We start from the raw sequence: 72,089 nt of genomic DNA, 5'->3' as shown, positions 1-72,089 counted from the left end.
CCCAGCGGGGCCGGGAGGCTCGGAGCCCCCCCCACCTTCCAGCAGGCGAGCTCCGACCAAAAGGGGAAGTCCCGCCTTTCTGTGCGGTTTAAATATGTAAATTGTGAGAAGCGTAATTGGTCTTAAAGACTGTCCATCAACTCAGGGTCAACCCAACACAAAATGCAATGTGGATAAAACCTTCTATGTTGGTGTGGCAAGGTTTTGGGGGTGAGTAGCTGCAGGGGTGGCCTCTGTAGAAGGAGGTCAGTGATTGTCCCGCACAGGACACAGTCATTTCCAGATAGCTCTCCACCCATCACAGGCCAAAGATGAACCCATCACTGAATTTGGTGCTGCCTCTGCAAAAATGTCTTTATCAAAGAATGGAAACTCTAGAAAGAGGAGGAGGGAACATGGAGAAAATGAGGAAACAGAGATAGGTGGAGGGAACCTAAGGGAAACAGCAAGAGAATACCGAGGTCAGAGAGGCAGGAGGTGTTCCACGGCAGAGCACATACTCCCAAAGGCACAGAGCCTGTGGAAGGCCCATGCCAAAGCAGAGAAGAAAGCAAAGGAGCACCAGAAGGAACCAATACATCCTGACTTGCAAACACTCCCACCCCTCCACCTTTGGATCCCTTGCCTCATTGAAAGCACTGAGCACAACCTGCAGCCATATCAAGCTGGGAGGTGAGGTGCCTGATGTGAAGTCAAGCTTGGGAAAAGGAGTGGTGTGTTTTCCCAAAATGTTTTAATGATTTTTTCTTTTTTTGCTTTTGTTTCTCAATACCTGAAAGAGTAATTAAGTATTTATATTAATATGCAATAAATAATTTGCCCAGTTTGAGCCTACTCTGCCTGCCATAGCAATTGTGACCTCGTCTTTATCTCAAAACACGAGCTATCTTCTTCTGTTGTGTTTGCTCTTCTGGCATGCTGAGGGTGAGAAGAGTGAGAAGGAGCTGTGTGGGTGCTTGGCTACCAGCCAGGACCAATGCACCACAGACCTTTTTGGTAATTATCTTTTTCATAATGTTGCTGACCTCTTCAGTAGTCCCCATTCCTAAACGGAAATGAACCTTGTTTACAGTAATCCTCCTAAGTCAAAGAGAAGCTAAAACTGCTATCCTCACTGCTGTAGAAGCTTCAAAGACAGCTTCACATTTGAAATGACATATTCAGATGTGTAGTGTTTGATCAATTGCAATGTTCTGCAAACTGAATGGCACAAAATATTCACATGAAAATAGCAAAGAAATACTCATATACACCAAGGTCAAGATGAATGTGATCTACATGACTCTTCCTAGAGTCTTCCTGGAAAAGTGTCCAGTTTTCTTAAAAAACACTACCTTGGACATCCTCTCTACTGTTATAAATAATAATATTAATAAATATATGCAAATAAATTGACCACTTCATTTAAGAAAATACTATTTCTATTTGCGAAACCTACAAGCTCGAAATTTGGTGTGCTACTGTGCTGCTTCATGCTTGACTGCTTTCTTAAAGATGCAGAAGTCATTATCAGGAACCTTTGTCTGTATTTAATATCACAATGCAGCATCCAACTGCAATTTTTCAAAATAATTAGATGCTTGGTTGAGCACCTAGTCTTAATCAACTCAGTTGAACACAATTGTTATTATGATGTATCAGAAAATGCTGTTTACAATGTTTATTCCTTTTTTCTACTAATCAAATTATCAAAGAAATTCTAAAATCTATTTTTGAAACTTCTTAGCACTTCTTAGATTTTTATGTTAGCTAAAAAATGACAATTAAACTAATAATATTAAAACACACAAACCACAAAACTGGATGACATTGTCAATATTTAATAAAGAACAAAGAACTAATGCAGCATGAAAATGCAGCAATGAACAATCAAGCAAGATTATTTAAAATAAAACTAAATGTCAGCTCTTAAGCTCATATTCATCACATCCAATAAAATACAATGAATACATACTAAGTCACAAAAAAAAGTGAGAAAGTGTAAATATTTATTTCACAGCCCGCATATGAACAGACTTCCATCCTTGTCTAGTGATTACTTTGAGTTCACATAAACATCTGAGAATAATGCTGTCTGAGAATAATATAGCTTCAAGAAATGAATAAATTTAAAGTAAGCAAAGGTTTCAAGCAAAATCTTAAAGAACCATAGAAGAATGGAGTTAAAACGACCTTCAGAAGTTATCTTACCTATCTATCCATCTACTCTGAGACAAATCAGCTAGCTAAACTAAATATTTTATTAACCTGGCCCAAAAAAATCCATTCAGTAATGCAGATCTCAGAAAAATTATTCCATGGCTCAGAATTAATTTTTTTTGGTCAGAAAGTCCATCCTATTGTCAAATATAAATAATTCATTGCAGAATTTAAGCTTATTACTTCTCCTATCTACCAAGGACACACAAACAAACAAAAAAAATTCTTTCTTTAAAAAAACAGTTCTATTTTCATATACACATGACCCCACATTAGAAAACTTTTAGGCTAAATAACTCCAAATCTTTCTTCCACAGTCTTTTTGGTTGCCATGTGTCCTAAGCCTGTCCTTGTTCATACCGATGTCCTTCAGAATGCCTCCAACGGATCCATGTTTTTCTTCAGCCTTTATAACAGAAATGTGACACATTACTTCAGCTTATCAGAACTCCTGAATAGGAAGGTTCTTTTATGTACCTCACAGGTTATTTCTGTAATTTGTTCTGTTTTGTTTTTAGAACAGAATGATGTGTCTGACTCACATGTGATTCATTCCTTTCTTCTCTAAAGAACTGCCACCTAGCCCATTGTTTATCCTTGTGTATTTACACTGTGACTATTTTTGCATAAGTGTAATATCTTCTGCTTGTCCTTATTGACTGCATCTTATTTTTTAACCATTTTCTTCAGTTGAACAAAATACCTTTGTAGAACAATGAAAAATCAACATTATCAGTATCTGCTTGTTGCAGTGGTTGAGGCCACTGCAGCAGTGACCAAGAAGCCACAGAGGCCCAAGACAGCTGAGGTTCACTGGTGGGCCGGCACCAATGTCTAAGGACACCTCTGGTCACAGCGAGTTCCCAGAGCCCTTTGTTTTATTATGTAGATTATTCTCCTTTGGTTGGCCCGTTGGCCTGCCACCCCTTTTACTCCCTATAAGTTCATGTTCTGGAAAGTTCTCCCTTGATTCAGTACCCCATTGGTTCTTGGTTCCCTTGACCATCGCCTCGCCTTCCCCATTGGTTACTGTTACACTCCATGTGCTCTCCACCCCTTGGCCCTCAACTGATTGGTTCCGATGCTCTGCCCACCCCTTGTTCCGCCCCCATATAAAACCCTGGACCCCTCCATGTTCTGTGTCCTTTTTCCCTGGATCCATCCTTGGAATAAACCCCTTGGAGCTCCACACAAGGGATCCCTCCCACCTCTTTGTCTCTGGCTGTGTTAGAAGAGCTATCCTGCTTTTGTGTGAGTGTGTGTGGCTGCACGCTACCATCTGCGCTGTGAGTCTGGGTGTGTTCTTGTGTGCGTGTGTGGCACCCCTGAGCGGATCCTGCGCTGGGACGCTTTTGGGAGGGACCCAGCATCAGTTCCACCAACCGCATCTCACCACGTCATCTGTTATCATTTAAGAGTCTTCAATTTATCATACTTCCTAGGTGTGTTATATTTTACAGAGCATGGCAACAAGACCATTGCCAAGGTTGTAAAAACATACCAGCATATTCTCATAATTCTGCAGGGCTTGAACATCTGCCCTGAGATTTCTGTGGAAACTGAGCTCATGTAGTACCTCTCAAAAGCTCAGCGCTCTGTTACATAGGGTCTTGATACAGCTGAAAAATCCTTATTTCCACAAGATTCCATGTGGCTTTAAGTCCCATTGAAGTCCACAAGAATGTAAAACATCAAGTACAACACAGCTGCGCTCAAAAAAATGTGACCACTAGTGGATGAAATCACAAGCACTCTTGAGTTGTGCTGTCCTGGTTCTGGCCAGGACAGGGTTAATTTTTTGCAGTAGCTGGGAGGGGGCATGGGTGGGGCATATGGTGGTATATATTCTATACCATCTCATGTCATTGGTGGGGGCAAGGGAAAGGGACTCTCTTTCGAGGAGAAGAGGTTCCTGCTAGTCAAGAAAACATGGCAGACAGAGCTCTCTGGTGTTGTCTGTTATTGGGGGTTTTTTTCCATGTGAATAATTTATTTTCTTGTACCTTCTGTCATTAGTATTGTTGCTGTTACTGTTCATTTTCTTGTTTCATTGTTGTTTCCAGTAAATTGTTCTTATTTCAACTTGTGACCTTTGACTTTTGTATCTCCAATTCTCCTCTCCATCCCACTGCAGAGGAGAGAAAGGGGAAAACGGGGAAGCAAGATAGAGTGGAGCGTGGTTTGGAGAGTCTCGGTGGGGGCTGAATTGGGGAGCACCTTTCCTAAGCCATGACATAAACAAATTCTAGAAGTAAAGATGAGTGCAAAATCATCACTAAATTGTTAGTTGCTAGTACAGAGGTCAGAAGTTTTTCCTGTGCTTTCCTCTTATTCAGTTGCTAAGGCAGACTTTCATTTCTGTCATGATTAAAACAAATGGCATACTTTGCCTGACTTTGAATATTTTGGCTGTTTCCAAATGTAAAATAATGTTTATGTTTACCATGTTTTGGAAAACGCTGTTTCTGTTTTTCTGTAACAAAGAAGCTTTAAAAAGTAATCATCTAGCCTGAGAAAATAAAGAGACAAAAATGTTTGGAAGACTGAAGACAAACATCTTCCAAGTTATAAGTGTTTTTAAATAAGGTGGTCTGTTATTCCTTGTAGAGCAGCTCCTGTTCAGTTTTTCATAGAACACAGAAGCTAAAAAGGTTGAGAGCACTGGACACCCAATGCTTTAGCTTCAGGATACTGAAAAGCACTTAAGGCCCTTTGAGTTAAAACCTGAATTATGAACCTCTTAGAAAATATTCAGAATATCTCAGGATAGGAGGCGAACATGACTAGTGTGACTAGATAAAGTCATTCTGTTTAAGCCACAGGTTTTTTCCCCTTCTCTATTTACTTAGTTTTAATTTTAATTTCATTTTCTTTTTACTTTTGTCTTACTGAAAGCCAAAAGAAATGCATCATTAAAAAATACATTGATGCAAAGCTGAATTGAGAATTAAATGTGTAAAAACGGGGAAAAAAAATAATTTGAAAAATCCTGCTGTAGTCAATGAAGACAGAATTATCAGTCTGTCCTATTGTCAAATACAAATAATTCATTACAGAATTTAAGCATATTACTTCTCCTATGTACCATGGGCACACACATGAGCCCTAATAGCTAAAGGATTTTCAAGAAAGAGGAAAAAATGGGGTGCTTTTGGGGTATTTTATATATCCCAAAAGGTTCATATTTTAATAAAGTATAATTCATTTTATGTATAGAAGTTTCCTCCAGGCTGGAGAACTCAATGATGTCTGGAAAACTGGCGCCATCATCATACAAATGAAAGCTAAATAACTTAATAGGAATAGGCTTCTCAGTAACATCTCTTCCCAAGTCTCCTTCAGCTTCTTGACATTTTTTTGTTTCAAAGTAGCTCAATACATTTTAAGTTAACTCCAATTCTAATTTTACCAGTGTATTTTGACTACAAACCTAGTGGGGTGAAGACAGGCTCTTTTGTTCACCACTACATTGTTAAACACAATGATTTCAGTTCATGATGGCATCTGTAGATTTTCACAGTGAGGAAAGTGATGCCTGTGATAATAACCATAGTTAGGCTTTCATTCTTGAAATGGAAGAACTTGAATTTTCCAGGTAAACTGTTTCATAAAGAATTCTATTTAAAGAATACTTTCTAAAGAAAAAAAAATCTCAGGTTTTAGTACATGTCATAGAAAAGAAATTGCTTCCATTATTGAAAATTACAGAAGAAGAAACACTTTACTATTTTACAAGTAATACATAAATAGCTTTTATAGAAATAGTTCTGTCTATCTGCACTCACACAGTTGCACCCTTTAATAAGCTCTTTTAATGACTTCTTTGAAAATATATGCCTGGACTCCTGTCCACTGTTGTCTACAACCGAAGCACACATAACCAAAATTGATATGCAATGAATGGATGTACAAAAAAATGCTCCAACATTAAAAGATTGAACACTCCAGTGATGCCACTTTGTTTTTAATTACCTTGTAGTTATGAATGTTCTACTTTTCTCACAAAAATACCTTAACACATCCCTGGTTTTATTTCTGTGTTTCCAACAAAAGAAAAAATCCAATGCTTCTGAAGTGTAGGGGTTTCTTTTTGTTATCTTACTCCCAGGATATGTGTCACACTAACACATCAACTCTTTGGGAAATTATATAAATCAGATTTATTTTTTGCAGAAGCCTTCTTAGCCAGTGTAAGCTTACAAGCATCAATGAAAGAAGCACAAACTTCTATAGCTAGTCAGAACTCTGAGGCTTTAGAATAAAGAACAGTATTTCAACATTCTTAGAGCTAGTGACTATTTCAACTAAAATACAAAAAACTGCTATGCAAAGAGATAATAAATTTCCATCACTGATTTCTACAGAAGGCTTTTGGGTAGATGCCTTATTAGAAAATAAAATCGTATTGCTAGGAAAATTAGCTAAGAACACAACCACAGAGCAAACATATTTAATGAATGTATTAAATTTAGAAAAGAAAAATGTCTCATTTTAAACAAAGAAGGATACTTAATACCTGCAAACAGAAATCTAATCTGCAGTATCTGTGATGATTCAATAAATAGGAAACCTTTGGAACCAATGGAAAGACTAACATTAAATTCAAACAGCTTTGTGTCAGCTTCCAAAATTTACACTAACTGTAATAACTCAATATATTCTCTTAGCATTTATCTTAATAATGCTCAAAACCACAGTAAGTTTTGAAGCAGCCAGTTGGCACAAGAATCCTTTGCAAGAGACTCCCTGTACCACACCTCACCTTCTTTTATGAGCCAACTTGGAGATTTTCAGGTACACTTTAGAGTTGCTGAGCTATAGAATTGCCACAAGCAGATGTGTCTCCAGGATGACATTAGTAGAGACTTTCTTCATTCCCTTGCCTACATTCAATGTCTTCTTCTATCCTGGATCCTCTCCCATTTCTTTTTCCTTATCTCCTAGATATAGTAGAAAATTGTCTCCTGCTCAAAATGTGTCTTTCTTCACCCAATATTCCATTAGTGAGTTATTTAAAGCTGGCTTCTTCTGATCAGGGACTGAATCTACTCAGTGATTCAGCTACTGAAATATCAGCAATAGTCTGTGAAAGTGTTCCATGCTATCATGTAACTTATACAAACCATAACCTATATAATTTGGTCGAGTAAGATTTATCCTTCTCTGCAAATCTTGCTTCTTAAATTATCATAACATATCCATTAAATACTTATAAACATAAGCTCTATTTTTTTTTACATTCACATAAGCTATATCCATGTAAATGAGCTTCAATCACATAGAACACTGATACAAGACAAACATCAAAGAATTACTAATTTTAGTACTTCATATGTACTTATTTCAAAATACTCTAATTCTGGTCTTGGCATTTCAGGTTTCCCAGCAGTTACAACAAAAACTCATGGATCGGACTGCTCTTTACAGAAGGAAAATCCTTTAAGCACAGCACTTTGTAGTGAGAAACATGCTACAGTCATATATATGATTTCTTATTGAGTGACTGCACATTAACTATTTTTATAAAGATGCAATTAGCCAAAATTCATTCCAGGAAATCATCCAGAAATTCTTAAATATTTATACTGTAATAATTTCTGTAATTTTAATAAATCTGGATTTTTTTACTTCTCTTAGCCTATCAATTCCAGCAAGCAACGCATAATTTCAGATGTAGTGCAAAGGATCTCTGCCTGAGTTTGGCCTGTATCCATAAAAGTTCAAGTAAAAATCAAGTGCTATCATCAAAGCAAAGCAAAAAGAGTAGAAAGAGCTGCATTTAGGCTGTGAAATGTCTCATGCTGAACTTAGAAAATGTTGTGGTGCGAGTGGCCACAGCCACAATGACCTCAGAGGGAACAACAGCATCTGAGTCCTTGCGGTCAGGCACTGATATCTAAGATAACCTCTGTGGTGATGGCGAGTCCCCATAATCCTTTGTTTCCTTAATTCGTTGGTTGCAAGTTGATTGGTTAAGTTCTCCCCTCCTAGTTTTATGTATAAGGCCATAAATATTTATCCCCTTAGTTGACTATGTATCAGTTCTAGAAAGTTCTATGTTACTCGATGCCCATTGGTTGTTCCCTGTGATCCCTCTTACGAGTTCCCCCATTGGTTGCTTCCTTGTTAACCCCTCCCCTATTGCCTTACCTGATTGGCTGTTACCCTTATCCCTGCCTTTCCTTCTCTGAGTATAAAATCCCTGGACCCTCTTGTGAATTGGGCTTTTTGTCCCTGGAGCCTTCACCTTCAATAAACGCTGCTTGTGGAACCCATATGGAGAGTCCCTCCTGCTTCTTTGCCTCCACTGATGCATCTACCACCTTGGCCCGGGGCTTGCTCCTCAGAGTGAGGGGCTTGCCCCCAAGATCACTGCTACTCACCTGCCGAGGGGTGTGATCAGCGAGATGCTGTGCCACCCTCCGAGCTATCCTTGGGCTTGGTGTCTCAGGAAAACATTATACCAAGGTAGCTGCTAATGAAGATAGCCTATAGCACAATTATTTTTCTACTGTTTACTAAGATATCAGAGGAAAATAAAATTGAAGAGATAGAATTTTCAGTATTGCTTAAGGACTTGACTGACACTGCAATGTGTGTTTGGAAACCAGTTTTTTGAGGTTTTTCTGGTTTTTAGGGTTTTTGAGGTTGGTTTTGGTTTTTTGTTTGGTTTTTTTTTTTTGTTTTAGACCATGAGCTTGAGGCTAGTTTCCGAAACCCTTACCTAGTTTCCTGCCTCATTAAGAGAATAGTCTTCAGAAGCTCCTCTGACCAGGTATCGCTTAATGATAAGGCTTCTCATTTCTGAAAGCTTTGATTCAATGTCTTATGGTACGTAAAATTTTGATGACCTTTTTGTCTTGCTCAAGTGAATGGAAAGTTTTTATTATTTTCAGTGAGATCAGAATTGCAGTTGCATTTGGGGATTTCAGGTGTTCCTAAACTGGTTAAGAGCATGTGTAACTTACATGTGGACCCCACACCAAAACATGGGTTCAAGAAATAACACTAATATCTTATTTTTTTTCTGGATGTTCATTTTGTAGCGTAAGCTTTAAGCATGGTTTTTTAAAAGCCACAAAGCAAACCAACAGAAAGATCAGAATTCTGGTTTTGGTGAATTTTTTTTTCTCTGCAGAGGTACTACTTTCTATTATGATACATACAAATTGCAGCCGCACATTTCTAGATTACTGCAAGTAGTATGAGAATACACACTCTTACTGGAACATTAAAAAATAACCTTCGGATGTAATTCATCTAACTTTTCATAAAATTTCTTGAATTAAAATGAGTAACTGAAGAGGAAGATAACTACCACAAATAGCAAGGTTATAATTAAAGAAAAACAGACTTCAGGCTAAATTTCTGGCAGACCAAATTAATGTTTTGTTGATACATAAAACTGGTGTATTCTTTTATCAAAATCAAAATTCTGCTTATATACAGCTTCTCAGTCTTTCTCTTTTCATTATATTCAGGACAGAACAAAAAAACCTCCCATTCTTCTAGGTTTAAGATTACTTTATAGAAAGAATTTAATAATAAATTTAGAAAAAGTAACTGGAAACAGAAGCAGCAAAAGAGGAGAGAAGTAAGAGGAGAAGATCAAGTAACCATTTAAATTACTCTGGATATTTCCAAATTATTTTAATTTAATTCACCTATAATGTATAAGCTTTCCATGATTTCACTTCACCGTAATTTTAATTGCTAAACAGATCTTTTACAGATATGAAAAAAAGAAACTGAACAGAAAAGAGAAATGCATCAGTGTGTTAAAGCACAATTTTCTCACTGCATTCTTTCAAATTATCCAATTTTTTTTACCTAATGACAAGTAGCTCTAAAAATGTTTAATACCTCAAAATCTTTTGATGGAAACAAAGGATGTGGGCAAGTCACACCAATCTTCTCAGGCTATCTGCTGTAGCTGGCTTTTCAAACAGCAGATCATTAGTCCTCCATGTAAGCAACTGTGCTTAAATTCCCAGCTCTATCTCAGCTCTGACTGTGGGCTACTTTTATCATGTCTGTATAACAAGGTCTTAATATTTTTGCTTATAATCAAGCATGGTACATCAATACCCAATGGAAGGTACAGGATTAAAATTTATTGAGAACTGTGATGATCAAAGAAAAAAAGCCTGTTCCAGAAAAGGTTGTCAACAGTGAAAATGAGTACAAAGCATAGATGTCCCTCCAGAGGCTTCCTGAACATGGATGGATCCAAGTTCCATTTTTTTGAATTGGATTTGAATTCCAAGTGTAACTATAAAACACTCCAGAGACATAACTAAAACAGTTCCAAAATAGGAGGAGGGTTGTGAAGGAAATTATTTGAAGGTAGAGAAAGGAGGAAATTATTTCCAGTGGGACTTTTTAAAAATCACTAAGTGATGAGAAACAAGAAAAGGAAAGCTGTCCCAGATATCCAGGACTGCAGAGATGGGAAAGGGAAGAGAGAAAGAGCACAGACTGGCAGCAGACATATCTCTGAGGTACTGGAGACAGAAAGCTGAAGTCTCTAAAGGAAGAAGCGTCACTGTTGCAATGCTGTGATTTTGAATTGGCAAGCACTGTAATTGGGATCTTGGCATGTGTCAGTGGGATCCTGGCATGTGTCAACTTGCAGCATCCAAACATCAGGAAGCCTCAGGGACCCCGCGTCGCTGTCAATGATGAATACTGGTTTCCAAAGCCATTTAAACAACAACAGACGCCAGCAAGCAGCAGTGTGTTCTTTTCCCCCGTATTTTTTAACTTCTGCAGGTGACAGATTTTATGTTCGCCTGAGCACGGCCGTGGCATCCACGTTTTACCGTCTACCCCGCCTCGGTCCGGCCCCTGCCGGCGCTGAACGCGCCGTCCCAGAGAGGCTGGGAGCGGGCGCTGCCGCGGCGCTTCGCCGGCGCTGGAGCGGAGGCTGGGGAACAGCCTGCCCGGGAGCAGCCGGCCCACGGCCCGCACGGCTCCTGCAGGAGGGGCTGCACCGGCCCGGGGCACGGGGACAGCCGGGGTACGGGGACAGCCGGGGCACGGGGACAGCCGGGGCACGGGGACAGCCAGGGTACGGGGACAGCCGGGGTACGGGGACAGCCGGGGCACGGGGACAGCCGGGGCACGGGGACAGCCAGGGTACGGGGACAGCCGGGGCACGGGGACAGCCAGGGTACGGGGACAGCCGGGGCACGGGGACAGCCCGGCCACGGACAGGCCGCGCTTTGTTTTCGCCGCTTTTCCCTCGCCCGCCCTCGCCCCTGCCCCCGTCCCTGCCCCGTGCCATCCTGCTGAAGAGGAGTATGGCCACCATTCCAACACAGAATTAAAAATTGAAGAAAAACAGACTTCGGGCTAAACTTCTGGCACACCCAATTATTGTTCTGTTGACACATAAAACTGAGGTATTCTTTTATCAAAATTCTGCTTTTTTTCCTCTTTTGATTACATACAGGACAGGACACAAAAAACTCCCAATTCTTCTAGTTTAAGATTACTTTATAGAAAGAAGTTAATAGTAAATTTAGAAAAAGTAACTGGAAACAGAAGCAGCAAAAGAGGAGAGAAGTAAGAGGAGAAGACCAAGTAACCATTTAAATTACTCTGGAGTGCAATTGATGTTTCCAAATGATTTTAATTTAATTCACCTATAATGTGTAGGACTTCCAGATTTCACTTCACCGTAATTTTAATAGCTAAACAGATCTTTTACAGACATGAAAAAAAAAAGAACCAGAACAGAACAGAGAAAAGCATCAGTGCGTTCAGGTCAGGCCCCGACCCCGGCCCTGCAGGACGGGGTGCCCGACGCCGCCGGTGCGCGTGCGCGCGCCGCCCGAGCATGCGCAGTGCGCGGCCGGCGCGCGGGCGGGCGGAAGTGGCGCAGGCGGCCGGCGAGGCGGGCCAGGGATAGGGACCGGGACAAACAGGGACCGGCGAGACACGGGAACCGGCGGGTCTGCGGGCCTGGCTGTGTTTCCCGCTGTGAGACTTCCCCTCCTTCCCGCAGCTGCCCTGCACACGGGCTCTGCTCTGGGAACTGAGTCCCCGCACAGTGCCCCACGGGTTTGGAAGTTTTTTTCCGGGCACTGAGTAAACCGAAGGGGGAGTTTTGTTGTTAATACGCCTGCGCTGATTAACATCTGATGCATCTAAGGTCTTGTTTTAAAGATCTCGGTTTTTTGCAACTGGTGGACTGACTTTCTGAAGTGGTTAGTTCGTACCGTGTGAAGTGTGGGATCTGCAGTGTAGCTCTGTCCTCCTGAGGCCTTTGCTTTGCAGGGGATTGCTGCTTTCTAGCGCTGAAGTACTGTTGAGATAGTGATGGCTGTGTAAGAATCCCTTTTCCTCAGGTAATGTTGGATTGTGGTCTCTTTTGCACAATGTCAGATGAGTAAATTTTAATCTGAAATAAAGGAAATTTTGTTTGTTTGTTTGAAGAAACCTAGTTGTAGTCTAATGAAACTAAGTACCGCCTATGTGATCAAGAATAAGAATAGCCTAGGACATACTTCCCAAAAAAGATAAGTGCCTAAAGATCTGAAGCAAGAGCATGCTGAAGCCTTGCAGCTAAGGGAATGTGTCATGCTACTGGCTTGATTTCTCCTTTTGTTAACCGGGCATGATGTTTTCACCTTGTGAGAATTCTCAAGGAAATAATAGATTACAAAATCAGACTTTTGCAAAAATACTAGACAAACTACACGCTTTGCTCACTAGTGATCCTTGTGATTTCGTTAAGACTTCTGTATGACAAAAGCTTTCTCTTGTCACGGCAGATTGGGTTTGTGGTAGTTCTGTACTGCCTATTCTGCTCAAGCCAAAAATGTTCATTTTTATGATAAAATTTTGCATAAAATATTGTAGGAGTGTATGGCTGTGTCTACATATGTGTGTTCTTTTATAATGAAGCATTACCTATTTCATAATTGTTTTAATTTTTGAACAATTAGCCCGAGTATTGCACTGACTGGTATTTGTGTTTACAGGGGCTTCAGGTATGTACCGCAGTGACTGACCGCATCAATAAGATGCTGATGCTCTTGACTATTCCTTCATTCTTCATGAAACTTTGGTGAGGTTTCCTCCAGAAGTCTACACAAACGTGTTTTATTCTCTGATTTGGAGAATGAGTTTTCTCTCTCTGCAAGTAGCAGTTGCTTTGATAGATAAGGAATCTGATTCTTCATGGCTTTGACTGCTACAGCATCCTTTTCTCAAAACAACATTATTCTCTTCATGTAATTTTTGTGTATGACTGAAGTATTTATTGGTTGTAGAGAAAGGACTGAATTTTCCAGTTTGCCTCTCACTTCTTGTCAGTTTTTTTGCTTTTCTGCTCCAAAGCTAATACCTCAATAGTTCTTGAAGAAAAGTTGTGTTCTAGGGGAGACTACAGAGGAATAATGTTGAAGTAGATTGTTCCACTGTCAGAAATTTAAGGTCTATAAAATTAGTAGGCAGAATGTCAAGGATAGGGCAGAGCAGCACGTAAGAGTTAAGACCATAGCCATCCTCAGTGTTATATTTCACTTGAGTGATGCCTGTCACATTCTCTTTGGGGGTGTTAAATTGTGGGTTACATCCTATATACAGTTTATAATCTACTTTAAACAGTCTACATCCTTTCATGTAGTTCTTTGTTAAAGTTGTTAAGATCTTTGGTTGCTCACTGTCCATATTTTTGTCACTTTAATTACTGGAAGGTGAAAGGTATTTGTAGTTCACAGGCTTCTTCTGCTCTGTGTGTGTGTTGTGTCTCCCTCCTCTTCAAGGAGTGTCCCATGATTCTGTCTGCCTTTCTTGCGGTCTCTGTTGGTTTTGTTTTGGGTTTTTTTTCAGTATCCATACATATGAACAGCTCTGTTTACACCATTTACAGGCTTCTTAGGCTCAAGCTGGAATGATTCCTGTCAGTGTTGGTCAGGCTTTTGAGAGCAACAAAGATACTTGACAGACTTACTTTTTTTCACTCAGTTGTTCCTCAGGAGAGTTGGGACAAGGACCAAGGACAGCACTAACAGTATCTTCATGTAGATTTTGAAAGTCCATGCTCTATTAGTTTGTTTTTGAAAATTCATAATTCTTAGAGCTGGATATTCATATCTTTGGTTTTTCATTGCAGAGAACACGAATCTGGGAACTTCAGAGATAATTGCCAGTTAGAACACATGACCTTAGTTTTATATATGCAGAAGTTTAAGATTTGGGAAAAAAACCCACTTGTTTTGTACAAGAATGTTGTTTACATAAATTTGAATTATAAAAAAATGCTCTGTGTTGTTAAGATATCTTCATGGAGAAGAAAAAAAAAACTGGAAAAATCTGTGTAATGGCTCACATAGTGTAACAGAGAGAAACAGGATAAAAAAAAGGTGTTAATCTCTTATGTTGTATATCTCCCTGGCTCATTATACTGTTGCTGGGTGAAGATCAATATTGCTGATTAACTTTGAAGTTGACTCTTTCTAGGTGGAATAGATCAGCTTCTCAGTCTGCTAGAATAATGTGTGAAGTAGATACTTTGAACTGAAAAGCTGTGTAAATCTCCTAGTTGCACTTTCCGCTAGAGACTTGAAATCCTAGTAAGCTAATGACAATTCTGTCCTGGTTTGTGTTTGAAAACATACAGATAAAGGCATCGTTTTTAGCCTCATTTAGTAACATTTTATAGAAATTCTAATACCTCACTAGTCAAAGCAGTTGACAGAGATGGAACAGCATCTGCACCTTTGTAGCAGGCTTTTACTTGTCCTTCATCTCAAGCAGAAAGGGAAAGCTCTCTGGTACTGTACCTCCCAGCTCTGTGCTGCCATAAGTTGACCCTGGCTGGAAGCCAGGTGCCCACCAAAGCCGCTCTTACCATTCCCCTCAGGAGGACAGAGAAAATACAACTAAAACCTTGCTGGTTGTGACAGAGAGATCACTCACAGTTTACATGGACAAAAGAGACTCAAACAAAGGAATTCAACTTATTAATCATCAAATCAGGGTAGGATAATGACATATAAGAACAAATCTAAAGATCTTTCCCCCACCTCTCCCATTTTCTGGGCTCAGCTCCACTCCCAGTTTCTTTACCTCCTCCCCCTGAGCGATACAGGGACAGAGAATGGGGATTGCGGTCAGTTCATAGTGCTTCATTTTTGCCTCCTTCCTCATGTAAATAGGAAAAAACAAAACCAGTCATTCTGTGTGTAACCATAGCAGCTGAGATGGCCTCAGACCAAAGTATTGCATTGATACCTTATGAGTGGCTGTGACTTCTTGCTTATATCTGATAGACAAGAGTAACAGCACTGGGGAGTTTCTTGGAAAATGGGGAAGGAGAAAGAAGGGTCGCTTACAACGAGGAGTAGTCATGAGTTATTAGTGAAGTCTGATATCTATGGATACTGGAATAACCATAAGGTGAATCTGTGATTTTTCTGAAGAATAAGGTACTTTTTAAAAGAGCGTCTGTAGTGTTGCTGTCTGCACCTATATGTGTTGACCTGTGTGTATAACTTGGGATCCAGTGGTCTTTCCATTTTGCAATGGTTTCCCAATTCCATTTCATTGTAAGTGAATATTTTGTAGGAATTCAGTCTGCTTAGCACTGAAGAAGCTCTTTTGAACTGTAACTGAAATGTAGTTTTTACTGAGTATAATTCCAAGTTTTTGTGTCCATTGAAAACTACAGGAAATACTTTCTTTCCTGTTCTTTACTATCATGTAAAAATTGCTAAAGCAGTTTGAAATTAAGACTGTGGCTATAATACTGTTATCTGGGTTTTCAGAAAACAGAAAGCATTTTTTGTTTAGTTTATTGAAACTTACTGAAAACAGATTGATAATGTTGTGGCTTTTCTGTAGGTTCCTGCTTGAATTAAACTTACACACCAAAGACAAAGATACCCCCAGAAGAAATGAGATCAATGTAATGAGAAAATACAGCAATAACTACTTATTGCTAGATCACTTTTTTCTATTTCTCTTGCATGTAACTTTGCTACAATAGACTGCTCTTCCTCTCCCCTATTCTCAGCATTATAACACTATCACTAATAATTTATTTCATTGACTTTTAGCACAGTGAGGGCAGACCATAGGTGACACAGTCATACATTTCTTAGCTTGTTCCCAGTGCCTTCCATGCTTAGCTACCCATCTTATTTTAAGATACCCATCTTATTTTATTTATTATTATTTCATTACTTAATTCTTTGATGAAAATGTTTTGATCAGTATGTAAGCATCTTTTGTTCATTTTGAGTTAAAATGACAGATGTTTTAATTTATTGCAGTCAAATTTTCTTATAGGGAAAAAAACTGAATATGGGGACTATCTGTCCATGACCTTGTGCTGGGGAAGGAGTCATTCAAAGTCTTTGCGTGGTTTTTATCTGCATTTCTGTACATAAGATATTAACATTGTTTACATTACCCTTTGCATTTATATGTATTTCTATTTATTTGTATGTAAAGTAATATTTTATTGCCATTTATGGTGTTTTGGAATGTTTGAAAAATCAAGTAATTTGGATGGTTGTCTACTGCCAAGGAAGTGTTATTTTCTTCTTGCTACTTATGGTACTAAGAGATGAGGCCAATCCCTCTGAAAATTGTTAGTCTCGCACAATTAAGCTGTCTTGTTATGAAATAGGTCAATATTCCCATTCTGAGTTAAGATGCAACTTGTAGTAACTCTTAATTTGAACAAAATGAAGAGCTGCAGGACTCTTTTTATGATTTTTGTTTAGATAAAGCAGCTATGCCTGTTCAATTGATGAAGATCATTAAAGGGCAGTCTGAGACTCCACTACCAAGCCATTTGCAGAAGGAGAATTTGCAACATTTGAAAGAAGGCTGTGATCATACCAACAAATACGTTCAGGTAAACTGACCGGTAAACTGTCTTGCTTTGAAATAGCTCCTGTTACATTAGCAAGGCACTTCTGTATCCCAGCTCAGGTGGTGACTTTCTGCAACTGTGTATCTTTGGGTTGATCTGTTGCAAATCTTTAAGCAGTGGAAAATTATGACCTTATTGAACTTCATTGCATGTTGCTATTACCTTCATGGATTCACAGTCCTGCTCATTTCTCTTGTGTTATCAGACTAAAATTTATAGGAGTTTCTCTTTTCAGAGTTTATAAGCTGTGGACCAATTTAAAAACACATGAATATGCCAAATGCTGTGCTGAAAATGTAGGGATGGGGGGAGGTTGAGTGGTATTTTGTTTTAAGAAAATTGTAATAAGCACCTCAATCCTGTTAAAGATCAGATTTCAGAGTAATGACTTCTAAAGTGTTCTCCTTTTGTATGAAACAATGCAATATCCAATTTTATGAAAAGTGTTGCTTATAGCAACTACCAGCATCAAGACTCAATTAGGTTTTTTTATTATTACCAAATGTGCACTTATATTTGACAGTAATCCCAAATATATTTTGGATTGGAAGTACAATCCTGCTGTACTAGCGAAATGCAGGAATACTTTTTTCATGCCTAAAACAAGTGTTCTCTGTAAAATGCATTGCCAATTCTTCAGTGTGTTATTTTTTTATCCTGTTTAACTTTTTTGGTCTGGCACTTTGAGAATTGTTTTAGGCATCCCTGATGCTTATGTGTCAGGAAATCAGCATAAACCCAGGCTTTCTTTCAGTCTGTTAATGAAAAAAAACAAGGGGGAAAAAATAAAGGCAAGCTGGTTCTGTAGAAAACCTGAGTTGTCTCAAATCCTTCAAAAAATGGCACAAACATTTCAAAAATATGAGCTGAACTGATCTAATGTTTTTCTGTATCCAAAAAAATTCATTTTTGCTTCCACAGCTGTATATTCTCAGTTCCAACTCTAGTGCTCATGTGACCCTGTGATTGAGTCCCTTCATGAGAAGGAGACTGGCAGAAGGCCATCTATATTGCTGGAGAGAGGATAATTTTCTGCTGCTCTCACTCTGCACTGGTTCATTGTGGTGTCATACTGATGCCAGGAGTGGTGCACTTTTGTAGAGCGAAGGGACAAAACTGCCCTGTTTGGAAGCAGGCAGCAGTTGAGTCGTGCAGGAGGTGATTTGACTGAGAATGATCTAGCCTCCCTTAGGTCTTGTAAAGGAACAAATGGAAACATCAATAACCACTGCTGCTAGCAAATGGGGTTTATTCCTCGGGGTGTAGTTTCTTGTCCCTGTTCACCTGCAGGATATATGGACTTTCAAGCTTTGGAGGGCTATGTCTGCAAGCAGTCCTGACATGGAAGAACAGGGATTCTTGTTCAGAAGGAAGTGGTGAAGAAGACAAAAACGGATTATAAATTAGAAAATGTTTCTGCCAAAATAAATGTTACCATTAGGAAAGCAGAGCAATTATTACCAGACATAGATTTGAAGCATGCAGTATTATAGCTGATTCTGAAAGGGAAAGTGCATAGAATGTCTTCTCAGACTTCTGCCTTATGTTAAGAGAACTTCCTGCTGGTGCTGACATGGATTAGTAGGTGACTAAAACAGCTTGGCATAAAAACAGCACAACTGGGGAGCTGATAAAGCTGATGCTAATGCACTGTTAAATGTGTAGGAAAATCCAGTTCTGCAGGCTGAGCTTGAAGTGAACCTTAGAATGCACTGATGTTAGGTTATCGTAGTGGTGGCACACTGTCACTCTAGACCTGCCAAAATAGGGATCGGGTCCTGCTTTGACAAGGAGAGAAGGGCAGAGGAGTATTTTTATGAAACATGTTCTGGGAAAAGCAACAAAAAACATTTGGGATGCTTCTGTCTGACTTGTGTGCCTCAGTCCTTTCATTCTTCTGCATGTTTTCATCCTCCTGGCATCTCTGTGAAAACTGCAAGTTTCAAATTTGTGGAAAAACAGCACAACCAATGTTTGTACCTCCTCAGTCAGCATGTCTATTAACTAGACATGATGCTTCCTCCCATTGGTTCATCATCCTCTGGATTTTGCTGTGGCAAATCTGAACCAAACCTGAAAATCAGCTGCCAAATCAGCTACAGAACCAAACTGAAGGAGCGAGGCCTTATAAGGAAGGAGACATATGCACTGGAAGAATTGTACATGGTTTGAGAGTGAGTTTAGTGGCATATGGAATGTGGAGGGGTTTGGAAAAAGCTTGCTTCTGAACTCAATAAGCAGTGCAGGATTTGTGAGGGAAGAGTCAATTTGGGCAAGTTTTGCTAAGGTAGGTTCTTTAGAAGTTTGGAGCCCAAGAGTTCCAGGCATGTAGAGAAAGCAATGAGGAAGTGGGTAGCTGGGGAAGAGAACTATAGTGTAGGTGTTTGGGATACAAAGGAAAGTGGAAGGGCCAAACCATTACAGCGAAGAATGTGGTCCCAGAATTTGAAAACTCTTTGGAAGATACTGGGATGTAAAAGGAAAGAAAAAATAAAGATGGTCAAAAGGCAATCACTGTCGCATCAATGTATTCCACTTTTAAATAGTGTGCTGGTGCAGATTGAAATTTCTTGCTCAGAAAAAAATATATATGTAAATGTTGAGTGTTCCTGAGGTGACTGTTTCATTACAAAGACTTTATTACAAGAAAAATTCTGTAGTCTTTTATTTACCTGTGAGTACAGTTCAAGACAATCTCTGCAAGAACAGTTATATATATATATATATATATATGTATATGTGTCTGTATATACATATATATGTAAAGTGAAATTTTAAACAAAGTTGTAATTTTGAAAACAAGTGAGAAACCTTTCTGTTTTTAACAGGTAAGTTCCTACTTTTCACAGAGAAGACTAATGAGTTTTGTAAGGAGACCTAATTATCAAACTATTTTGGAAATCAGCATCTGCAAATAATGTTGAGGTTTTGTGGAGTCATATTATTTGTTTATAAAAGATAGTAAAATCTTGTTGAATTTGATTTGGATTACTTCTCAGTTAGTGTGTTGTAGCACAAATTTTACTCCGAAAGGCCTCTGGAGTAGCTGCATATTTTATCCTGATATGGTTTAAGAAGCATTTGCTAGCATTTAAGTCTTACCACTGAATATGTGTACTGTAAAATCACTGATTTACCTGACTGTCCTCTTAATGTTGCATATATAGACAGATTGCCCTGCTCTCTTTTTACAAGAGAAACTTTTTACAAGAAACCTCTTAGTCTATTTTTGTGCTTTGTGTAGGTTTTTTAAAGCATTATATAGAGTCTGTTTTCAATATTTTGTTTTTCTTTATTGAACCAATTTTTGTGGTTTTATCATTGAAAAGGATACAGTGCTTTCCCTGCCATACTGTGAAAGAATACACTTGACTGACATTTTTGGTACTGTTGATGATAACGTCTTTCTAACTAGATGTGTTTGTTCCAAAGAGATGTTACCATCACTGGTAATCACCAGCACTCATTTTTGCTTCATTGTAACTTCAGCATCACAATAAAAAGAGTATTTCTAATTAATTGTTAAATCATAGTGTCTTTCAGAGCATTTGTATTATTGCCAAATAATTGGGACACTACAGTTTCAAAGCTTTGTAATACTCTTCTCACAGCTGTATTTTTTTTCCCCAGAAGATTATTTATCTTAATATGCATCTGTTATATCTTGACTGTGATTCTGTTCTGATATTTATGTTGTAATCCTTTGCCAATATTTTTGGAGAAATTGTTTCACTACCTCTTTAGATGCCTTTCAGGTTTTGTGCTAAAACTCTAGTCTTTTATGCTATTTTTGTAACTAATGAAAGTTACATGTATAGTTCCATAGCTACTATTGTATTGTTTAATATAAGCTTATCATCTAGTCAGTAGCATCTAAGTAGTATTGACATTTAATACTTCCTTGGTTATATCTCAAGAGTGTTGCTTTTTAGTGCTGTCTATAGGACTTGTGGGGTTCTTTTGTTAAGAATTTAGATGGCAATTTGCACTTATTCCTTAAATTCTGCCTTTTTTAGCTTACAGATGTTTCTGCTGTTATCAGTATTTCAGTAACTTAGAGGCATAGAGTCTTAGTTCACAACATTTTATTTTATTTTTTGCTTTTTAGGGAGTAGTTACTCTTTCCTACCCATTAACAAAACTCAGAGATGGAACAGACTTTTTCAAGATTGTTCTTCAAGGTACTACATTTAAATATACATTTTAAATTTATGGTACTACATCAGTAGTACCTGCTTTTGTATGGTGTTCAGTAGAATGTGAGATTTAAAATACTCTGTAAAACTGTTCATTTTCTACAAAAAGTTTATCTTAAACTTACGCCAGGTAAGTTAATGGAAACAATACAGTCTTTGTATTTCAGTAGACTTCTTGTTGCATGATTTTCTAAAATACTGCCCTAGAAATGGATTAGTTATATGTATAGCTTTAGTAGTGTATTTTCAAACTGCTTATCATAAGAAGGACTAATGAAATTGCACACATAATTGTTACCACATAATATATATAGCATATACTATGTAAGGGGACATTTAATATGGGTCAGTATTTTGATTCACAGCAAAATATTTGTGTTTCATTCTGTTTTAATTTAAGCATTTAAAAAAAAGGAAATTTCACTTGACTACTCAAGTATTTGAATATCAATAGCTAGACTAGCACTTTGAAAGGCCTAAGTTGCTCATCATGTAATAAATAATGCAAAAAAATATGTTCTTTTTAAGTCTTAAGCTTATCACCCCCTCCAGTCAGGAAGGTGGAGGAGGTAATTTGTCAGGTGTCTGTTGGATTCAAGGAACTTTCCATTTCCTTCCATTTCATTCTCAGCTTATTCCTTACAGTGGCTAGAGAATCATCACGAGCTCCCTCTGATCCTCCTGACTCCAGTGCCTGAGCAGCAGGCCTGGAATGTGCAGGTCCTGCCTAGTGACGCTGCTTGTGGCTGGTGTTAGCAGAGGTGGATGGAGTTGATGGGGTCTTAGTCAGTCTCCCTGCTGGCTTCAGGGTTCTCAGAGGGGTGCTTAACCTCCCTGAGCCTTGCTGATGTCAGTGACTGCTCAGGAGAGGAGAGAGTTTATGCACATTCTCCACGGAAACATAAGTTTGCACACCTAAATCATTGATGATGTTTCTGAAACAGTAAAAGGTAGAAAACTCAAAAAATAACAACATGATTTCTGCTTCAGTCCTCCTGGAAGGCTATTAATTAATATGTCTGTATCCTGGAATATCTTCATTTTATAATAAATTCTACAATAGGATCTGTGCTAATGTGACTGGATAACATTGCCTCTCTAACACTGTACATTGGATTAGTGGAAATCTTTTAAAATTCTATTTAATTGTACATTGGTATACAACGTGCACATTTTAAATGGTCCTCTTAGGAAGAATATTCTGAGCAATATACCTGTAGTTAGCACACTTTGTTTATTAATTGAAAAGTGTTAAACTCTGTAGTTCAACTTGTTTTGTAAATCTTTTTCACTTCTGTTTTGTTTTGGAGAAGGTATAGTGATTGGAATCACTTTTGCTTTTTTCCCCTCTAGATTCGGATAACTTGTTTTCCCAGATCAACAGCATCAATGTCTTAATATATGGAAAAATGGCAGAGGATTGTGCAAAAATTATACGCCGTGGGGTAAAAAAACCACCAAAACATATATATGTATATATTCTTGTTTTAGGAATTGTTTTTCACAGATGAATGTTCACTTCTTGTCTTAGTCTACCTATCCCTAGAATTAGAAATAATCTCTTCAGTCCCTTCAAATCTATATATATGAACTAGAAAAAAAAAGTGTTTGCTTACGTAAATTCTTTCTCACACTAATACTGAAATAAAGCAATTCTTTTTATCAGTGCTGTTTACCTAGCCAGCAAAGAATCATGAATATGGATAATAGAGAAGTCATCCATTTATATTCATATTTTGAATGTTTTGTCATCTGATAAGATAATTTTAGAATTAAATTCATTTCAAAGACAGTTACACTAAAAGATTAAAAAAAAAATTCAAAACTATGTGTACAGGGGTTTTTTTGTTGGCTTGGTGCTGGTGTCTTGTTTTGTCAGAGATAGAAGCTTGGTTTGATTAGCTCCAGGTAAAAGACAAGTCAGCCTGTGAGTTTGTGAGACAGTGTGTTGCCACTAAAGGAGAACAAGATAAAAACAATTACCTCAGTCTTTTTATAAGATTGCCTGTCAGTTTACTGACATGTCAGTATTAGCCAAATATCAAATTAAAATTAGTATATGATACATTATGAGCTCATGTTAGTGCTTTTTCATTTGTGATACACATTCACACTAAATCATAGAATGGTTGGGGCTGGAAGGCAGCTTTAAAGATCAGCCAGTTACAACCGCCCTGCCATGGGTAGGGACATATTTCACTACATTAGATTGCTCCAAAGCCCTGTCAACCTGACTTTGAACACTTCCAATGGTGGGACAGCCACAACTTCTCTGGGCAAATTGCAGTCTTTATACAGATTTCTCAATTCCATGGAATTTTGACAGGGAAGTCAGGGTTGGAAGTTCTTTAACTATTTTGGTAAATATGCAAGCTGCAGAATCTTTTTAAATTCAGTGAACTAATCTATTCTCTCCTCATAAAAATACAAATATTGAACAAGGCATTGAGCAGCAATTCGAAGATAAAAAGATCAGTACTAAAGAGCTGAGTAGGAAACTACAAACCACAGGCAACAACCCTTAGCTGGAGTGTGCTAAAACCCCAGTTTGTTCTTCCCCAGTGAACTGAACCTTCATGGTCCTTACCTCATGTCTCAAATGAGATTTTAAGTTTGGAAGAATATGAATATGAGGAAACAATGATTTCTGAAGCTAGCAGCATTTGAAAAAAAAAAGCATTTTTTAGCCATTAAAGAATTACTTCATGAAGGTCCAATACTGTTTATTTGCTGCATGCCATTTAAGATTTTAGTATTTTTTAGTTTCCATGTCATTCTTGGCATAGTGTAAGAACTTTAGCTAAGTAGCCAGGGGGAGGAGTTGGCAATTTCCAAAAATGGGAGTAGTCATGTTGTCTCCTGAGAATCTTCTCATTCTGTAACAGAATAATCATCAGGAAAAATACTGTCTTTCCTGTATATCACACTTTTTGAATGAGGGAAATAGAATTTCTTTTTACCACTTAAAAATGTTGGTCGAATCTGAGTTTGTATATGCAGTGCACTTCTGTTGACATGGAAATCCACCAATTTATGTAAATAGCTTTGATTCCCAAGCCAATTACGAGATCTACTTAGCTAAAGGCGAAATGGAAACTAATCTATTTTGAAAACTAATATAACATTAAATTTCAAAGCACTGTGCAAATATTAGGTTTAGAAAGTTCAAGTCACAGCCTGTCAAAGTTGACTGGGAATTTGTAAAAAATCTGAGAGTATATCTGTTCTTTCTACCTAGATTTTGAGGTTAGTGCTGTCTTTTCCTGATGGGAATTGCACAGTCCTTCCACAGTTTGTTTTTATTTAATGTAGTGCTAGATATGGCAAATGTGTTACAGGAGAGTAATCACTAGTGACCTAATATTACTCAAAATTTTTTTCTTTTATTATCAGCCTGTTAAAAGGCTGAGTCTATGTAATTCTGAAGTTTCTTCTGACGGAGGAGAGCAAGATGAGAAGTCACCCGTACTGAGCTCCAATCCTGACTCAGCAACCACATCCCAGAATCTTGTGCAACCTAAATTTTAATAAAATACTGAAATGGGAATAATGTATAAGCAAGGCATAGCTCTTTAGATGAAGGTTGATTTTGCTGTTGAAGGAACATTCTGGATAGCATCAGCTAACAGTGAAAGACATGTACTAACTCCTGATTCCTGAAAAATTCATGGAGTTTCCTGAAGTTTATTTGTGCGTTCCTGGAAAGAATGAAACAACTTTCCTGTTAGCAGGACGGTGTGTTAGAGGTGCAAGGAATACTGAGTGTTCTAATTGTTTTGACACATTTTAACTTACCTTTGAGTATGGCTTACTTCTAGGTGACTTATATATTACTTTTTAATCAAAGTATACATTGTATTCCCATTTGTGACACTACCTGAAAGTCATCATGCCCTAAGTAGTTTCATTGTGAATTAAGCTGATTAAATTATATTTTCTGCAGAAATTTTTTTCCCAATATTTTAATAACTACATATATAACTGTCACTTAATCTAGCAGCCTTTCTTTTTCTTGCACAAAACATTAAGGTTTTGGATCTTAAATCATTTAGAGTAGCATTGTCAGATTGCTGAAGTAGCAAAAAACCACGCTGTCATAGTGCAATATTTGGCTAAAACTGTCAGCTTTAATAAGAACACTCTTTTATTTGTTGTAGTCAAATAAACACATGAGCAAAAGTTGCTCAGTAAAAGTTTATGGAAGTGCTTTTGGTAGAAGCTTGAATAGAAATAGGATTCCAAGTCTAATATGTTTATTGGAATGGAGCACACTGGCACAGCCCTGCTATACAGCTCTGATAGCAAGGGAGCTGACTATAAAGGAGATTTACATTGTATTAGATAGCTTTGTTCAATCACTTCTGATTACCTAAAGGTATTTAATGTATTTTTTATCTTCTCCTTTTTCGTTTATTCTTTCTTTTTTTTTCTCTTTTTTATTTGGTGAGCTTGCTGCTAAAAACATGGGCTGCTGCTGGGACTTGAGTCATGTACCCTTTAAATCCTCCTTTTCTTGTTCATTTTGTGGTGTCTGAGGAGCTTTGTACCGAAGTGAAAATACAGTTACGATCACTTTCTGTGCTAGAATCTCAGGAGTGATGCCAGAGAAGTTTGTAATGTCTCTTTTGCTACCAGAAACCTACCTGTTGATTGACCTACCTATTTAATCCTGAAGGAAGATGTTTATCCAGCAAAACAGAGTTTATAGGAGAGTTTCTTGAAAGTGCAGCTGTAAGTCAGTGAGAAAGAAGCTCCAAGAGAAGTGTTTTATCGCTGCTGATCTGATGTGTGATTTCTTTTCTACCTTAGTTAAGCTAACCAGAAAGGAGTCAGTCTTTAGTGTATTCAAAGAGGAATGATTCTTTTGCCTTATTCAGTGTGAATCTTCCTCCCTAGGCTTTGTCAAAAATAGCACTCTGTTACAGTAGCATCAAGAGTGTGAAAATGTTAGCAGAATTTAAAAGAAAAAAAGCTTTCTGGCATTTGTTGTAAATATAAATTCCATGGGTAAAAGAGCTAATTTGTGAAACTTAAAGGCAGTTTTTATAATTTGTTCAGGATTTTTGTTTCGTAAATGTCTTGAGACTTTGGGGTGACATTTCACATCATATAGTCTTAAAGTAGAACGTGTTAGCGTCTGTGTAATTTTCTGTTTATTGCTCTGTCCCCATAGGAAACCTTCATAGTTGCAGGATTTAAGGTGATAAAATTGCCTACAGTGAGAGAGGATGGTAGACATGGTTGTCACCTGGAAGTGTCTGAAGAAGCTGGATCAGCCATTTATGTATGTGGTTATCCAACTTTTTCTTTTTTTTTTTAATTTCCAAAATACTTACATTAACATTTTGTTTTGTAATAGAAAAAAAATAATAAAATCTACTAAAAATTGAAATGCTACAGATTATTTTACCTTGTTCATCAGGAAACAAGACACATCTGTGTTTGTGCACATGTAATTTTATAATAAGCCTAACCAAGTTATTTTCCAGGTAAATTTCTGTTTGCAGAGTGCAAGAATTTGACTTTAGTTGACTTTAGATAGATTCCTAGAGCTGTTTAAACTACTTTTGTGCATAACACATTTCAATAATGCAGACAAGGTAGAGGGTGCAAGAGTGATTTCAAATCTGTAATTTTTACTTTTCTCTAGTCTATGAGTTTGTTTGGCTTTAAGTCAAGTCATGAACTGCTGCCTTTCAAATACATGGATTGCTATAATCTAAACTTTATAAAGATAATTGTATCCTTTTGTCCTGAGTAAAATATTTGTTCTTTTTTGCTATTCTCACATCAGTGCTGTTTATTTTTGTCTGTATAGTTGTTTTCTAATTAAATCCTAAATTTAAGTGAAAATACTTTTTTTGTTTAATTCCAGAAAGGCTCTTTTGTTTTGGAATTGACCTCTATAGGTAACTAAAACTTGGCACATACCTCAGCGAGAAACAAAATTATTTAAAATGATAATGGAGACTGCTTCATGACATTCATTATCTGTTGATGGTGATGATGATGATGATATATATTGGTAGAAAGAGTATGTTTCATTGAAGATCATGGATAGCAAAACTGCCTTCGGTCTGAATAAGTGCATCTAAACTAAAAGTGCCTAAAAGGAGCTACATGAGGCTTTCAGCTGAGTATTGGCAGACCTCGTGACATACAGTCTAATCCCAAAGACACTGTGCAGCTCCCTGAATGCCTAGGTTGTGCTGAGGTGTTTATCTCATCATTGACCACAGAATGGAGCTTCTGGCACTTCATTTAGTGACACATGCATTGGATGTTTAACATTAATACAAGTGAGCAGACTTTGTGTGTGCTTCACTTTCTCAATCACAGCTTCTCACTCGGCTGTTTAAAAGTAAAATCAGCTTCAGGAATGCGGCTGAGGAGGAGAGCAAAAGCAGATCCCCAGCAGGAGTCGGCAGTGCTGAGGCAGTGCACCGCTGTGACACGGCGCCCTGTGACCGGCAGCCAGGCTGGGCTGTGGCCTCAGGATGGCAGCTGAGCCCTATGTTCCTCACAGAGAGAGTGGGGGGGTGTTGGCTTTTGGTCAAATCACCACAATTAGTTCTTTAAAAGACCTTACATTGAAGATAAGTTTGGCTTATAAGTAAGGCTCAAAAGGCTTAGGAACTATCTTTAAATAAAATTTATCCCATTCTGGTGAATTTTTTCCCCCAAAGAAAAGTAATAAGTTGCTGAGAATAGATCTCCTCTGAGCACTGACATGTATATACGTGTTTATGTACAAAACCTAAACCCGTTTAAGGTCTATGTTAAGCAAGTGCAGTTTTAAATTTGTAGCATCCAACTTCCAAATGCTACTCTATTAATGTGACCTAACATATTCAACTAAGTGACTTTAGAAAATGTATTTTTTTGAAGAAGCTTTTGTCTAATTGCAGTAAATATTACTTTCTTTTCTTCTGTAGCTAAAATTTTACTAGATTCAGAGGTGATTCATATAGCAAAAATGTCTGTAGGGCTGGTTTGTATTTCCTTATAGTGTTGTATTTGCTATAAAGTTATCAAATGTTATATTTGCAGTGCCTTCAATTTTGTAATCAGAAAGCTTGGGGGTCTTTTTCTCCATAGATTTACACTACACCAGGAACAACTGCTGCTTCAGAAACTGCATCTGTGGTGAGTTTGCATTTGGGATGTTTTTAAATCACGTGAGATTAACTGCATGTAAATAAGAATGTGTGGAATTCGTTTTTGTTCCTGTTTTATTTACTTCCACTCTCTTGCCCCAGCAGTCATTTAGCTTTTACTTTTGCAAAGAATATACCTGGAACACAAAATAAAATATGAAAAAAGTAGCATGTTTTCAATACTTGTGGTATAGTTCCCTTCTTGATCTCCAGACTTCATGTCGGTTTAGGAACTTGGAACTACAAAGGTAACTGTTAGTCTAAATAAAATTGTATGCTTGCGCTGTAGAAAAAAAAAGGAAATATGAAACTTCCTTTGATTTAAAATCAGACTTCATGTACTGATCTTAACATTTGTTTTGATTACTGCTGGGATCAAGCCTTTATGTGTCTAAATTAAAATTCTACAGGAAATAGTATTTTAAAGGCAGAGGAACTGGTTTGTGAAATTTTAATGTTCTTTATCATGATCTTAAAGATTCAGTACCAATGGTGATAGAGCTTGTTTTCATATCATTTTTATTTACAGTTTGATTTTTTCAGTATAGTACTTGAAAACCGCAGTTATCAGTCAGTTTGGCAGAACTCGTATCCTTTAAAAGAGTCAAATCAGGATATATTACAACCTTAAGAAGAGAGGAGAATAGTCCTGAAACTGTAGAAAGTAGTCCTTGCTTTCTTTAATCCTCCAGCAACTGTGGTCTTTCAATCAGAGGATGTGCACAGTGTCTGTGAGAGGTAACCCCCCCACCAGCCCAAGACAATGATTCTGTGCAGTGACACTGCCAAGCAGAAATACAAAGCTATTAATGTATGTGCTTTAAAAAGTCCTCTGGATGGACATGTTATAATGGATAAGTAAAAAATTATCTTTCATTACTCTTTATTGTAATGACTTTTACTCACCTGGTTCACGTATTGAAACTTATTTGAATTAACTGGTTGGCTTTTTGTAAGAAAGATGCAATCACAAAAAGAAATTAAAAGTCTTGTGTACTTTCTGAGTCTAAAGTGACTTAAGATACAAAGAAATAGGTAATCCTTATTTCTTTTTTTAAGATTAAATAAACATGTTGAGGATGAATGATGTTAAAAGACAAAGTTCTGTATGAATGTTTGAATAATTTTTTTTTCTATTCCCTCAATTGTATCATTCCTTTTCAGTCTGTTGCTCCAAAATATGTGTATACTCCTCTGAATCATCTCAAAGATGGAACTATAGTGAACTTGTATGGCATTGTGAAATTCTTCAAGCCTCCATATGTTAGCAAAGGAACTGGTATGTACTATATTCAAGAGATTTGAAATCTCCTCCAGGGAGAACTGTTCTTACTATGTTTTTTAAAAATCAACCAGAACAACAAATTCACCTGATCCTTTGACCATAGCTTTGACCAGCTAGTAGCAAAGGAAACAGAACAACAAATAGATAAGAGATACCAGTCAGTTTAGGCAGGCTGGTGGAGATAACAAATGAAAAAAGTTCTTAATGAAGATTTGTCATTTTTCCAGCTACTTTAACAAGGCTTTGGGGAACTGAGGACTTGGAACATCTTAATTAGACAAGCACTGATTGCTGGAAATCATTAGGGCTGCCATCCATTCCAGATATGTAAGAACAGTGAAGTTAAATGCACCGACTCTCAAAGTAGCATGTCTCCAAAGCAGCCAGGAGAGATTTTTTTCTACTGAGTTATTTGTCAAGTTAGTCATTTCGGTTTCTTAAGTAGTAGAAATTTAATAGGGAAAATGATTATTTATTTAACAACTAGTCCTTGCCTAAGTGTCATTAATAGCTTCCTGATATGTTTTCCCTGTATATTTTCAGTTGGCATTATTAAAATAACACAACAATATCAGTGGAGAACAGGGACACAATTTGATGTTAATATTTATGAAGATAGTTGTAATTCACTTGCTACTTTATAATGAAAATCTCTAAAACAGTTTTAATTAGTCTGGGGTTTTGAGTAAAAATATTCACTGATAAGTCAAATATTTCAATGTTGGTTTTTGATTTTTTTGCACAGTCCAGAATGATGTTTGCTTGAGAGGGTGCAAAATGGTTGATGATGGTTCTGCATTGTCAGGGCATGAAGTGGCTCTTGCAGAAGATTCTGTGGTTGCATTAGATCTGGTCCAATCTGGCACTAATACATTCTTTGTCTGATACTGTAATAGTAGAATCATGTAGCTTTAAGCTGATGCCCACTGGAAGCATGGAAAGTGGGGCCACTGTACTTAATCCACATGGGTCTTTATTCACTATATAGATACGCCCTGATGCTGCTCCTTCTTACACATGTTAAGGCTTAAGGCTGAGGCTTTGCACTGTGTTCCCACTGAAAGTGAGTACCCCTGGAGTGGTACCTAATTTAGTCTTGTCTGTTTATATAGTCTATAATTAAAAGTGCATAATTGCTATTACCATTACTGCATTTAGGTGAGTGTTAAAACACTAGTGAATGAAATGAGTTTTCAGTGTATTTATAAATTATTTTTTACAGAGAAAGTTGTTTTAGCTAAGCACACTTTCGCTGGGGGCATAAAGTTTGAAATGTCTATATATGAGAACTTCATGAGTTCTGAAAACTGTCCAAGAAAGTACTTTGGGTCTTGCTTGGTAAAAGAGACAGATGGGATTTTGTCTGCTAGAAGATCTGTTGGAAGTGTTTGAAACTCTATTCTAACTTTCCTTCCCCAATAATTTAAGAGCCTTAAGATACTTTAAATTTTTAACAAAGATGATATTCTCCTCTCTCTCCTCCCTTAAACCTAAGGATATCTCAAGTACTTAACCTCGAGATTTAAAAGAAAAAAATGGAAATAGAAAAAAAAGAGCCTCTGTCTTTGTAGTGTCCAATTACAGAGATTATGTGCTTGACCATGAAAGTTTTAGGACATTACAACGTGACAGTACTGCTACCCCAACCCTTTTTTTGCATGGACCTCTAGAGATTAGAATAATGTTCTTTTCCCTTCTGTTCAGTGTGGTTATATGCATTTCTTTTTTAAATAACCACTGTTTCTTATCTTAAAGTATAGAAAATAAATAAAAGATAAAAAGATATTTAAAGGGAATGAAAAAAATAATAACTAGTTTAATAAATAGTTAATAGAAATCTCAAGACAGATACTTTGATCTGCAGTTTACAAATGATGGCATTGAAACATCTGTTTAGCCAGATGCTTCTGGTAGTTACTGGATTGTTTGTATCTCTGAAGTGTATCACCATGTTAGAAATAACAAGCTCTAGTAAAACAGTTTGATTCTTTAGAGGTTTTGTTTTGGGCTTCTGCAATATATGTTTGTATGTACATATATATATACACACATGCATAGGAGTGTGTGTACATTTGTACTAATTTTCTTCTGTCTTGTTGAAATATAAATGGTAAATCGACTGGGTCAGCTGCTTGGTGTTAATGCAGACACTTGTGTATTGAATGGCCTCAGTAATTCTTGAAAACAGTATTAATGTTTCATATTGTTTTCAAGAGAGAATAATTTGCTACAATAATCTCTCTCTTTTTTGTGTGTATTGAAATAAAAGAAACAGAAGGCAGTCTTTAATTAGAGTCCCTGACTGCTAACAACATTGCCCAAAACCTTTTTATCTCTTTGAAGGGTGAAGTTACTGGTTCAAGGTAGTGGGTTTTCCAGTAAATGTTATTGAGGAATAAATATGTGATTGCCCAAAGGGGGAAGTATAATTAGATCGATGCTTTCCACCTTAGCAATTTATACAAGCATATTTGTCAGGAACTGCTGAAGTCCCAGTAAAACTACAATAAATGTTTAATCAGTAAATCCTAAACAACTTGTAAGTCCTACAGTATCAATAACTACTAATCTGGAAAGCTTTTGTAGCAATTCTGGTTTTCTTAGGATGACTGAAAAGTGCATTTGTATGTGAAGCTGTGGGGTTTGGGGTTTTAGTGTTTGTTTTTTATCTATCTGTACATACTGTGGAGAAATGCTGATTTTCTGTTCATGCTAATGACTGTCATAACAGTCCATAAAAGAGTGGAAATGCTATGACATTATGAAAGGAAAGCTGTAACCTGAAGAATGAATCTAGACTGCCATGATAGTGGAGGCAATTCAAGATTTTCATGACTGTTACAGGGCTGCAAGAGATTCATGTTTCAAACTATTTAAAGTCAGGACCTAGAAGCTTGACAATCAGCATTCTCCATGCAGATAGTGTAACCTTGTACTGATTACCAAATAGTTGTGGATTTTTTATGAAATGAAATAACTCTTTAACAAGTTACAGAAATTGTATTCTTAAAGAACAATAAGGACTAATCTGAAGGAATATAAAAAGCATGTAAGATGCATGCAGACCATCACTCTATACTTTCATTTAAATTAAACATCAGTTATGTCTCCTTGTTTTCATAAACACCAATTCTGGGCAGTTACAGGCATCCTTCCAGGTAGCTATCCATGGCAGGTGGTGTCCCTCACATGATGTTAAGCCTATGTGAGAATACCTCTTCATAATAATTAAATATATTTTTAAAAAGGTAGGTACGTTTTGAAGTTCTGTGTAGTGTCAGCTGAAATTCAGTGCTTTTACTGAGACAATGTAGTATGAAAGTAAAAAGCCTTCTTCTGTAGCATATAAATTTGCTGAACTGTGCATCCGTTGTGTCATATTTTTAAGACAGATTATTGCAAGTAAAATCTACCAGTGATAAAAATTCTCTTTTAAAGAAAATCAGTGGATTTTTTAAATCAGTGGAATAAATTTCTCTAGTAAAGGAAAATTGACTCCAATAGGTAAACTTTCATTATTTATTTATTTATTTATTAGCTTGGTAATGAAGGGATTTTGCTTTGTTGGAAAGTATACTGAGAAAAATCAAGTGTGACCAATGACATTATATTGTTTTCTTTAACTCTGGGACATTATTTAAATTCAGCAATTCTGTTTAGAGTTTGACTCACTATTTTTTTAGAAAAATGAATTAATTCACTGATCTATAATGCTACTGTGGAAAACAGAAAACAATTCTCACATTTCGGCTGGAAAAGAAAAGACAGGTGGCTTTTTATTTTTAACTTTCAAAAAGGACTTTGCTGAATGATGATTTGATTTTAAAAAATCAGTCTTTATGCGTTGTTCTCAAAGACCTCTACTGTAATTAGGTTTATTGTAGAAGTGGTGTTTTGAGGTGATAGTGAGGAATGGAAGACTAAAGTCACAGAGACAGAGAACCTGTATTATGTAGAATGTGTTCCCTGGCTATATTAAGCAAGTGTAATACTTTATACTGCTTTGACTAAGATGATTATCAGTCTTACATGATTATGCTAATTACACAGAAAATTGAGGCAGTGTGTTAACTTCTACCATTAAATAGGCAGCTGCACATGTATGAAGCTGACTAGGCTGTATAATCACAGCACCAAAGAGTAACCACAATTCTAATGTGGAATTTTTTGCTATTTCCTGTTGATTCTGATGTTGGATTATATCAGTGCACTGTGGCATGTTATTCTATATCCCCAAAGGATTGTAAATCTATGAACCATATGGGTTTTTTCTTAATTGCTCATTTTGCTCATATTTGCAACAGCTCTTTTAAGTTAACCTCTAGAATTCATACATTCAAAAAATCATAAAATTCATAAATTCATTTATCCAAAGAAACACATCAGTCTTTGGATTACAGTAGTAAATACTTGCAGTTTTGTCAGCCAGTGACTGGAGTTTATTCATGACATTCCTGGCATAAAATGTCAAAATAGACTATGTGGACCTTGTGCCTTTGATGGGAGTGTGGAAAAGAGTGATCTCAGCAACTTTCGAATGCAAAAGAAGATAATTTATCATTATTGAGTCTATGTAAAAATCTTGGGAAAGAAGAAGAGTACTAGTTTTATAGAAATACAGAAGGTTTTTATGTATGTAGGAAAAGTTTTATTTCTCGGTAAGCCTTCGGTGGATTTCTTTCACCACTTCATTCACTCAAATCATGAGGGAATTTAAACTTTTTAGTTTAAATGATAGCAAAATTTAAGGGTGTATGTGCTGGAAACAGAAGAATATTTCTTTTGCACCACATGTTTTAATCCAGTCTTACACACCTGTCTTCATGTTTGGGGAATCTGTTCAGAGTTTACGTGACTATGACTATCATCTTTCTATGACTGCCTTCCTGTAGCTTTTTTATATAAGGCAAATCTGTTAGTTTTACTAGACTGAGAGCATTCTCTTTCACAGCTGTCAAGCAACAACTTACATGCCTGCATCTTTGTAATGTGCATGATGGAGATTCCATTGACTTTGTTTTAGAACTACGGCACCTTTGTTCAGTTCCCAGATACAGAAGCTCTGGTGTAGTGTCATTATCACTAATTGCCTCACAGAATTACAGCTAAGGGAAGTTGGGGGTTTTGATCCTTAGATTTTTTTTCTTTCCTGTTTGGGTTTTTCTCTTTAAGAGATGACTGTCAGGGCAAAACAGATTTGATTTGGGGAATTTAATTCATTGCCAGTTAACGTCTAATCGAATAACTTACTCAGATATTGAGAAACAAAAAAACATTTGAACACTTAGGGAGAAAACCTTTCCTCCACCTTTCCCAGGTTCAGCATCACTCCAGACAGCCCCCCTTCCTCCTTCCTACCCTCTGTTCCACTGGCTATGGCTACAGGTGTCTCTTGGAGGGGCAGTAGGTGGTACAGGAGGTTGGGGGCAGGATGTAGTGTTTCTTTCTGCTGCCACTTGGTTTCTCAGGTAGGTTACCAGCTACCGTGTTGAGAAAGAGCAAATGTGCTTTTACTGTGTTTTACTTTTATAAGGTATCAGAGCACACATGCTTCTGTAAGCTGAAATGGAAAATACAGGTTTTATTTATGTCATCTGCAAATACTGCTCTGTTCTGGGCTGGTCTGCATTGTCATCTTTGTATCTTGTTTTAATTTTACTTTTTAGATCATTATTAGAAGTGAAATTCTATGAAGTTTAACTTCAAAAGGGCATATTTCATATTTTTACTTTATAACTACCACTGTGTGACTTTATTCTTGTGATATATAGATATATATATAGATATATATATATATCTTGCATATTTTGTTGAAGTGAAGGATATGTAATTTATGCTTTATTTGCTTTTAGAACTTGTAGAACTCATTACCTTTTCGGAAGGCTGTGCAAAATAAATCTTAGAGAATGATTTTAAAATTGTACATATGCTCCTCATTTTGTAGAACAAGTAATTGAAAAGTGAAAGAATAGCATGCCTGTTGCAGACAGAAAAAAAAGGATTGTGTGTTCTTCCTCACAGAGCTGTGCTTAATCACACATTTCATTTTTGGGCTAATTATTGGCAAGATGGGCCAAACTTCAGTTGTTACGATAGTGTAAAAAAATTAACTTTGAAAGAGTTACACAGATGATAGCAGAAAAAATTGGCCATAGAGCTGTTCCTCCCAAATTTAATATCTGTGTATTAATAATTCCATAATGCCTGTTATTCATTCAGACACTTTTATGTTTTACAGATTACTGCTCAGTTGTAACACTTGTGGACCCATCAAATGTGAAGTTAACATGCACTCTTTTTAATGGAAATCTAGATTCTCTGCCAAAAATTTACAAAGTTGGTGATATTGTTCGATTTCACAGAATAAAGGTATGTACTAGGATGGGGGGGGTTTATGTGCTTGCTTTTCTGCAGTGAGAGGACCATAGGAATAATTTAGTTCTACATGTAAAGAGATTAACACTTGGAGACATTGGATAAAACACCTGATTGTTAAAACAGCTGTGGCTATGGTGTGGACCAAAGCTGAAAGGAAACTGACATTTTTTCAACACCAACAATATTTATTAAACTACTTGACAAAAAAATCATGTGGTACTTCTAGATGAAAAGAGTTTAACCGAGATAAATCTGCACAATTTATTTCTCTTTGAAGTGGTAGAATTGAGGAGTTTCTTTATGTCTTTTGTTGTGTAGCAGTTTAGGTCAGCTGGAGAGTCACTCCAGTAAAGGGAGTCTGTCTGGGCTTGTTAGTGTGCAGAGTGCTCCAGCTGCTGCTTCGGTGTTTTCCTGCCTTACTCCCTGTTCATCTGTATCAAAGGGCATGCAGGAAACTGTTTATAGCTTTGATACTGCTTCTGTTGGATGTTTTTTTTATGCCTGCTGCAACTGTATAGGGAAGAAGAACCACCCTACAAGGACTGAATGGAAGTCTTTTAATGCTGGACCATACTTAAAGAGCTGCAGAATAGGACCAAAGATGTGATTTTACCATTAATTTGCAACATAACCATACATAATTATGTATTTGCTTTTTGTGTAAAATAATTATAGCAGAAATTAATAAATGTCATGAAAGAGACCAGTGGAAAAAAAAAAAAAAACAAGCCAAAAAACAACCCCCAGTTTGCTTATTTGAACACTCTTGAGAGATCTAGGAAATTTAGGATTGTACAAAAGGATGATAAAAGGGATAAATATCTGTAGTGCTAAGCATGTACATTATGATATGCTGTAGCAGGAGAACAAAGAAGAAAACTCCATGATAATAGATATAAAAAGTGGTTAAGATTTATCCAGTATTTGAGTTTCGTACCACTGAGATTGTTAAGAAAGAACTTGTTAAGATTCAGCAAGAGTCTTCAGTTATTCCTGTATATAACAAGTATTTACAATCGAGAGAGAAATTAGCTAGCCTATTCTGGGTTAGTATAAGGTTTCTCTAAGGTCATCTGTCGATATAATAAAGGTGGAATTAAATTGTATTTCTATTTTGAAGCTTGTGTTGCTGATCAGTACTTGAGATGTGTTACTAGTCTTGGAAGTTCATGAATTTAACTTCAGATGGGAAAGACACTAAATTTTAATATTTTCTCTGAATCCATCATGATGAGTGTTATACAGATACACTCATTTCAGAAACTCAGTGGAGATAAAAACTTACTTATTGCTTCTGAAAACACAGTGCACATTTTATAATATAGATGTGAAAAAGGAGAAGGTAGAAAGGAGCTGGTCAAAATAAAAGAATTGAAAAGTTGCACAGCTGTGGTAGGTCAGTATTGGATTTCTAAGTATACATTAAGAAAATAAACAAGACCACTGTCAGGAAATTTATGTATAAATTTATGCGAACATAGTATTGTCTAACTTCCACTATTTATTTTTATCAGAAACTTACTAAGGAAACCTACTGATAAAGCCAGGTTAAGGGACTTCACCGTTCTGATTTGGCATCACTTTTTTTGAGATCATTCTAGAATCCTTGTCAGTTGGTACTCTATCATTCTCCAAGATGATGTTCTGGTATTTAAAGAGAGCATCTATCAATTCACTTCTCATAAACACTTTTTTTTCATCGTGGTTGAGCTGTTCTAAGTGGTTTCCAGTCCTAACAGACCACCAGCTGCTCACAATTTGTGTCTCTTCAGATGCATGAGCTGAGAGCTTGTTTAATTACTTTCAAAGTTAAAATGATCTAGAGTCACTAAGTTGCCCTTTTCTGGATGGGAATGTTCTGACTATCCCAGACTAAGAAACAGGTACTTTGGAACTTTTCATATCTGATCTGAGGAGGTAGAAGTCTGACACAAAAGCCTGGTGCCAACTTCTGGGAATGAACTGGGAGGGGGAGGACCTCTTTCTCTTTCAGCCACAACCAGCATAGTAGCTATGAATACTGTGCAACACAGTTTTCAATTAAAAAAAAAACCAACATCTCTTAATTAGATTTCTAATTACACTTTCTTCCGTTCCTCTTTCACTCTTTTGTGCTGTTGTCTTCAGGCCTTAATCACCTTGTCTTAGCTTGCTGAATGGAAAGCAATCAAAGGTAGCAGAGGCCATAGTCTGTCAGAGCTGTGCTTACCAATGAGGACAGATAGATATACACAGTCCTTAGAGTGTGTGTTTACGTTCTGTCTGCCCCAGATGTGCTTTCAAGGGACTTCCAGGAAGTTGACATTGATAGCAAACACATTTTAAAAATTACTGCTCCCAGTTACACTATTGGCTACTAATGGATAACTTCTCCTCATAGTAACAGAGATGTTGGCAAGATCTGATGGTCAGAGCTAATAAGAATTTAATGAAGATGATTCTGTTAGAATTACTCTGAGTAGACAGTAATTTAATTTGCTCAGTATTTGTTGCAGAGAAGGAAAATTTTAAGTGTCTTAGTAACAGAATTGGGAAATTATCTAGTTGTAATTACATTTCTGTTAGTATTTCTTGAAATTGGTCTTTATGCACATAATCTTATGATGAGTTCTAATGCATTGCAGAATTTAGTGATTGCAGTACTGTACCTGGGCTTTCAGCCACAATCAGTGCTCTGCAGAGATTCTGGAAGGCAAGCCCCCCCATCTTCCAATATAAAAGCCAGGCCTGTGATCTATTTGTCTAGTCCCCTTCTATCGTCAGGGCAAAGGAGGAGTTTTCTTACGTGGATTTTTCTTGGAACTTCTTTTTTATTTTTCACTGTGAATGCTCTTAATATCTTAGAATTAATGCCTAATTGTTACACTGTTAAAGAGAGGGAAGAGGCAGCCTGCTGGTACTGGCTAAACCTGCAATATTGTTAATTTTCTTTTAGAAGGTGCCCGCAGATGGTTTTGGTAGTTCAGTTTTCTTCTTGCTATATTTAAACATATTCAAAATGGTTTAATTTATACTTCAAATGACTTCTCTATTTCATTAGTATCTCTCTGTTCATACAGCTGGAGGTACAAGTAAACCAGGATTACATTATTAAAATGTAAGAAAATATAATCATCATACTGTATTATCCAAATTTGTTTAGACTATTTACTTAAGATGAGACAACATTTACAAAATATAAAGAAATATACAAGATGCATTCTGGTGGGTTTTTTTCTGACAGGATACTTTTCTTCATAAAAATATTATCAGTGGCAATCATAAAAAAAATAAAATCTTCTTTCTTAGTATAAAAACATGTACAGTAACTTGGTATATGTTGTTTCCCTAGGCATTTTTTGATATTCTAAGATGATCTGTGACTGCAGTGGTTTCATAATAGTCCTTTGCTTCTATAATTTAACAATCAGTTTTGATAGAAAACTACCTTGGAGATGCTATTATTCCAGCTTTATACACTACTTACTATCACACTTTTCCATTTAGTGAGATGAATAACACCATCTTCAGTAAAAAAAAAAAAAAAAAAAAAGGCTTTTACTTTGCTGTAAGTCTATTTATAAATATTTCAAGATTAGCTTCTTTTCAATACCCATATTCAGGATAGTGTTGTACCCCATAGAAATCACTAGAATTTATTGTCCATGCAGTATGTTAAGGTGACATTTCTCCTATTGTTCTTTAGTTTACAAAATCTCTGCCAGAGACTCCTGCAATATGTATTGGAATTTACTTGCTTGCTTAGAACAAGCCAAATGTATTTTTTCTGCTCCATTTTTGTCCCAGAGGATATTTTTATTTAGCAACCATTATTTATTGAAATTATTGAAAATTTTCAGGGACTTTTTAAATAGACAGCTGTCTGCCCCACTTCCCTGTTATTCCCCCATTCACCCTCCCCCACCAGTTTTTTAAAAAAATATCACCATGTCCTCTAGAAATGGCACAAAATCTACTGAAGGGAATTGTCATGTGCAAAAGTCCCAGATTGACTCTTTTCTAAGTCTAATTCAATTTCAAAACCGTTTGGAAAATACAACATGCTTACAGTATCAATGCTTAACTTGAGCTGAGATCTACTAAGAGTGCCATAATAAAACAGCATTTGCCCATAGAGTTTGTTCATTTTACACTCCATTGATCCCTCATCACTTTAGCAATGATTTATTTTTAAAGGACAAGCCCAGAGAATTTCTGTTGACCATCACCTGCTCTGTGGGTCTGACATAAATAATTTTCCAGCTGTGAAATAGTTTTGTTCTGTAACCCATTCTACATTTTCTTCTCCTGTTTCTTCTGTTGTTCACTAAATAATACTGTTGAATTCTGTGTATGTGTGAGAGCACTCAGTGGCTTCTCCACCTGCCTGAGCCTAAGGACACCTGGTTTTGCTTAAGATCGTTGGTAATTTTCTCATCATGACAGTTGAGACTTATCTTCTTACATATTTTATTTCTTTATTTTTATTTTATAATTGCTTTTTCCTACATTAAGGCTGATTTCAAATTCACTAAATGAGAGTACTGAGAGATGTCAGGAGTACAGTATGTTTGAGGTCAGCCTCCGAAATGCTCAAAGCATGACATAAAGGATTCGGGAGAAGAGGAAAATAACTTACAGTGAAATATTGGTGGAAGCCCAGGGAGACAAAGTAGTTTCTTTCTGGTTTCATGAATAGTTTAGAGCCTTCACAGAAGACTAGGACAGTATTTTTACTAAGAAAGAAATCAAGATATTTTTATGATCATATAAAAGAATTAGTGAACAAATAAATGGATAGGTAAATTAGAAATCAAAACACTTTGAGAAACATTTACATGTCAGACAAGATATGAAAAATACTCTTGAAGTATATTTTGATACAGGATGAATAGCTAAAAGTGATGAAAGAGAGTTTTCTTCCCCTCTGGATGTTACCTGTTTACAGAACCTATGGAATATAATGCCAGTGACAGCAACTGAAGTAAATATGTACATTTATATTAGATAACATCTTACAGGGGAACATGTTTTTCCAGATCATGGATAATGGGGAGCAAATTGATTATAAAACTATGTATTTTCCTTATTCGTCCAGAGGCTTTTCTTGTATTTTCAATATTTAAATGTAAAGGTTAAAAAACTAAAGCTTTGCAGTGTTTCACTGAAGAAAAACATCATGAATTGGTGTGTTCCATTGGTGAGGTGTGAAGAATGCTTAACTAAATTGAAGTTTATCTTAGCGATGACCCTTAATGCATTTATGCATTATGTCAAAGTAGCAGGGATGAGAGGAGTTCCTGTCACCAAGATTGAACTGCTTTATGAATTTCCAAGGTCAATGAATGCTTGATTTGTGTGCTTTTTAAATTTCACCCTGTTTATAAAATATAGGCCTAAATCATTGGCAATGTTTTGCTGTTTAGAACTTCTCACACACATTTCATGTTCCGTACTTTAAAGTCAGTAGGATTCTCAACCATTTAAAAATTGAGTCCTGGGAATCCCATACTAGACTGTCTCACAAATGCAATGTTCGTGCGTGCCATTGCTTATTTGGTAACCTGACATTAATTAAAAAGGGATGGATCAAAACAGACGGTTTCAGATTTCTGGATAATGAGTCATGCAGTGCTTTGATATAGATAAATCTATAATTGGAGGGAGCAATAAGACTAGACTAGATCCTTGACGGAATGCTTCAGACTTTAAATACTGTTTTATATGGCAGCAGATACACAGCTAAATCAGCAGGATTCAAGAGGCCTGCCACATGCAGGGCAATAGACATTGAGTGATTGTGAAAGCTGTATTCATAATTCAAGGAATGAAAGCTCATCACTGTTTGCTTTATGGAAAAAAAAATACCTCCTTGAGCTGATATTTTCTTTTTCAGTTCCATAATATTGGGAAATGGGGCTATTGTAAGGGGCCAAGACCAGAAATCCATAATAACTTTGCTCTGCCATCACTCTGCTATGTAACCCCTAAAAATTAATTTCTCTTGTGCCTTAGTTTCCCCATTTCTAACAGCAATCCTGATGTGTTCCCCACACAAATATTTTGACGTGTGTAAAAAATACTCTGCAGAGATGCTGTATATTTCCATTAGGTATTAGTCTGCCTCTTCAGAAATTGTTTGTGTAAGATTGTATTTCTGCTCATGCATTTTGCTTGCTTATTAATATTAATTTTATCTTTTTGTTCTGTTTTTATTTTGGCTCTGTTCTCCCAATAGAACCAGGAACAGAAATGATCAATGGTCCATTTTTCATGCACATGATAAAGCAGAAATATATTTGTTTTTCCATGCAGTGCAAACTTTTTTTTTTTTTCTCATTCATATTTTATTACAGATCAGGGAATACAATGGACAGATGCAGGGAATTACCAGTGCAGGATTTGCATCCTTAACATTTGATGGAACTGTAGGAGCTCCAGTAGTTCCTCGAACTTCTAGCAAAGTGTACACTTTCATGGATGAAGAACAGAAAACAATAGAAGAATTACGTATTTGGGCAGCCAGTAATATTTCCATCTCTGGACCAGCAGCAAGATTGTCTGGTGTTCAGCCAATGCTGTTCTTTGATCTCACTTGTCAGCTGGTAGGAAAAGCAAAAGTGGATGGATCTTCTTTTCTTCTAAAGGTAGACTTATTTTTTAAAATAATTTGTTAGATTGACTAAGACACTGTGATACATTTTTCAGTAAAAAAGACATATTAACTAATTTAAATAATATTATGTAGAGAAATATTTTGAGTGTAAGCAAATCTGTGATCCTTGGCCATTTTGTTTCTATGGAAAGAAAATGGAAAGCCCAGTACTCTTTGAAGTTGATCACCTGATTCGGTTTTTTAGAGAGGTTTATGAAGATGGTGTTACATAGATCATCATTTCACAAAGATTTGTAGATAAATATCGCAATATTTTTTAACCTTGAACAATCTTGTTGGTTTTAAACTTTATCCTTCTTTTTTAGTTAGCAGCATTTACTGCTTGTTTTTCTGGATTTTCTGGATATGATTAGTGCAGTAAGTAGCACTGTAAAAAACAAATGAATGGATTATGTTACCATGATGGATTTCAGGTAGCTTCTTTTAGTTATACGTAAGCACTTTGGGCATCAGTGCTCAATGAAAATACAAAATTCAAAGAGCCACAGAACAGGAGAGCAATTTCTGAAGGTGATCCTTAATATTAGGTAAATAAAAAGGAGGTCTCCATAATATTCCTAATTTTAGCTCAGATGTATCAGTCTGGTGTTATTCTAAAACTCATCTGTACTTATTTTTTAACTTGATCGTTACAACATGAGTAATAATCAAGCTGTTACTTTCCATTTTATGACTTCATAAAATTATATATTGGTTCTACTGTGTTAAACTGTATTGTTACAATATTTTTAGAAGTAGCACTTGGCATTACTCTTTCATTGAAGTAGCAAAGATATTTCACATACAGAACAATGCATTACTACACAGAAACAAACCTTAAGTGCATGCTATAACATATTCTGCAAGTGCTACAAACATTTCCATTTAATTATTCCTTGTGAAATAGATGTCAAATGAGACCCAGTAAAATTTCAGGACTTTGTGGACTGTAATTAAATTGTTCATTGGTAAGTGTATCTTCAGCATTGAAGGGCCCTTTTCAAGGACAGAGACAAATGCTTTCTTAAATTATTACTTCTTTACATGCTTTTCTGTGTTGTAAGACCTGAAGTCGATTTTGTCACTTTTGTACAGCAAAGGTAATGACTTGGGGAAATCTTAGGATAGATTTAGGAAGGCAAAAGTTTGAGGTCAAATAATGGTATATCAGTTTTTTAGCATAAAATATTAAATACTTAAATATGTATTACAATACATTGTATAAGCTTAAAAATGTTATGTTAGCATTCTGTTTCGAATTTCCTCCATTTTTCAACAATGGCAAAATCCATTTCTGTTATCAAATATTGGTCGTGACAGATCTCTGATTCTTTTTTTGATTTGCTAAATAAAAAAAAATCAAACAAAACAACCAATTCAATATGAGCTTAAATTGAGTGATTATTAAATATTATTTTATTGTACTATTTTGGTTATGCATTTTATAATAACAATTTACATTTATTTTATTCCAAATATATCAGTTACATTAATGGTTGATTATACTATGAAAAATCATTATTATTTTAAGCACTGATCTCATGTACGTAGTGGAGATTGCTTCAAAAACAACTAAAATAAATTTCAGCAATTTTGTGCATCACCTGTAGCATAACTTGTAAATTACACTTGATGAATTAATTGCTATTTGCACAGCAGCAGAGTTGGACATGGTATGGGTATCACTGACCTGTTAGTGTTTACCATTTTCTCAGAATTTTGTTATTCAAATTGGTGAAGACTAAAGAATGCACACTAGTAATTATTGTGTCATTTATGCCTTTCATAAGAGTTTTATTATTATTCTTTTCTTCCTTTCTGTCTATCAGTTAAATTGTGTACATTAGGGTAAGTTGTACAATGAGCATATTCTGCTGAAAATAGGAACAGGTGTTTTGTCTCTCTCATTTCAGTGTTTTCCAACCATGGTGATCAAAGGTTATCACTAACTTTAGCTCCAATCTGTTCATGACTAGTAATAGAACAATTTGTTTCTTATTCAGAATTAATTTAACCAGTGCTGGGTTTTAGTCCAGTATTCATTTTTGAAACCAGAACAGTTTGAAACCAGAATGTTTTTGGGTTTTGTGTAAAGCAGAGCTGCCAAGCTCCTCAGGTAGAGCACTTCATCTGTTTTCATACTTGTGCAAGGGAAAACCCAAACCCAACTCTACTTTTCAAAGGATTTTTTTTCTTGTAAAGAAACTTCACTAACTTATAAATTCCTCCAAAAGGTGCCCTGGTGCCAGCTCTGTTAGTTCCTCTGGTGAAGGACATTTTAGAACTAAGTCATCCTTCTTCTGAACAGGGAGTTTGCAGGTTATTTTAATCCATTTGTCAGATCATCTCTCCAATGCAGAATTATCAAAGTTTCCCAAGTAAAGCCAGTTGAAAAATAATGGAAAACTTGACAAACTTAAAGGTTTTTTATTTTGTCAAAGTGACTAAATTTGTAATATGTGTGCTCTAAATTTGTTTTCAAGATGAGTTCTGGAAAAGATATGATAATTCAAGCAATAGGCAACCTCTCTTTCAAAGGTGGTTTTAAGTATTTCATGGTACAGGATCAGAAGATAATAGGCTTTTTTTAATCTGTGGCAGCATATACAGCTTCATTATCTGGGTCCTTCAGAATACACTCTTACTTGGCAACATTAATTTGATGTCATGGGTCATTTTCACTGTGAACAGTTTTCTCTTTTATCTCTTGATTTTGGATGCATATTCTGCGAATGATATTCATAGTGCATTTATACATGGCTTTGCTGATTCTTAGATCTTTTCCTGTGCGTCTGTTGATCCAAAGCAGTTAAGCATAAGGGGTAGAAACCCTTTAAAAATCAGGCTTTGGTGTCCTTTTTTCTTGTGCTCTGCAGTGCCTAACTCATGGGACAAAGCACCTTGGTATCACAAACTGTCTGAAAATTGAAAAATAGGTTCTTCTGTTGAACCTATATGTATGAAATCCTGTGAAAAGCAGCCTTTCAGAAGTATAGTCCAAATGCTTCTAGATTTTTATTTTACTGTGCCAGTATTTCAGGCCATTATTTTTGAGTCTTTGAGAAGAGTATATCTGCAAAAACTCAGGAAACCATAGTTTACAGAATGATGTTTGGGTTAAGTGGTAAGATTTTCTTTTCAAGGTGTTAAGCCTGTCAGTAAACTTACCTTTTCACAACACTTTGATAGCTGAAAAATAACTACTGATATTTCAGTACTTGGAGTGTATCAAGGATTTAGCTCTAGGCAAGCAAGTTTTAGAATCCTTGTTAATAAATATAGGTTAAGTACTGATGTTTTTCTAATATGTTCTGGATAACGAGCAGTGTATGCTGATATAGGAGATCATCAGTAATTAAGTCAATATGTGCTGTGTACTCAGTCTTCACATTCTGTAGCTAGAGTGGTTAAAAAACCCCTTTAGAAGGATTAAAATACTAAGTACAGACAGTTGTGCATATGATGAATTCTAAGAGTTGTAATAGCTAACCCTGAGATTGTCTCAGCTGGTCAGAGCATGGTGCTAAGAGCACCAAGGTTGTGGGTTCAATCCCCAGGTGGACCATTCACTTAACAGTTGGACTTGATGATCTTTGTCGGTCCCTTCCAGCTCAGAATATTGTGTTATTCTGTGCTGGATAAACAGCTGAGGTTTTGTTACAGCTGTTCTTTTTGGGTTTTTTATTTAAATATTAACTAATTCCAGGTCTTAGTACTTGATTGTGTTCTCTGTAGAGGTTATTTTATGCTCTGTAAGAAATAATAATTTTTAAAATCCCATAAGGTCTAATTCAAGTATTTTACGGACTTCTAGAATGATATTGCAACTAAGATTTCTTATGGTTAACAATTTCTAATCAAGCAAAATAATTTTAAACAAAAAGTTGTTTAAAGCCTGAAACTAAAGTATTCTGAGCACATTGAAATAGTTCCTTTGTTGTTGCAGGTCTGGGATGGCACAAAATGTCCCTACCCCACGTGGAAGGTGCCTGTAGAAGCAAAAGACCTGGAAGGAGAGAAAGTTCTTCTTCATCAGCTGAGAAATCTAGCAGTGGACATTCTAGTCTATGATAATCATGTACAACTGGCAGAATCACTTAAGGTAATGCGTAGTTTGGTGTTTCAGACTCTTTTTTTGTGGCCTATTTTCTGCTTAGAAATCACTTCAGAGAATGCATCAATTCAGCTCTGCTGTAATTAGTTTCATGTGCCTCTTTATCTTTCACTGTATTTCCCATACCTTTTATTTGAATGCAAAACTCCTTCAACGTGCTAAACAGGCTCATTACCGAAAAATTGCCATGAAAAAAATTCTTCCAATTAAGCAGTTCTTTCCAGATACTGTAATAGAATAGATAATACAGTGAAAATAATGCACTTAGAAAATGTATTCTATGCTTTAGAATTATTTTTAAATTATACAATGCAGTGTTAAACCTGTAGTCCTGTTAAAGACCTTTAATTCTAAAGTCAATAGAAGATTTTCTGTTCTATAAACTTCTGCAGTTTGCAGTGCAATCTTCATTTAGTAGGTCAGTAATGTTGATTATGCTTAGATGGAAAAAACAACAACACAATTAAACATTTGATCTTCAGCAATACTGCCATCTTGCTTCTGAATACAGGAACTTGGCAAAGACTTCATCTTTCATTTCATGCCTTGCCCTCTATACTCAAGATCATTTTTAAGAAAACATTGACCAGAAAATAAAGATAAGTGATAACCATTTTTTCTGCTGGGTCTATTAGCAGACATGAAATCAATTTCATAAATTAACACCCATTCATAAGTAAATTACAGATAGCAAAATAAGTGTAAGAATTTGTGTAAGAATTCATAGCAAAACTGACAGAAGTATTTCATTATTTGAAACTTTTATTACTTACGAGTTCTCTTCTAGAATTTTTCTCTTGCTAACTGGTGTAAAAAACTGATGTTCCAGTGAAATGTTGTTTTGAATATGAAGAAAAAAAGTATTTTAATATTAATAAAACATATTTTCCTGAGTAGCTGATAATAATCCTTTTATTTTTCTTTCCCATTTATATTCAGGAATTTAATCGCATATTGAGTATGTGATGTGCGGGATGTCTTCATCACCTTTCTCAATTTTTTACTTCCTATCTACTTGCTCTTTCTCATTTCTGAAGCATTTTTACCTTTGCTGGATACTGCACTGTGTAGTAGAAGCTCTAATAATTTCAAAGGAAATTGTTAAGAAACCTCCTTTGACCTCTTGTGAGTGTTTTTCTCCTTCTGGCTACATCCAAACTTGCAGTAGTTTCAGTCATGCAAGCTGTAGAAGTTTCAAAATAGATAATTTTTGTACACCACTTTTTAGTTGCTTGTCTTAGTGGAGTTATCAAATAAAAAGGGCTGATATGCTGACAATTAAATTTCAGAAATATTTATTAATTTCAGATTGCAACACATAGAATTAATTGTACTTCACAGAATTTTATATACATACATATATATATGTATAAAATAAAATTTGGGGGGAACTCTCCTAAAATGGAAGGTTTTATTAAAGGTTTTTAAATACTAGTGGAAATCATGTAATATCATAAAAAAGTATAATCAAAATATATATGGTATTTTACTGAGTTCAGGGTCTTGCTATGCAAAGTGTTTTATAAAAATTCGTGTATGTAACAATATAGAACTGGAGAGTGCTTAGTGTATCCACATGAACCTTCTTAAGTGTGATTAGGTATTTTGCCAATTTGTGGTTTCAGAAACAGTAAAAAGTGCACTATTTTTCAATCATCGCTTCTACATTTAACACTAGCTTAGAATGGCCTTTTTTAATGTAAATTGTTACAGAATTTTTAGGTTACACTCTCGCCTGTTGTTGTGTGCCATTTGCAGTGATAGTTGCAGGTTGGAAATGACGTTTTATGTAGGAGCAATCTGTTTTACACAACCTTGATAACAAGAAGGGCAGATTTAAAAAAAACCTGAAATACATGTTTTTATTTTAAAATGGTATCTGTAGGCACATGTTCAGACAAGGAAGCTCTGAATAAGTACTACGCACAGAAAGTGGGTAGTGTATTACAGGGAATTTTTGGCGAATCCTGGAGCACAGTGTCAGGGATATTGCTGCAAGAGTTTGTTAAAAACTTCTTGTTTAGATTGTTTGTCCAGAGAACACTGAAGATATGAGCACTTTATCTCATTTTCTAAGACAAATAATACTTAAAATTTTTAATGGAGAGAACTTCAGTTAAACATTGAAGGTATGTTACAGTTGATACTGTAATTAGACTTTTTTTCCCTGTATTTACTGGCCTCCCTTTCCTGCTGGGTAAGATTGTGGCTTTTCAGAATTTGGTGCCTTAACACAACACAGAAAGAATTTTCAGAAATCTCATCTCTAAAGTAGATTATTACCAGAGTCATAAGGACATGGCAAGACCTACAACTAAGCAAAGAAAATGGTGTTCCCTGCTTTTGCTTGAATTTCCCTCTTCCTCTGGCTGCCTGGAGTGCACGAGGCACTCATTGTCATTACTGTAGGAACCCCAGCCTACAACTAATGGTCTGGAATACAGTTGCTCCACATTCTTAAGCCCTTCTTATGCCAGTTTTCCAGAAGTTCTCAGGGTTCACTGACTTTGCTGTGCAGTTTGGGAATAGGTCTGTGACATGAGTTTCTCCATCGGGGCATTTTACTTAGGTGGTAAGCATCAAGATGAGTGAGTGTCAGTGGTCAGTCAGTGCACAGCAGGGGTCCAGCTGCCCACAGTTGGTCAGAGATTTCCTTATGTTCTGTCTTTCACTGAATGTGTGGTCCTTGCATTCCTCTTCCGGCTTGATACCATCGATTCTGTGTTGTCATGCATTTTATGGATAATACAATTAAAACTATTAACCTTGAGCATACATATGAGTCCTAGTCCATAATTTCACAGTATTTGCTTTGTGTTACCTATCTTCAGATGTAGAATTTGTATATTTTCAGCTGTTTCTCCCACCATATCACATCATGTCTTTTTTAATAGTAGTTTAGACTAAGAATTCTTGCTTTCTTAGTGCCAGAGTCACATTTTCAACATACAACTTAAATGAGTTACTACATGGCTGCAATAAGTAGCTTCATATTTTTCAGACCTAAGTAGCATTCCTTTGACACGTCAGTTGTATTCTCCCACTTCTGTCTTTTTACTCATTGAAAGGGGAAAAAATCCCAAAAGACAATACTCTTAAGTCCTTCAAACTCTTAAATGGATTTAAGTTTGTATTTCTTACTGCCAAGGTTGGTGCCCAAATGTTGTGTGTATGCTTTATCTCATTGGCAGAAAGCTGTGCACCATTTACTCAGTAAAATTAGACTGCTGATGCAATAAAAATGATGACAAAGAAATCCCATTGAATATAATCAACCATAAAAATAGGCATAAAAATAAGTACAGGTGAATTTGTTATGTGATTCCTGTAGATAAAGACAGTTTCTTGTCATGAGTGCCTTTTTGGACAAACATGAATATTTACCTGCCATGATAAATGCTATTATGAATTCACCAGTGTGAATGTGAACACAACCCTATATGTTTTGAAATAATCATGAGTATTTCCTATGCTAAAAAGTTGTTTTAGTTAGCTAGTTACAGGGAACTACATAAATGACTTCTGCATTTTGATTCTGTCTAGCCTTAATATGTATTCTTTAAATAGTCGTATTTGAATTAAACTGAAAATAGGGTATTAGTATATTTTATATTACTGCAAGAACTCCGTTAATTTCACTTTTAAATGAATTTCCTCTGAGGTAGGTCATAAAGAGAGCTGCTGTAAAGTCAAGTAAGGGGCTGGTTTTGTAGTAGATTTTAGTGATGTCTCTGTAAATTGTGGTGTTTAATGTAGATTAAAATTTCTTCTTAGTCAAGTATATAAAGTTCTCGGTCTGCAGGTGTTCTGTAAACAACAGAAATACAGTAACATTTTTATCCATAACATCCACATTTGCTCTCTGCTTTTAACGGTAAGCAAGGCTGCCTCCCAAAGGAATCCACGGAAACGGCATCCTGTCCACCCAGGCATCTCTGGGCTGACTTTCAGAACCTTATGGACTTCTTGAGTATTTGGCAATGCTGATTATTATGCATCTCTTTTTTATAGTTTGAAGTGATATTAAAATATATAAAATAATAACATTTTCAGAAAAGGATCTACTAAGTGTTTGTATTGGAAGATTATTTTATAGTGATGATAAGTCTTGCAAAGTGAATGTTGCACTAAAACATAGTTCAGTTGACTTTTGTGTGAATTTCAGCACACAAGTTTAGAAGGCAGACACAGCATTTTATATTCTTAGCTTCTGAGCTCTTCTCTCCCATATTTAATTTTTTGTGTTTATACATAGAGAAAATACTTACTTTTTATATACTATTTTTGAAAAAAAGAAATTTGTCAATCAAAATCACCTTTTCCTGCTTAAATGCAAATTACTCTTGGCCGTAGGGAAGTAGTTTGTTACTGTTTTATTTACATAAGGTTATTCCATAAGCAGAACTTAGCTAAGAACTTTTAAAAAAAACTTTCTCCAGAAATATTTGTCATAGTCATTAGATTAGTCTTACGATATGAGTGTCATTTGCGTTTTTTGATATTCAACATAATTAGGTGAAATCAGCATCTGGAAAGGGAAAAAAAAAGTCTTTGGATAAGCCTCTTAACTGCCATCTAAATGCACAAGCTGTCCTGGTGGTGCTTTGAATGAACAAAATGAGCAGCCTCCTAACAGTGCAGATCAATTAAAAGTCTGGTAAGAGCTCCATGCCAGAAGCAAAATAGGTGCAGGCTGAAGTGCACTTTTTATGTCCCTGCTGCCACAATTGGAAAATATGCTGCCTTTTTCATGTGTGATTATTGTTTAAAAGAGCAGTTTGATATCCACATTATGTAGTCATAGTTTGTTCCTTGATACAAAGGAGGATTCTAGACACAGGTTGCTGCTCCATCTGCTTTTATGCATATACCCATGTGTTTAGAAGTGTTGTACTATGGCATGACCAATCCAATCTAATAGGAATACTTTTTCAGTTTCTGCTGGTTAAAATGGGACCTGAAGGTGAAATGCGACTTAATAAACTGACTGCTGTAATATTAATTTCAATTGAAGTAAATTTAAAATAATTTGTCATTTATATTAGACTATTTTAAAGATGTTTAGAATGAATATAAATCCAGGTTGTTGAATGTGTGTAGCTTGCGAGCTATCAGCTGGATCTCAGGTAATATATTTGGGTAACTGTGTAATTGAGTCTCCAGATTATCTATCTGTAGAACATTGGGCTTGGTTTTGTTTTGTTGGTTGGGTATGTGGGTTTTCTTTGGGGGGTAATGGGAGTGGTATTTTGAAATAAATGCAAAGTTATGAAGATGTGTTCAGTGTTCAGCACTCCATAACTTCTTTTTTAATAGGTGATTGTATAAGTTAGCCTAAGTCCATTTGTATAACTTGACAAAACTGTTTCAGAAAACACAAAATCATTGTAAGCAAAACAGGAAGCATGTTCTCCATGTACCTGAAGAGAAGATCTAACAGACATAGGAAAAGTGCCAAGATCTTTCAGTTTCTAACACATGTTGTCTTTTGTACTGGGGCTAAAAAAATGTTATCCGTAATGTAAGAGTAAGATATGATGGAGAAATCTGAGTAAGCAGATATGTTTGTATGTACATGTAAACAGATAGTAAACCGTGCACGATGATGAGCAGGAGGTCAATTGCTAAATGTGATCATACATGGACCAATCACAGGACGTCAGTCTCTGCGGGGTTGTGTTAGGAATATAGAAGGCAAATTGTGCCCTCAGGAAAGGAATGTATTGACTCGTTTCATCTGTCTTCTGCAGTCTGTTTGAGAATCAGATTTACTACGAAGGCTTATTCTGGTTCTGAATCACCCTTTGCTGCCAGTAATGTTTTCTGATAAAGCAAAACAAGCAGGTCACACAGAGAGGTTTTGCAGTTTCCATACTTGAAATACTTAAAACCCACCTGGAAACAACCCTAAGAAGTCTGCTCTAGCTGACTCTGCTTTGGGCACAGGAGTTGAACAGGGTAATCGCCAGAGGTCCCTGCCAGCTTCAGCTGTTCTGTGATTCAGTTAAAACAGGGAAGAAGCTTCATGAGTACTAGAATTTTCCATGTAAATAACTAACTTTGTGTTATCAAAGTGGGTTGGTTTTTTTTTTCCTTTCAGATTGGAAGTTTTCTGAGAATTTACAGTATTCATACAAAACAAGCAAGTGCTGACAATGAAGATGTCTCACATATAGAATTTCATCTTCATGGTGGCACCTGTTATGGTCGAGGAATAGGAGTCTTGCCAGAATGTAACCCAGATGTTAAGGAACTAAAAGCGTAAGTACTATGTGTAGATGTTTGTTTTTTTCTAGCTGATTCTTGAAAACGCTAGGCTAATGTAACAGCTGTACAGTTTAGAATTTTAAATATATCTAAGAATCAGACACTCAAGAACAGAACATGTCTTTAGCACTACTAAGATGAAGAGTATTTGGAGGGATAGGTAAATAAAAGGCAACTTTTTCAAATTTAAATCCAGTAGGGCTCAAGACTTCAGTTTTATAGTGCTGTAGTAGTAAAGCCTGGCCATATTGACATACTTAACGCTGTTTTATAGTGGCATCGCCTTGCTTCAGCAAATAAATTAAGCACATTTTAAATGTGTGTGTTACTTGAAAGCGGTGAGATTTAAAGATATTCAAAATGAAGCAGTTAATTTACATTCTTTACTGAACTGTGTTACATTCATAAGGCATCAGAATCATTTAGTTTTAAAAAGACCTTTAAGACCATCAAGTCCAACTGTAAGCCTTGTCCAAGTCCCCCACTAAACCATGTCTCTAAGCGCCACATCTACATGACTTTAAAACACCTCCAGGGATGATGACTCCACCACTTGCCTGAGCTGCTTGTTCCAACTCTTGACAGCCCTTTCCATGAAGAAATTTTTCTTAATATCCAATGTAAACCTCCCCAGGCGCAACTTGAAGCCATTTCCCCTCCTGTCTCTTGTTGCCTGGGAGTAGAGGCTGACCCCACCTCAACAACCTCCTGTCACGTTGTTGTAGAGATAAGTGATAAAGTCCCTCTGAGATTCCTCTCCTCCAAGCTAAACCATCCCAGCTCCTCACAGGACTTGTGCTTCAGCCCCTTCACCAGGTCCTTTTCTGCTGGTCCTCTTTCCAACCACTCTGCCCCAGCCTGTAGCACTGCATGGGGTTGTTGTGACCCAAGTGCACTCACCGTGTTGAGCCTCATATACGTGGCCTTGGCCATCACTCCAGCCTGTCCAGAGTCCCCTGCAGAGCCTTCCTACTCTCCCACAGATCAACACTCCTGCTCAGCTTGGGGCCATCCACAAACTTACTGAGGGTGCCCTCAGTCACCTCGTCCTAATCACTGGTAGAGATATTAAACAGAATTGGCCCCAGTACTGAGCCCTGGGGAACAGCATTTGTTAGTGGCCACCAGCTGGAGGTAACTCCATTCACCACCACTCTCTGGGCCTAGCCTTCCAGCCAGGTTTTACTCAGTAGATAAGCAGCCAGCCAAGCCATGACAGCCAGTTTCTCCAGGAGAATGCTGTGGGAAACAGTGTCAAAGGCTTTACTAAGGTCCAGGTAAACTACATCCCCAGCTGTTTCTGCATCCACTAAGCAGGTCAGTTTGTCATAAAAGGAGATGAAGTTGGTCAGGCAGGACATGTCTCTCATAAACCCATGCTGGCTGCATCTGATCCCCTGGGTATCCTTCATGTGCTACATGATGGCACACAGGGTGATCTGCTCCACGACCTGCAGCACTGAGGTCAGGCTGACAGGCCTGTAGTTCCCTGGATCATCCCTCTGACCCTTCTCGTAGATGACCATCTACAGTAATTTTCAGTCTGCTGGAACCTTCTCACTTATCCAGGACTGCTGATAAATGATGGAAAGTGGCTTGTTGAGCACTTTTGCCAGCTCCCTCAGTATCTATGGGTGGATCCCAGCCAGCCCCATAAATTTGTGTGTGTCTAAGTGGTATAGCAGGTCAGTGACCATTTCCTCTGAGATTATGGAGGCTTCATTCTGCTCCCCATCCTTGTCTCCCAGCTCAGGGGTCTGGGTACTCAGAGAATAATTGGTCTTACTATTAAGACTGAGGTAAAGAAGGCATGAAGTACATTGGCATTTTCCTCATCCTTTGTCCTTCCTATGTTTCCCCTTACATCCAAAAAAGGATGGAGATTCTCCTTAGTTCTCCTTTTGTTGATTGTATGTTTGAAGAAACTATTTTTGATGTCTCATACAGCAATAGCCAGATAAAGTTCTAGTCAGATTTTGGCACTTCTAATTTTCTGCCTGCATAACATCCTTGTAGTCCTCTTGAATGGTCTGCTCCTTTTTCCGAAGGCTATAAACTTTTTTCTTCCTTAGGAAAGGCTAAGTAAGCAAAGTCCATATTCCATTATTAGGAATTCTGTTTCCAGTAGTACGTATTTCTTCTTGCACAATTTTATGTTTAATGTTCCAGAAGTGATTTGGAAAGTGTCTTATCTGCATAATTAATATAATCTCCTGCAACTTTTGGCTCAGTTGAGTTTTATTTCTCTGCTGGAACATTTATGTCTGAACATTATACCTGTGTATTGATAATAAATAGGTTTCATATAAGTGTCTGTGTAATCCTGTATATATACGTGTGTGTGTATGATGATTTATAAAAGATTTCTTTAAGTTATAAAATATTTAGTAATTTATCTTTAGATTCTTAGAATCTGTGGATCTGGCAGACAGTCAGAATATGGAAAACACGTGTTCAATGGACTTAGACAGCACTTTTGGCAATGTTACAGGTAAGAGCAACTGAAAGCTGATTTGCTTTTTGTTCTAATAGATATATATGGTCAAGATAAGGTCACAGTTACTGCTTCCCTATGTGTGTAATGTTACTTTCACATTCAAAGCTTTAGAGAGTTCTTTCGGTTTATTCGACTGGAAATTTACATTACTCTTTCTGTCTCCCAGCACAAGCATTTCATATTACATGGAAAGATACTTTCATAGGAGTTAGTGAATAAATTCTTAAACACAGGTGGTGTTCTTAATCATACTATTAGATCACAAAGCAGAGTTACGTAAGTTCCTCCCTCTAAAGGGCAATTCCGCAGGGACAGGCACTGAAAACACTACTGAACAGCTGCCTGTTGAGGAGCCCTTCTTAAGCCATTGGATGGAAAGTTGTGTCAGTGGCAGAGCTGTAAGGTGCACTTCCATGGAACAGTGATATCTTATAAACTGTTCTACAGACCCCATATTATTTTCTGAATGGTGTTTTTAGCCCAAGATAAGAGTAACTAAAAGGGAATTAAACTCTAAAGCTGGTTGGACATAGTCTGTATCTTTGCTTCTAGCTTTTAAAAATCTGTGTTACTCAGCCTTTATTAACATAAAAACACAGGACATTTCTAAAAGGATCCAAAAGTCAAGAATAAATAAATAAATGCTTCATGTCCAGTCCGTAACTGAAAATTTTGAAAAAAATTTGCACTTATTTACTGCATTCTGTGTGTAGTAGAGGTTGTTCAGAGGAGGGACCAGGCAGTCCATATTGGTTTTAGAATAATGTATTTATGTTCTTGTCCAGAAGGATTACAGGGGATGAATACAATTTATGTCAGCAGATCATTCATAGTATACTTCTGAAAAATGTTCACTTTGATAACATTACTATTTAATGTATATACTGACTTCCCCTCTAATATACTAACTCTTGATATGCACTGTTTGTCTCCTGCTTACTCTGCTTTTGTTGTTGTTGTTGTATTGTTTTCATACATTATTGGGATTTTCATTTTCATTTGTTCAGCTTTTGGTTTTGTGTGTATCTACATGTCTGTCTACCTACTTTGTGCGTGTCCACATGATAAAAAAGAAAGGAAGCAAGGAAAATAATTAGGAATTCTTATTGATTTTAGATCTTGAATTGGACTTACAGAGATGTCAGCAGTTATCTGTTACAGGTAGGTAACATTTTGACCTTAAGGTGAATTTTAATTTTGCTAAAGAACAAAAGCTATTTTGAAACATTATCTTAAAGGTTATTGTAGGAAGAGCTATTCTAAGAGTATAAATTCCAAGAGTATAAATGCATGTATGTTGTCTTGGGTTTATTTGTTGTTTAAAGGAATAGAGCATATTTGTATATTCTGCTTTCATATGTTTTTTCTACACCATGCTCCTGCAGCCTGGTATGATTTATCTTACAGACTGTAATAAGAAGTTGTATTGATAAAACTGAGGCTGCAGCTGGGAAGGAAGGAAAAGTTTGAAATAAGGGAAGAATGCATACCTGCGATTGCCATTTCCTGTATTACAAATATTACAGTGATTAATAGTATACCTGGTGCTTTTTCCTCTGTCTGTGTATTGTTTTGCAGTATTAACAGATCATCAGGATTTGAGTAACACAGAACTGAAAACAATAACGAACAGCACAGCTCCTCAACAGTATCGCATTAGAGCAAAGCTGAGAACTTATAAACCCCAAAAACTCCATCAGTCTGTTAAACTTCATTGTTCCAAATGCAACTCTTTGTAAGTGTTTCACACAGTATAAGTAAGTAGAAATTGCTCTGTATATTTTGCCTAGATTTTCAGTGTGTTTTCAACCTTTTCTTGTGTAAGATGAGCTGAATGTAAATGTATATCATTTTGAGCAAAGATTTGAAACTCACTGATAATAAGTAGGAAATTTTGAAATCATCAGATGAGTTCCATTTACGGAATCCTTTTAGTGCTTCCAAAACAATTTTTTTTTTTTATTTTCAAATGCAGCAGTGCAGTTTTTTCCATACCATAGTTGTATTTAAGTATCTTAAGTGTTTCTTTATTGCAGTTTTAAAATAGGACATGCAAAGAGGTATACTAATCTCCTAATGAATTAATAAAATATGTTTGACTACAGTGTGTCTTCCAGACAAGGCATCTTTTCTGGATCCAAAAATATCAGGCAAATCACACAACTTCAGGTTATTCCCTCGGGTCCTGTCACTGGTCACCACAGAGAAGAGATCAGTGCCTGCCCCCCCTCTTCCCCTCATGAGAAGTTTTAACTGCAATGAGGTCTCCCCTCAGTTTCCTTCAGGCTGAACAGACCAAGTGCCCTCAGCTGCTCCTCATATGGCTTCCTCTCAAGGCCCTTCACCGTCTTTGTTGCCCTGCTTTGTGCACTCTCAGAGATCTTTTCCAGCCTAATTGATTCTGTAATATTGGTACAATTAGGATGGCCTGCATTATTGCTTCTCTGTGTATGACAAGTGGAAACGTATAAATGGTGTACTCCAGCAGGACTGGATAGAAACTGCGTGGTGCAGTTGCAGATTTCCCTTTACTTTCCTTTTATGTGAAGCTATTCTAGTAGTGTCCTTTTTTTCCTTTTTTCTCCCTCAATATATGCAAAGTCAAATAGACTAAAACATAAAACTCGAAATAATACAAAGTTATGCGATCTTTTCACTCTAATGAAGTGGTATGCAGTTTGTGGCCCTTTTAAGGCCCAACTGAAATCACATAAAGCTGATAGATTTGGTTTTCTGTGGATTTTCATTTGTGTGGGATGTAGCCATTAGGCTGCCTCTGCTCCTAGGTAAGTTAGCATATTGCTTAGCATATTTATTAACGTGGAAAGTCATAATATACTATACAACTCTAAATGTTTAAACTGATAAAACAATGAGAATATTTTTCCTGTATGCCCTTTAACTCTCATGACTATATTCTAATATTTATTTGGAGTACTGTCACCCTTGTTGGTAGATTGCCTGAGGAGAAGCTGTTAGAATTTACTTACTCATTTTGGAAATGGTTTTAGGCAAGAAGTTCCATATGGAGATGACTTTGATTTCATTTTACACGGCTCTGCCAATACTGCCCCAAACCCAGAATTACACAATACATCCTGGTATGAATCTGTAACGTGGACTACTCAAGACCAGAAACAAAGGGAAATAGCCATCCATTTTGTGAAGCACGATGAAATGCTTCAACATCCTGAAGACACCTTGCTTATGATAGAAGGTAAGGTAAATTGCAAATACACCAATTCTTACAGCACAGTGTCCACTCTGAGTATGTACAAAGTAAAGATATGTGTTGAAGTTGTATTCAGTGTAAGTAGTGATGATCATAAAGGCATCTTCAAAGAACAGAAAAACTGAGCTGGAACTATAAGTTACTGTTGTCCAAACAGGCGATGGTAGTCTGTGAAGGTCTTGTAAGGTGCTTCTGTCTATTTTAAAATGATGCCAATATTGTTTATTGTTGATTATGCTAAAATTAACATCTGAATATGGTTTCTTTTCTTCTAGCTGTGCTTACTGGTTTTTCAGTTCTGATTTAAAAACTTGCTGAGTCTCCTAAACAAGCCTATTTTTAGTGTTGATGTGGAAAAGCTTTGAAAGGCTTCTGGTAGTACAAGCCTCCAATTAACTTTGTCAGCCTCTGGATGTCAGTGTTGTTTCAGATTAATAGAGCTTCTCTCAGTGTGAGGTTTTTTGGGTTGGTGTGGTTTTTATCAGATTTCCTCAGGGAAGAGAAATAGCCACTGACCTTTAAACAAAGCAATTTAGGTACTACTGAGGAATTTTTAATATAATAAAAATAATAAATAATTGCATATAGCATCATTCAGAGTTTATAACAAAGTCTTCAATTGTGCTCAAGTAGTGATGTGAATAAGCAAGTATAAGTCAGGTGGTCCTTTGTGTGAGGGTCAATGACCCCTTTTGTTTTCTGCTTTCTTTTAATAATGGATTAGTTCTGATAGCTGCTTTATTTCTGATGTGTTCCAAACTGGTTTCAATCTAACCTTTGCTTTCTGAGAAAAGAAAAAAAGAATCTATTTCTTCTCTGTTTTCCTAAAACAGCTGAGCAATATAACTCGGTAAATCTATTTTCAGATATTAAAGTGTCAGCAACTAAGTATATTGGTATATGGATATGTGGATATTAAAGGTCAGTTTGGTTGCTTTGTTTTTTTTCCTAGCAAAATGGCTAGTAAAATCATAGGAGTAATTATATGAAAATGATGTTTGCTAAATACAACTTCTTGGTCATAGTGTTATGTTACAGCTATGAGGAAGATATTAAGGCATCTTCTTTGATAAATGTCTATCCTTGTTTCTCAATTGAGTCTGTTGTTGAGTAAAAGTGAGAAGGTATTGGGCTATTTTTTGGGTTTTTGGTAGTGGATATCAATTATTATTGAAGGCCCTGAAATCAACTGAGAAGTGTAAGTTGTTCAATTTATTTCTGGCTACTGTTTAAGAAACAATGTTTTTTCGGTTTTTAATAGGTGGAACATTAAAAGAAATCTGGAAGCTTACAAAAAGATTTAAGTGTGTTATTCCTGTGAGATCCACAGAAGATGATCTTGAATTATTAGATCTTTCAGCTCCTTTTCTTCTACAAGGGAATGTAAAATATTATGGGTAGGTTAAAAGTATTTGTTGATACTTCAGTAGTTGCAGTAATAGATAGCATTTTCTTCAGTAATTCAGACTGCAGTGCTGAAGGGATAATTTTCCCAAAGATTCTTTGATGTAAAATACATAGCATGATGTGGAGCATGATCCACAGTACTGACATCAGGGATGAAATGCCATATCATTTGATACCTTGTATCAAAGGACTGACTGCAGTTCTGCTCTTGCTCTGTAAATCTTAAATCCTTAATTACACAGCTCTCCAGTTTCAGTTTTGTCTGTGGTGCATGGGTAGGGCAGTGTGCTATAGAAATGGAAACACACGTGCAGTGCAGAGTACCTAAGTACCTCTTTTAGTCCAGATCTTCCATTTTCTGGTCTCACTTAGACTAAAGTCAAAACATACATTGTTTTTAAAACTGTATGCTATGGGGTTTTATATATACATATACAGCATAACAGATAATATTTAAATAGAGATCCAGAAAATAATCTCAGCCTGTAAATCTACAACTCATTCTCTCTCATTCTTAGTGTTGGGAAAGCTTGAGGTTAGGAAGCAGTAACGGACTGTGGACAGCCTTACTTTACCATTTGTAATTTATTGTGATCCAGAGCACTGCAAAGTGCCTTACCTGTTTGTGGATGTCATTCACTGTCGAGTGACTTCAAGAGGTTTCTGAATTCCACAATTTCAAAGCTGTGTAATATAGTACGCGTCTCTAGATCTGGTATCTCTGCTCTGCCATGCAGTGCCATGTTCCTGCTCAAAGAGAGCTGTCAGCTGTGTTTTCTCCCAGTAGTGCCCAGCAGCATGGCCGTTCAGGCAGAGCACAGTGCAGCGGTGCACTTCGCCACGTCTGCAGGCAGTAAAAAATCGTCTGTGCAGAAATACTCTGTGTTTCATGTGAACTCTAAAGTTTCCCATAAGGGCCATCCATAAAATGAATACAGGTAATTGTTTGTCATACATAGTTTTGACCTTTCCAGATATTGCTGTCTACCGCTTTTTTAAAATAAAAGCAGTATATGGGTACTCCTACTGGGACAGGATCTTCACCAATACAAAGTATTTCCCCTTGCACTTTCATAATCCATATATTTCCCCAGCTACACACAACTCACCTTCAGACATTGTTCTCTCTTCAAATGGTTTGACTGTAAAAGTGAATGGTTTATAAGATATTCCATGATTGTTTATCGGATATTTAGGAAGGAACCTCACAAATATGCTGACATTTCAGAGCTATGTTTTATGCACGTTTTTATCAGTGCCATCTACTTAGCAAAGTCTAGAGAAGATTTTGTATGATAGAATGAATTATATGTGTGTGCATATGCATGTACATTCATCTATATATAAAAATAAACGCAGACGCTGCATATAAGAAGCAAAATTCAGAGTTAATTTATTGGAGTTTGAGTGGGTTTTTGAAAGGAAAAAAGTGACTTTGCTGAGCTTGACTTTGTATCACTTAAGCAGAAAGTAGTTTTATTGATTTTTATTATATGCTTTGCATATGATCCTAAAAGATAATAAATGTTTATTTCAAGTTCTAACTGTAATATACTAATACAGAAGCTTAATTTGAAACAAATACTTTTGTTCTGTAATTTCATTCCTTAAGGCAAATGCGAGCAACTTTGAAAACAGTTCTTCAATATTTCCGTCCACTTGCAACATTAGCTTACTATGTCATGTGTAAAATTTATAATAATTGGTGTAAATACACCACGAATAAAATAGAGTGTTTTAACCACTCTTAGTTAATATTCTCAGCATAGGCAAAGCCAAATTTCTCTTGTAACTCTGTAATGGGTTTAGAATGTGCTAGAAGTTCAGATTCATTCCTTTTTTTACAAAGTGAGAAGTAGTGGCACATGTACATATGTTTAGCAATGTAGTGATCTTAGAATCATAGAATGGTTTGGGTTGAAAGGGACCTTTCATGATCATCTAATCCAATCCCCTGCCTTGGGCAGAGACACCTTGCACTACACCAGGTTGCTCAGCTCCATCCAGTCTCATCTTGAACACTTCCAGGTATAGGGCATCCAGAATGTTTCTGGACAACCTGTTCCAGTGCCTCCTTCTTTGCAAAGTATTTCTTCTTTCTGCACAATCTACATCTACCCTCTTTCAGTTTAAAGCTCTTTCTCCTTGTTCTTCACTACAGGCTCTGGTTAAAACTCTCTCTGTTTTTCTTATAAGCCCCTTTTATACATTGAAAGGTCACAGTAGGGTCTGCCTGGAGCCTTCTGTTTTCCAGGCTTAACAACCCCCGCTCTCTCAACCTTGATGTACAGTTTTATTCCTGTCTGTTGACTGGTCTTTTCCAGATTTTTATCTCCTCATGGATAGTTCAAAAACAGCATTAAGGGTTTTGTTGTGCTCTAAAGCTGGTGTGTCTGGTAAAATAGTTACTTCAAGCAGCAACAGAAATACTTCTGCACTTTCACTGTGTAAGAAAATCAGAATTTTGATTTTTTTCTGTGCAGAACACTTCTAGTACAAATACATCAGTGTTTGGTTAGTCTCCGTCTCTTGTTTTAAATGCTAGGTGCAAGCAGTGTTCAACTCCAAAACCTATCAAGAATCTAAGTTCCATTGCAGCAGAACAGCAACCGTCATGGGAGCCAACTGAAGTAGCACAAGGTCAGCTGACATGATCCTGTCCTGAAATACTTTTGTGCCTTGATTCTGTAGTTTTGATATGAAATAGTTTGATTTGCAGCTCTGGATTGCAATGTTGTACAGAAAGCATGTAATTATGGTCATGTTGAATATGGTGCTGTAAAATTCATTCACCTTTTACCAGTTGAAATAACATACTTTCTTTTGGAACTATTGCAGTATGAATTAAAGGATTTTATATGTTGACTAGTTTCTTCTACCACAGGTATCAGTAGTAACACTTACCGTAGTGCAGATGTCATGAATTTTTGGTTGTAGATGTTACTTTTAAACTGTGTATGTACTTGCAGTACTAGAAGTTAGTCTTGCTTTTCCTTTTGAAGATACAGTTTTTCTGACCTGAACTAAAGAGAGTCTTATTTAATGACTCGTACAAGTCAGATTTTTATCTTCTGTAAACCTTATGTTAAAGATGTTCTAGAGAGTCTGCAAGAGATAATATTCAAATGAAAGGAATTATACCAGAACAATTATGTGTATTCTATGCTTTGTGTGTTCCTTTTGTTACTGTATGCAGTCAGCATGTTAAAATGCTGGAAATTGAGTTTAAAACCTTACAACGCATTAAGGAAAAAGAATATTTTCATGTTTATCAATTCATATTCTAACATATTAAGTTGGAATATCTAGCAGTATATAAGTTTGGTAAACACATTCTAAAAGAAGAAAACTATTTGAGCAATACAGTGATTTTCTTAAATAAACTGTCATAATTGTACCCTATTAAATAATTGTAAGGTAATACATAACTGGCAGTGATTGACAGTTCTCAAAATGAAAACAGTATTAATTAATGCTTCCTGACAGTTACACTATTTTATGTATCTATTCTTCTATCATCTGTATTTTCAGACTAAATTATAAACCTGCAAGTATATCATATAAGTTGAACAAAAAATAACTACGAGTTTAAGTAGGTGTACCCAGAAAAAACTGATGCAGAGCTGTAGTAACTTTGTCTGTTTCAGTTATTTTACGTTTGCAGTGTAACAGTTACTGCTGCCAGTGAGGGAGTGACTGTAGTCATTTACTTACGCTGGAATACTTTCAGAACTGCCAGCAGAGTTTTTTCTGAACAAGCTTGGTAGCTTTTACTATGTCATAGGAAATAAACTGTTTTCCTCAGAAGATAGTTTTCAGGTGAAATTCTTACTAGCACTGAATTAAGAGCACCTCTCTAATCTTCCATGGATAAAAGAACACAGGAGTTGGAGGATCCTACTAAGGTGGGATCTAGGATCTTAGCAAATATTAGCTTTTTGTTTACTAGCATGGGAATAAGTATTTAAAAATCTTTATGTGTTTTTATAGGCTCATCTATTAAAGTGTTACTACAAAAATTGCAATGTGGTCTTAAAAGATAAATGATGTTTTGCTGTTCAGAGCCTCTATGTTTTGGTCTGTTACTTTATACTTTTAATGACAGTATCCAAAGTCAGTTACTATTAAAGGAGGGATATTGTCAGCTCGAGTTATAGTTTGCCTTGCATATTCTCTCAGAGAAACATCAATTTTTCTTTTCTTCAGTTTTAGGTATTGAACTGCTCCAGTATGTTTTTATTATGAAGTTTACACTGGTTGATGAAACAGGAGCACTAAATGCATACCTTTTTGATTATGTAAGTAAATCTGGGTAAAGATAGACTCTACAGATGATGTGTGTTTGGATTTTATTTGTTTTTAAAAATAACAAAAGTATGTAGACAAATATTCATTCTGTGTTACCTGCAGTGTTTTGTAGGAATAATTACAATGCTGTAAGGTTGTGAATACTGTACAGAGTATAGAATATTAAAGCATAAAGACAAAACTGAAGCCTAAAGATAGATTATTTGGTATTTCCATAAACTTTTATGTATTTCTATAGCTGAATTTCTCTTTTATTGGCAATGTTAAATTATGCTGCCTGAATGCTGTGTGAATGATAGGAGTGTTTCAGTATTTATGCAGCTAACTTATGCACTAGTTTAAAATCTCATTACCTCTTTTTTTAACTCTCAATGGAATCTATCCATTGAGTAATGCTTGATGTTTTTGTTTCACATGATCATGAGGTAAGGAGACCTTCTTTCCCTAGGCAGAACTCAGCTATGTCTGTTCAGATATTTATCGTGGATTTCAGAAGCAGTTTATTCAACTACTTTACTAACCTTAGAATTAACCTATCTTCAGTTTTCTCTGAAGCAACTTAAGGCCATTACTGCTACCTGAGACACTGAAGAATGGATGGTTTTCCTGTCACTGCGATGTGGGTGTGACAAAATGCGATGGAGAAGGAATTTAGTTGGATTTTTTTTATGCACAGCAGTGCAGTTTAATGTGTCTATATCTGCACATTTTCCACCATTATATTAAATTACTTTGGATGGGACTTTGAAGAGAATACTCTTCCTTGTTTAATTTTAAGACTGTAAGTAAAAGTAATATCACAAAAAATTTAGTTTTTCATAAAATACATGGTGTTTTAACAGCAAAGGACTTCAAAGACTACAATCCCCATTTCAGCTAGTCATCTTTTCATTCTACTGTCCTTTTTCCTTTTTATATCGAGAAACTAGACTGCAAAAGGAAGGTGGGGGATTTAAACCATTTCTTGATGCAAAATCCCAAAAATTTTTACTTCAAGGTGGCTCACTTTCTTATCAGATACTGCTCAGTACTGCAGTTTAGCTGAAGTAAAATACCCACAATTTCTTCTGAAGTGCCAGCTGCTCACATTCCTGCTGGTGGTACTTCAAAGGCAAGCCAATAGTTTCCAAGCCTAAATTCCAGTCCTTCAGCACCATCTGAGAAGGAACTGGGATGCTTTGAAGTGCAGCTTTACAGTAGCTTCCAGTTGCACTTCCATAGGAACACAGTGCTTTTCTTTCCTCCCCTCCTTATAGGAAAAGTCAGTGAAGCAAAAAAATGAAAAAGTTTTATACTGAGAAGAAGAGTTGGAAGAGAGAGGGTTATCTGTGTCAATTGTGCTGCTGGATTATCTTTTAACTTCTGATCATTGCCATTAAGCATGTCATACAAAAATTATGCAGAGGCAGATTATTCTGTATTTGTGTCTTGTAACAAAAATGAGAAATTACTAACAAAAATCTTAGCTCTCTCTGAGAAGTTGTAACACGATGAGCCTTTAGAGATACAAAATCAGGTGACAAACTTGGAAAGAATAAACTTCAAGTTTTTTAGTCATGCATACTGTATGTGGTTTAATAATACACAGAAAATGTTTAGCTAACATTTTAGTGTTCCATTTATTATTTTCTGTCTCCATTCAGAAATGTACCCCACAGTATAAGACTTTTTCCATAGTTTCTAAAACTCAAAAAATGAAACTCACACTAAGGAAGTTCCACAGATACAAAGCCAGGTTGCGGTGCCCCTTGTTTTCAAGTGATTTTGTTCCTCTCAAGATGTGAAGGACTGTTGAGGGGGACTGACCATCCTCTCTGGCCATAATGTTGTCTGATATTGTCTTGTTACAGAGGTTCATGAGGGATATCTGCCAGTTATGTATAGAGACCTACAGGTGTGCTTTCTGTAGGTGGCTGTAGTCCCTAAATACTCCGGGGTACTGAAAAACAGACTGTTAATTTTTTCAGACAGTTCGGAGTTTTTTCTGTATCTGAACAGTTTTTTGAAATAATATTATTCTTACGTTGTGTTACCTGATTTTAAGTTCCTGAAAGAACATGCAGTCAAGGTTCTGGCTAATGATTTCTTACGCCTCTTTCAACACCTCATATTTTTCTGTTCTCTTTCAGGAAAAGTTTTTCCAAATTCCTGCCTCTGAAATCTTAACTAACAGTTTTCTTCAGCAGAAGATGCAGATGACCATGAATACGCTCTGTCCTCCGGGAAGAAAATTAGGTCAGCTTGCTGTTATTTTATAAGGGGGTGGGAAGAGAAAGGGTCTTTCAGTCTGCTATTGCATATGCAAAGTCTTAGAATTCAACTTATGCGCAGGCAAAACTCAAAACAGAGAAATGCTGGAGTCTGAAAGCAGAGTTCCAATTAATTTGTTCTGAGACGCCTTTAATATTAGCTCTCCCTTTGACAAAGAAAATAAATGGTTCAGTAAATTCGCATGTAGCATGCAGTGATGTGTGAATACAGTCATGCCTGTGCAGGCACTAGCATACCATCTGTATTCATATGGAAGTTAACCAGAACACCCTTGTACTGGATGTCGCAGCATGTTAAGGAAAACTGAAAGGAAATTCAGCGTATGGCACATGGTTTGTGTGTTACCCTGCTTTTGATTGCACGTGCTGATTTAGAGCATCCCTTGCCATGGGAAATATCCATGGAAATTGAGCAAATCCTTAATCCAAATCCATTTACAGAGATTTTTGTTCAATGTATGTGTTGTGGCACAAAGTAGCTCTGCCTAAACTACACATGTCTAAGGTAGCTGGATGTGTGATGCAGCTCCAACCTCCAGTGCATACTGCAAATACGTACATGGCTGTCAGTGACCACTGCAATCGCCCTAGAGTCTTTGCCATACTTAGAAAAAGTTGTCCTATAAGATTGTAAAGGATTTTCCCTTTGAGACCATTGAAATTGTCTCATTGAGACACGTGGAGATGAATTTTTATTATTGGAAAGTCTTTACATATATGTGTTTTATACTGTGGCACAACTACTGGGTCCGAGTGTTTTGTGGAGTGCTGGTGCAGGGAGGACAAGTCTTGGAAGACTGTCACTAAACACCATTTCAGATCTTGTGGGAAACTTAAAAGATACCAATTGGAATTTCAAAGTTAACAGTTAATTTTTCTTCTTACTAACTATTGTATGTGTTTAGCTATCCTAGTTAAGATCCTGCTCAAGTTATACTTGCCTCCTATAAAAATTAGAAATGAATATTGAACAGTAATTTGGATTTTGTTGGTAGGTGACTTGCCGTGGCTGGAATGCTTCATCAGGTCCTATAATGTCAGAGATGCAACGAAAAATCAAGTTTATTACCAAATTTTTGACACTACAGTTGCTGAAGATGTTGTATAGTTGTATGTTGCTAATTGGAAGTAATCCATTAAGAATCAATTTCGGGGGCGGGGGTTGGTGGTTGGGATCAGAGACTGTATTTAAAAAAAAAAAATCTTTGTTCCTTTCTGAGGAATTCAACCTGTATGTATGAATTTTTAATTTATATATGAATGGGAATGGGAATTATACTTTTGATATATTTGCTGTTTTCCTGGCATACAACTTCATGATCTGAGGGCAAGTGGAGGTCCTAAGCTTTTCACTGGAAGCCGCTTGGCTTAGGTTGATGGAAGCAATCTACTATCCATCTATACTTCAAAAAGGCAGTGATGAGGTTACTCTAAACTCGTGAATTTTACTCAGAAAAATGTAGTCAGGATGATGCTGTGTGTTCATTTTTGTATTAAATTATGTCAACAGAGGTAGAGAAAAGGAGCTCTTCAGTAAACTCAGACTACTTTGTGCAAGCCAATATTACTATTCTCGGACAGTTTGACAGGGAGGTTGTTTTTTAGAGATTTCTTTGATTTTGTACTGATACATACATTTAGACAAACTCCTCCTGTTAGTAATACTCAGGTAACTGCTACATGTACCAGTTACTGTAGATTCTGATGGGGTTGTGAACATGACCATGTAATGATTATCACTAAAATTACAGGCAAGCCATGAAATAAGTTAGTGTAAAATTGTAAAATGAATATTGGCATTTGGTAGATGGTAATGATTCTGGGGTGGCCCTGTTAGGTACCAAAGTCGTTAGCATGCTTATTAGCTGGGTCTGTTTTCAAAGGCTCTCGTGTATCTGGCTAAAAGTACTGTCAGATTGCACTGCCTCGATCTGCCTTTTCCATCTTACATAATCAGATTGTGGGGCTAAATTTAGAGATACAGAACTGATCTGGTGCTATCATGGATTGAAAATTCTGCTGGACTAGAAAATTATGTGGTGGTCTTACTTTGCATTTGGAAGTCTCTAGGACACATTCAGGACATGTTTCTGTAAGGATAATTAATGTAGAAATCCCTGTCAAATCAAATGCTTTGCATCAGAGCAAAATTACCTAGTATTTACAGCAGCTGTTTTTAAAGAAGTTCAGAAGCAAAATGGAATATTTGAGTAGATTATTATTTTGATAGTAGATGACTTTTTTTTTTTTTCATTTTTCAGGGCCATTTAGTAGATTATGCAATTTGTCATTTAAAGTTTCATCAAATTTCTTGGTAATTTTCTTATATTGTAAAAAATTATACTGGGTTTATATGTTGTAAGCAAGGATATTGTTCTTTATTGATCAGTGTCTAGGGACAACCAATATTAAAAGTGGTGAGTGCATATTTCCTTTAAAAATTCTGAAAAATAAAACAATTTTGAATTGAACCAGCAGTTTATCAAAGAGTCTACTGACTTAAGAAGGTTTTCTAGAATCTTTGCATAAATGCATCAACAAAAAAAACTTACGGCAAATGAATATTATAAAACTTTAGAAACTGGCCATACCCACATGTTCTCAGAAGTTAAAGGCTACATTGAAGGCAATCTTTTCTGCTTTTATTGTACAGAGTGTATGAAAATGTGAGTTTCTATTTTTAGATTTTTTTGTTAACAACTCTGAAAGATATTGATATTGTACATTTTTTCTAAATGAGTCTTTATAAAGTAATAAATAAAAAGATGTTTTGAACTCCAGTGTAAAATAAATCAGTTTCACTGCATACCTTGTCTGAATCCCTGCCTAAAAACTATGTATGCATCACATGGGTTTTTTTACTATTGAATATTGTATTAAAATGTTTAATAAAGATTTCTCCAAATAATTAGGTTTTTCTTCTATTTGTCTTTTAGTCTCTATTTCATAACTGGGAAAACTTTGTCGTCAGTAGCCTTCATCCAACTCCAAATGAATGCTCCAAATGAATGTGTAGTTTGTTGGATTGAAATGTACATTTCATTCTCTTTCTAAATATAGTGTGTAGAAATAAATTAATAATTACATATTTGTTCATACTAAAGATCACTGTATAGAAAGGAGTTACTGGACAGACATTTAAAAATGGGTCCTATTGGTAGCCTTTGTACAGAGCAGTGGAACATGTACTGAGGTGGGACTTGGACCTTGGATACCTATCCTGGTCAGTGCTGAGAGCTGCAAGTGTCTGACTGAGGGGTGAAATCCTGAGACTGTTGTGTCCTGCATGTGCAGCACCAGCAGACTTTGGTTTCTGAAAGATGAGTGTCTCAGGCAGCAATGACTTTTACCCATTACTTACAATTTTCTTAATTACAAATAAAAGTCTTGTTTCCTTTGGTGAGTTTCGTGACCAGGTGTGTGATTTCAGTTTCTAAAACATTAATAAAAGTTCAAATGTCTACTCTAATAGTTGTTAAATTACTGAACTATATATTCAAAGACACTCAAAATTTGAACCAATAGGAGATCAGGTTAATATTGGTATACTAAGATCCACTGAGAACTCCAGCCACGTGTTGCTGGTTTCACATCTTTTTTCTTCTTCCATATATATCCCAGCATATAGGAAAACTGAATCAAAACATCACTTTCCTACTAGAAATGGAAAATACGCATGGAATGTGAAGTATATCACACACATCAACATCGTCAAGGGGGAAGAATATCTGAGTATGAAAGGAGAAACTGTGAGGGAAAATAATAGAACTATAAAAGACCAAAAAAGGAACATGAACCCATTCCCCACTCCAATTACATGGATAAGTGAAGAAAAAGTGATAAAATTGAAAGTAAAAAGGAAAAAGGTATTTTCAGGGAAAAAAGAAAAGAAAACAAAATAGATTTGGAATAGTGTTTTTGAGGGTGCCATTTGTTGTAATTGCTAGATTTAGCTTAGCAGGCTGTAGCTTCCTGAGAGCTCAGCGGGGCTGCTTAGGGCAATGCGACCCGGTCACATCCCAGAGTCCATTTCAGACAGCCCCACGGTCTTGCTCCGGCAGCTATCAGCGCTACAACCAGTGATGGCAAGGGAGGCAAGAAGGGTCTCCCATAGGAGTTTGAGAGGACTTTAATCACATCTTGTCCCAGCAACCCTCAGAGGCAGAGAGACCTTGTGGTCCGGGTGCGAGGAGCGTTTGTCAGGGGCTCAGGGGTGGTCCCTGGGTGGGGTTGGGGTACAGGAACCAATAGGGAGAGCCTGAGGGAGTGGCCAAAGCTAGGGGCAAGGGAAAAGTGGGAGACTAGGAAAAGCAATGGGTTAACTGATCGCCACAGGTGCCTGTGTAATTTTGCTCCTTGCAGTTGGTGTTTTAAGGACATTTAAAAACTTAAAGACTTTGGAAGTCTCTCCAAATTCAGTTGAATTTAAGCTCTTGGATGTGTCATACTCTTGAAAATCCAGTTGGAAAGACAGAATGTAAATAAATAACATATTGCAGAAACAAGGAGGCATTCCGTGTTTATGACCTGCTGTTCAGTAGTGATTGAACTTTCTCATCAGCCTTTGTAGTTACGGGATGCAGAGGTTTTACAGACAAGGCTTTGAAATGCTTAGCTTAATACTAATCCTTTGGCTACTGAGCAGCAGGAAGTGGGATTGTAAGAAGGACAGTAGAGCCCACAGGGTACAAGCTGCGGTTTGCAACAGAAGGAAGAGAGTTTATTGTCTTCACAGGGATAAGTGCTTAGCTTTTCAATACCACAGTGTTTTAGATCATGAGAATGTATGCACATTAGGTCACTTTTTTGGCCAAGCCATTGCACTGAGATGTGAAACTGGCCGGAACTAGGATACTACCCTATAGGGCAAGGCCAAATATTTAAATGGAGTTGTGAAAAAATTAAGCAAATATATATGTTCAAGTTCTTCAGGTGGAATGGGACCACTGCAAAAAATTTCTGTTCAGTGGAGAAAAAAAAATCCAAGTAAGAATTTATTTCCACTATTATTCAAAGTGTACAGTGAATGTTAAGAATTGGAAACAAAAAATCAGCATACGATGGAGGCAGAAGGAAAGAACAATTCCAGAGGATAGTAATAAAAACAAGAAGTGATAGTAGAGAGTCTTTATGAGACAGTTTGCTGCAGCTCCTGTTCACAGCATTTCCTAGACATTAAATTCCCAGGAAGAACTATGGTTTGGGAAAACATTCATCTGATGATGGAATACCAGATCCAAAGTGCTTGAAAA

General features: G+C 36.5%; 1 protein-coding gene across 6 annotated transcripts; it reads left to right on the top strand.

Moving 5' to 3' along the window:
• Nucleotides 1-12,063: 12,063 nt before the first annotated feature.
• POT1 (protection of telomeres 1) lies at nucleotides 12,064-69,761 on the top strand. 6 transcript variants are annotated; one of them, XR_004239659.1, is made up of 22 exons: nucleotides 12,064-12,551; nucleotides 13,188-13,196; nucleotides 16,941-17,074; nucleotides 21,201-21,273; nucleotides 22,642-22,760; nucleotides 26,462-26,572; nucleotides 28,387-28,434; nucleotides 29,610-29,724; nucleotides 35,969-36,099; nucleotides 42,444-42,734; nucleotides 46,689-46,844; nucleotides 52,957-53,117; nucleotides 55,526-55,614; nucleotides 56,737-56,781; nucleotides 57,199-57,355; nucleotides 58,632-58,837; nucleotides 60,114-60,249; nucleotides 62,805-62,899; nucleotides 64,466-64,557; nucleotides 64,943-65,348; nucleotides 66,697-66,802; nucleotides 67,833-67,886. XR_004239659.1 is itself a non-coding variant. In XM_032106322.1 (21 exons), exons 3-20 carry the CDS (start codon nucleotides 16,952-16,954, stop codon nucleotides 64,958-64,960), a joined length of 2,166 nt encoding a protein of 721 aa, XP_031962213.1. In that variant the 5' UTR covers nucleotides 12,064-12,551; nucleotides 13,188-13,196; nucleotides 16,941-16,951; the 3' UTR covers nucleotides 64,961-64,992; nucleotides 66,697-66,773. The 6 variants fall into 6 exon arrangements, 5 of the variants coding, with proteins under 5 accessions (XP_031962213.1, XP_031962212.1, XP_031962210.1 ...); XM_032106322.1 differs by lacking the exon at nucleotides 67,833-67,886 and having other exon boundaries at nucleotides 64,943-64,992; nucleotides 66,697-66,773; XM_032106321.1 differs by lacking the exon at nucleotides 64,943-65,348 and having other exon boundaries at nucleotides 12,065-12,551; nucleotides 22,642-22,733; nucleotides 67,833-69,761.
• The last annotated feature ends 2,328 nt before the right edge of the window (nucleotides 69,762-72,089 follow it).

The sequence above is a fragment of the Corvus moneduloides genome, chromosome 4 (genome assembly GCF_009650955.1).
Source record: "Corvus moneduloides isolate bCorMon1 chromosome 4, bCorMon1.pri, whole genome shotgun sequence".
In the NCBI taxonomy this organism is placed as follows: Eukaryota; Metazoa; Chordata; class Aves; order Passeriformes; family Corvidae; genus Corvus; species Corvus moneduloides.
The sequence above is the reverse complement of the archived record's forward strand: the minus strand, read 5'-3'. Positions and strand labels throughout refer to the sequence as shown.

Excerpts from the sequence above, each read along its gene's own strand:
- POT1 (XM_032106319.1), top strand. The coding sequence starts at position 16,952 with ATGCCTGTTCAATTGATGAAGATCATTAAAGGGCAGTCTGAGACTCCA. Across the intron at positions 28,435-29,609 it reads CTTCAGAAACTGCATCTGTG|TCTGTTGCTCCAAAATATGT; the intron begins GTGAGTTTGCAT and ends ATTCCTTTTCAG. Across the intron at positions 64,558-66,696 it reads ATGCATACCTTTTTGATTAT|GAAAAGTTTTTCCAAATTCC; the intron begins GTAAGTAAATCT and ends GTTCTCTTTCAG.